This window comes from Nomascus leucogenys, chromosome 11, assembly GCF_006542625.1.
Source record: "Nomascus leucogenys isolate Asia chromosome 11, Asia_NLE_v1, whole genome shotgun sequence".
Classification (NCBI taxonomy): Eukaryota; Metazoa; Chordata; class Mammalia; order Primates; family Hylobatidae; genus Nomascus; species Nomascus leucogenys.
In genome coordinates this window covers 45,649,571-45,707,381 of record NC_044391.1, presented here as the reverse complement: position 1 = coordinate 45,707,381, position 57,811 = coordinate 45,649,571, and the positions used below count along the sequence as shown (strand labels likewise).

Here is a 57,811-nt window from a genome sequence, read left to right as displayed (position 1 = left end):
TAAAGTTAATGGAAGTAAAACCATTTTTTTCTCATATTTAGTTTCTCTGAAAGATAGTAATAATGTTATTATTATTATTCTTAAAATTTTTTGAGATACAGTCTCGCTTTGTCGCCCAGGCTGGAGTGCACTGGTGCGATCTCAGGTCACTGCAACCTCCGCCTCCCAGATTCAAGCAATTCTCCTGCTTCAGTCTCCCAAGTAGCTGGGATTACAGGCACACGCCACCAGGCCTGGCTTATTTTGTATTTTTAGTAGAGACAGGGTTTTACCATGTTGATCAGGCTGGTCTTGAACTCTTGACTTCAAGTGATCCACCAACCTTGGCTTCCCAAAGTGTTGGGATTACAGGTGTGGGCCACTGCGCCCAGACTATCTTATTGTTTTTTAAAGACAGGGTCTTGCTCCGTTGCCCAGGCAGGAGTGCAGTGGTGCAATCACAGCTCACAGCAGCCTCGACTGGTGCAATCCCTGCTTACAGTAGCCTCAACCTCCCAGGCTCAAGAAATCCTCCTACCTCAGCCTCCTGAGTAGCTGGGATTATAGGTGTGCACCACCACACCTGGCTAATTTTTAAATTTTTTTGCAGAGACAGGGCATCACTATGTTGTCCAGGTTGGTCTCAAACTCCGGGGCTCAAGTGATCCTCCCACCTCAGCCTCTCAAAGTGTTGAGATTACAGGTGTGAGCCACTACGCCCAGCTCAATCATCTTTTAAGCAATTTAAATAATAAGATTATTTACCCACATATTAGCCATTTCCTGTGTAGGTCCAAATTTCCATCTGATACCACTTTCCATTTGTCTGAAGAACCTTAACATTTCTTAGAGTGTAGGAAAGCATCAATCAATTCTCTCATCTTTTAGATGCCTAAAAAATCAGACATCCACAAATTTTCACCTTCGTACAAAAGTATTTTCACATTGTATAGAATTCAAGGTAACATTTTTCATTTCTGCACTATATAAGAATTTTGCTCAACTGTCTTCTAGGTTATGTTGGTTTCAACAAGAAATACTTTTATTCTTGCATTTGTTCCTCTCTATATAGTCTCCTTTCTCTGCTGACTTATTCCTTAACACTATTTTAAAGCAATTAGATTATGATCAGTCTTTGTTTAGAGTTCTACATTTCTTGTGATTAGAATTCATTGAGTTGCTTCAATTTGTAAGTCTACAGTTTTCACCAATTGGGAAAATTTTTAAGCTTACTAATGCTTTTCCTGCAATGTCTAATCATTTCTCCAGAGTCTTTTACATCTCAGACATTGCAGTTTTCATTTGTAGATGTTTAATGTGGTTTTAAAAAACATCTCCCATGATTCTCCTAAAAGTTTTTATATTTTGACCAGGTGCAGTGGCTTACACATGTAATCCCAGCAGTTTGAGACGCTAAGGCAAGACCCTGTCTCTACTAGAAAATACAAAAAATTAGCCGGGCATGGTGGTGCATGCCTGCAGTACCAGCTACTAGGGAGGCTGAGGTGGGAAGATCAACTGAACTCAAGAGGTCGACGCTGCAGTGAGCCATGACTGGGCCACTGCACTCCAGTCTGAGCCAAAGAGTGATACCCTGTCTTTAAAAAAAAAAAAAAAAAGTGCTTATATTTTGGTCTACCTTTGTCAACATATGAAATATCATTATAGTTGTTCTGATAACCTATCAATTCTAATACATAAGACAATTTTGATTAATCAATTTTGCTCCTCATTGTGTATCATGTTTTCCTGGTCCTTTGCATGTCTTGCAACCTTTTTTTTTTTTTTCTTTTTTTGAGACAGTCTCGATCTTGTTGCCCAGGCTGGACTGCAGTGGTGCGATCTCTGCTCACTGTAACTTCCACCTCCCGGGTTCAAGTGATTCTCCTGCCTCAGCCTCCCGAGTAGCTGGGATTACAGGCATGCACCACCACGCCCGACTAGTTTTTTGTATTTTTAGTAGACATGGGGTTTCTTCATTTTGGTCAGGCTGGTCTGGAACTCCCAAACTCAGGTGATCTGCCCACCTCGGCCTCCCAAAGTGCTGGGATTACAGGCATGAGCCACTGCACCCACCTGTCTTGTAACTTTTGATTGGATGCTAAACATTGAAATGTTACCTTGCCAGGTGTTCTGGTATATTTTTCAGTATTTTTGAGCTTTGTTTTGAAATATAGTTCACGTACTTGAAAACAGTTGGATCTTTTTAATGGGTTCTTTTTCAGCTTTGATAAGGCAGGACCAGAGCAAGACTAATTAGTCCAAAGCTGATTTTTCCTCTCTGTTAAGACAGTATCCTTCTGAGTACCCAAGGTCTTGTGAATTATGAGGGTTTTTCCACTTTGGCTATTGGTAACACCTGCTATTCCTGGACTTGTTTGAGCTATGAGGATTATTCCCTCTATTCATTTCAAGTGGGTTTTTCCACAGCTGCAGGTGTTTTCACATATGAGCTAACTGGTCAGTACTTTCAGCTGAAGATTCAAAGGAACTCCCTGGCAGCTCTCCAGAGATCTCTTCGTGGAGGTTGTTCCTGTCTAGTACTTTGTTCCACATACCCTGGCTTCTGCAAATCCTCAAGTTTGTGTCTCAATTCGGGAAGAACACTGGGCTCTGCTTCTGTTAACTCTCCCTGAGCAATGGACTGAAAATACTCCAGATGTTAAGTTGGGAGAAATAATAGAGCTCACCTTGGTGGTTTCGGCAATTGGGGATCGTGGTCTGCTTGTTGTTCAGTGTCTGAAAACTGTCATTCTATATATTTTTAAAAATTATTGAGATGGGAGGGTACATCCTACCCTGTTATTATATCTTAAAAGTAAGCAAAACTTTAATTTTTTTTTGAGATAGGGTCTTGCTTTGTAGTCCAGGCTAACATGCAGCGGTGCCCTCATGGCAGCCTCGAACTGCTGGCTCAAGTGATCCTCTTGCCTCAGCTTCCCCAGTAACTGGGACTATAGGTGCGTGCCACCATGCCTGGCAAATTTTTTTTTTTTACTTTTTGTAGAGATGAGTCTTGCTTTGTTACCCAGGCTGGTCTCAAACTCCTGGGCTCAAAGGATCCTCGCACCTTGGCTTCCCAAAGTGTGGGGATTACAGGAGTGAGCCACGGTGTTCAGCCTAAAATTATATCTTGCTTTATCTCAATAATGCTTATTTAAGAATAAAAAGCTAAAAGAAAAACACTTAATGATCTCTCCATAAGATCACCAAGACCAAGGCCCTGATCAAGAAATATGTGGTTGATAATCCACATGGTAAAGCTTTTGCTTTTTGTGATTATATCTTTGCATGTGTGTGTCTCAGTGAAGACCACTGAAACTAGAGGAGTATCTAAAAATTGCTCAATTACCATTAACTGTAGAGAGAAAAATGGGAAGGAATAAGAACATAAGTGCATAAAAATAGTAAGAATAGCCGGGCGCAGTGGCTCACGCCTGTACCCCAGCACTTTGGGAGGCCGAGGCAGGTGGATCACAAGGCCAGGAGTTCAAGACCAGCCTGGCCAAGATGGTGAAACCCTGTCTCTACTAAAAATACAAAAAACTAGCCAGGTGTGGTGGCAGGCGCCTGTAATCCAGCTACTTGGGAGGCTGAGGCAGAGAATTGCTTGAACCCAGGAGGCGGAGGTTGCAGTGAGCCAAGATTGTGCCACTGCACTCCAGCCTGGGCAACAGAGTGAGACTCCGTCTCATAAAAATTAAATAGTAAGAATAAAATATAAATCAATATTACAACTTTTTTGCATATTATTTCCACTGTAAAATATTTAAGATGCTTTCAAGTATCTGCTAAAAATTACTGACTTTTTTTTCTTTTTTAGAGACAGGGTCTCACTCTATTGCCCAGGATAGAGTGCAGTGATGCCATCATAGCTCACTGCAATCTCAAACTCCTAGATCAAGCAATCCTCCTGCCTTGGCCTCCAGAGTAGCTGGGACTACAGGCATGCACCAGTATGCCTAATTTAAAAAAAAAATTTTTTTTGTAGACACAGGGTCTCACTATGTTGCCAGGGCTGTTCTTGAACTCCTGACTTCAAGTAATCCTCCCTCTTTGGCCTCCCAAAGTGCTGGAATTAAAGGCGTGAGCCACCACACCCTGCCTATGATTTTTAATGTATATCTAAAATTGCTCAATTAATTTTGCAAATGATAATTAAGTGCTTGGCAATATTTCATTTGTTAAATCCATAAGATTATTTTTTATGTGAATAGAATGTAAGTATTCAGAATATTCCTATCTAATAGAAAGTTTTCTAATAATGGAAACATTATATATAGTAGTCTCCCTCTTATCTGCAGGGGTTATGTTCCAAGACCCCCAGGGGAAGCCTGAAACCAAGGATGGCACCAAACCATCCTATTTTTTTACTAAACATATGTACTTATGATAAAGTTTAATTTATAAATTAGGCACAGCAAGAGATTAATAACAAGGAAACATTAGATAAAGAGGGGACTACTGTATCTGTAAAGTCGAATACACATGGTTATTGAACACTTAATTGTGACTAGTCCTACTGGTGAACTCAACTTTATGCCTTACTAAATTTAAATTAATTTAAAATGGCCACATGTAGCTGGTGGGTAGTGTATCTACCTGACAGTGCAGATCTAGAGGAAAGTCAATTGCTTAATATTTAATGCAATCAATGCTAATTATGTGACAAATTATAACTTTAACATGAGGCAATAAAATAAAACTATTAGTGGATATTTGTGGATATTTACTCACCCTGCATTAAAATTTTTCACACATTAAAGAATCTATCATTCTCATGAGGGCTGCTGGTAAGTATCCAAACATGTCTAAGCAGCAATGCATTTTATATATTTTTTATTTTTGAGATGAAGTTTCGTTCTTGTTGCCCAGGCTAGAGTGCAATGGCCCGATCTTGGTTCACTGCAACCTCTGCCTCCCGGGTTCAAGCAATTCTCCTGCCTCAGTCTCCCGAGTAGCTGGGATTACAGGCATGTGTCACCACACCCCACTAATTTTTTTTTTTTTTAGTAGAGATGGGGTTTCTCCATGTTGGTCAGGCTGGTCTCAAATTCCCGACCTCAGGTGATCCACACGCCTTGGCCTCCCAAAGTGCTGGGATTACAGGCATGAGCCACCGTGCCTGGCCCGCATCTTATATTCTTGCTAAAGAGTTCTGAGCTCCTAGCATCGTATTGCCAAGAACACATAATGCTTGATTTTTATTGAGGGGTTCATGTGGAGATGCTTCTTTTATGTGGAACCCAGTGGTAATACCACAGTGTGCAGTGCTCAAAGGCATTGTGCCTGGGGCAGGTACTCAGTTCGGTTAATCTGTTGCTTTCATATAAAGTAGAAATTCAAATAGAATATCAGGTGATTTTGGAAGTGTTTAACAATCCAATATTAAAACTGTAAGAAGGAAAACAAAATAAAGAAAAAACAGGACCATATGGGTTTAAAGCCAAATTTTATCTAACCTTTAATAAACAAATAATGGCAATAACAAAAATTTAAAAATAGTCTTAATTTTGAATGTTAATATATGAATGCTAATAATATTAATATCAATTTTGAATATTTGGACAAAAATCCCAAACAAAATATAAGATAAATTAAGCAGCTTATCAAAACAATAATATATCACAGCTAAGCATATTATATTTCAGAAATGGTTTAAAACAAGAAATCAGTATGAATTATAACATTAAAATAGCAGAGGAGAATGATATATGAACAAAGCAAAAGAAGTGATGGGATTTGAAAAAAATAAGAAGTTAGCCCTAATTATAGAGCATACTAGCATACAACAAAGTAAATATTAGTTGAATGGTAAAATGTTGTACTGATTTCCAGTACAATTAAGTTAAACAACTAAGACACTGGCTATTATCCCAATACTTGACATAATCATATTTATTTTAATAAAAGTAAAGAAATAATAATGATTTTAAAAGAAAATTCATTTCCATTCATAGATAATCTGACTGAATACATAGAAATTTCACATATTATTAAAAATATAAATAGATTACCAGTTTATGGTTAGACTTATAATGGCCACGTCCAAATATAATATGACAGTATGTGGGAAAACTATCAGTATCAGAAAAATCATGAATGCACTTTAAAAAGTTACTCTCCAGGAAAAGGATATTATATATAAAATAACAAAAGAATCAAGATCTAGAGTATGTGTGTGTATTCATAAATCAGCAGGTTGAGAAAATGAGCAAAAGAAACAAACAGGAAAGTCACAGTAAATAACATGATTGGCCAATAAATACATATAAAAAATACTTAATGGGTTAGTTAAAATATATATATATTTTTAGGCGGACAAATGGAGTTACTGGATACTTTTACTTCCAGCTGATCAAACTAGAATTTACAAGAGTAGAAGAACATTTGGAAAAGATCCAAGCATATACATCAGTTATGACTGCAATTATAGAGTTTTGTTACTTACAGACTCCTCTGAAACAATATTCTAAGTAGAGTTTTAAAAAATTACCTATAACCTAAATACTGATCAGGATGAGAGTTTAGGCCGAGCATGGTGGCTCATGCCTGTAATCCCAACACTTTGGGAGGCTGAGGCAGGCGGATCACCTGAGGTCGGGAGTTTGAGACCAGCCTGACCAACATGGAGAAACCCCGTCTCTACTAAAAATGCAAAAAAAATTAGCCAGGCATGGTGATGCATGCCTGTAATACCAGCTACTCGGGAGGCTGAGGCAGGAGAATCGCTTGAACCTGGGAGGCAGAGGTTGCAGTGAGTCAAGATCGGACCATTGCACTCCAGCCTGGGCAACAAGAGTGAAACTCCGTCTCAAAAAAAAAAAACCCCAAAAACAAAACAAAACAAAACAAAAAACCACATTTAGGTTTTTCATTTTGTAGAAAAGTAACAGTAGTATGAGTACAGAAAAAGTGGTTACTTGCCTATCATCATGTGAGCTAACTGCATTCTCCCAGGGATTAATCACGTGACAGAATGCCGAAATTCCAGTTTAAGGGTCATTCCTTTTTTTTTTTTTTTTTTTTTTTTTTTTTTTGAGACGGAGTCTCGCTCTGTCGCCCAGGCTGGAGTGCAGTGGCGCGATCTCGGCTCACTGCAAGCTCCGCCTCCCGGGTTCACGCCATTCTCCTGCCTCAGCCTCTCCGAGTAGCTGGGACTACAGGCGCCTGCCACCACGCCCGGCTAATTTTTTGTATTTTTAGTAGAGACGGGGTTTCACCGTGGTCTCGATCTCCTGACCTCGTGATCCGCCCGCCTCGGCCTCCCAAAGTGCTGGGATTACAAGCGTGAGCCACCGCGCCCGGCAAGGGTCATTCCTTTAGATCTTGGCAGCATTTCAGCTTATGGTTTCATGTCCCAATTTTTTTTTTTTTTTTTTTTTTTGAGACAGAGTCTCACTCTGTCACCCAGGCTGGAATGCAGTGGCACAATCTCGGCTCACTGCAGCCTACGCCTCTGGGTTCAAGTGATTCTCCTACCTCAGGCTTCAGAGCAGCTGGGATTACAGGTATGCGCCACCATACCTGGCTCATTTTTGTATTTTTAGTAGAGATGGGGTTTCACCATGTTGGCCAGGCTGATCTTGAAACTCCTGACCTCAGGTGATCCGACCACCTCAGCCTTACCCAAAGTGCTGGGATTACAGGCATGAGCCACCACACTCAGACTTAAGTGTTAGTAGGTAATATTAATAGAAATGGAAGTTGAGGTAATTCTTAGATACACTGGTTTATGGAAAGACAAACTTTCTACACCACAGTGCATGCCAATCCCTTGAGAGGCTAATCATGTGGTTTTTGTTTAGAGCAGGAGATTGCTTCATTGGCTTGTCTAAGAACACAAACCATGTTTCAATTATCAAGTACAGTGGTCATATAACCTATAGCAAAATCATTCTGCATTGTGTTTTATTTCATTATCAAAACTTAAAATTGCATAGGGGAAATGATGTTAATATTTAATAGTGAATTATTCCGTTTGTGGACAAAAGGGATATGAGCATGCGGATCACAACGAATGATCACGCTGACACTACAGATCTTTGGCTGACAATGCATAAATGCATGATGCTCCTTAGTTTGGAAAAGTAATTTTTATAGGGCTGGAAGTGAGTTTAGGTAGTTATCAACTGCAATCCTGATTTCCAAAAGGTTTTTAAAACGTAGTTTTTAGAATTGATGGTATCATGTGCACATAATTCATCCCATTTGCAAAACTGTATATAAAGCTTAGAAAAATTACAAGCATAAACATAGATCAACATTCCTTTTCTTTCATTTGTCTAGAATATAGTGAACCAGAAGAATGAATTGACCCTGCCAGAAAAATGACTATTGCACAATTATTTTAAAAGAATCTTAGAGTTTGCTGATATACTCAGAAATTTTCCATTTACTGGCCAGGCGCGGTGGCTCACGCTTGTAATCCCAGCACTTTCGGAGGCCGAGGCGGGCGGATCACGAGGTCAGGAGATCGAGACCACGGTGAAACCCCGTCTCTACTAAAAATACAAAAAATTAGCCGGGCGTGGTGGCAGGCGCCTGTAGTCCCAGCTACTCGGAGAGGCTGAGGCAGGGGAATGGCGTGAACCCGGGAGGCGGAGTTTGCAGTGAGCCAAGATCGCGCCACTGCACTCCAGCCTGGGCGACAGAGCAAGACTCTGTCTAAAAAAAAAAAAAAAAAAAAGAAATTTTCCATTTACCCTAATGAGTGAAACTCATCTTGTTTTCAATCATCTTTTAAAAATTCTGATTCCCTACAATATCTATGTCATTTTGAAAAACTATATTCTTTTACAAATACAATTCCTTCTCAAAATACATTAGAGATTGCTAAATATTTTGGTATAAACATCAAAAATCAACTCTTTTTTTTTGAGACTGGGTCTCACTCTATTGCCCAGGCTGGAGTGCAATGGCATGATCTTGGCTCACTGCAATCTCCGCCTCCCGGGTTCATGAGATTCTCCCGTCTCAGCCTCCCAAGTAGCTAGGATTACAGGCACATGCCACCATGCCCAGCTAATTTTTGTATCTGTAGTAGAGATGAGGTTTCACCATGTTGGCCAGGCTGGTTTCAAGCTCCTGACCGAAAATGATCCACCTGCCTCGGCCTCCCAAAGTGCTGGGATTACAGGCGTGAGCCACTGTGCCCGGCAAAAATTAACTTTTAATTTAAAACATTTTCTTCATATCTCTCTTTTAAAATTTTTCTTGATGATATCTACAGATTTAGCTCATGTTCCACAAAATGGGAGGGAGTAGGATCTGAATAAAAACTAGTTTTATTTCCTAATCATTAATCTCTTTATCTAGTTTTATTACTTTTCTCTTAATATTGGTATATTTGTTTTCCTTTCTTCTAGCCTCATATATTAACATTGTTTCTATCCACAGATTTATAGTCTAGCCTTTAACAGGCAGTTCATATATGCTATACAGAGATGAATACAATGACATCTTTTTGTTTCAATCCTTGTTTCCTGAATTAAAGGGATTATATTTTCAAATTAATGGATCAATGTAGCACCCATCAAATTACTAATGCAAAATGGAATTGTTCAATGGAGAGCTGACAGTCACCTCTTTAAGCAAGCTTTACAGTGTAGCATAAATAATCATGTAAAAACCTGATATGCTTTCAGAAGTCTGCAGCATCGTTCATGAGATGTTCTTGACAAAAATCTCAACCTAATCTCAACCTAATGAATTTTCTAGACATAATTTCCAATTTATAGGAAACACGAGGGACAGAGCAACAAGTTAAATCATACTGTGAAGCAGAAATCAAGAATGTGGGACATTCTTTGGGTACTTAAAAAAGAAAAATTCAGGCTGGGTGTGGTGGCTCACGCCCGTAATCCCAGCACTTTGGAAGGCCAAGGCGGGTGGATCACAAGGCCAAGAGATCCAGACCATCTTGGCCAACATGATGAAATCCTGTCTCTACTAAAAATACAAAAACTAGCTGGGTGTGGTGGCATGCGCCTGTAGTCCCAGCTACTTGGGAGGCTGAGGCAGAATTGCTTGAACCCGGGAGGCAGAGGTTGCAGTAAGCCAAGATCGCACCACTGCACTCCAGCCTAGTGACAGAGCAAGATTCTGTCTCAAAAAAAAAAAAAAAAAAAGAAAAAGAAAAATTCAAAAGCATGAAAAAGTGGGGATATTATCCTAGAGAAAAAGAATAAATTAAAAAAAAATCCCAAATGCAATGAATTAACCAAGAGTGGATACTGATTAGAAAATAAGTAGTTATAAAAAATCTTTGGGCACATATTTGAAGACACTATAGAAATTCTTAAGTTTTTCCAGTATGATTATAGTATCACAGTTATCCAGGAAATTTGCATATATTTAAAGGCAAAGTGCCATGATATCTACAACTTACTCTCAAATGATACAGAAATAACCCACACATAAGCAGATAAAAAGAGCTGATGTAAGATAAAGCAAATAACATGAATGTAAACATATATGGTGGGTTACTAAACAATTCTTTCAATTTTTCTGTATGTTAAATTAAAATGTACATTTCAAATTTAGGGAAAACCTCCAAGAGAACAATTTACTTCTTGGTAGCCCATTATTAATTCCTACTTTAATTGTGAACAGAGAATATGAATTGTTGGGTATTATCAAAATCTTGGCCAGCCACAGTTGCTCACGCCTATAATCCCAGCAATTTGGGAAGCGAAGGCAGGAGGGTTGCTTGAGGCCAGGGGTTTGAGACCAGCCTAGGCAACATAGTGAGACCCCCATCTCCACAAAAAATGAAAAAAGCAAAAGCAAAACAAAACAAGATATGCAAAATCTCTCTCTTTTTTTTTTTTGAGACGGAGTCTTGCTCTGTCACTCAAGCTGGAGTGTAACAGTGTGATCTCGGCTCACTGCAACCTCCGCCTCCTGGGTTCAAGCCATTCTCGTGTCTCAGCCCTCCGAGTAGCTGGGATTACAGGTGTGTGCCACCACGTCTGGCTAATTTTTGTATTTTTTAGTAGAGATGGGGTTTTGCCATGTTGCCCAGGATGGTCTTGAACTCCTGACCTCAGGTGATCTGCCCGCCTTGGCTTCCTAAAGTGCTAGGATTAGAGGTGTGAGCCACTGCACCTGACCAAAATCTGTAGACACACTAAAATCATATTCTTAATTTCCAAAATTATATAAAATTTAGTAATAGATGAGTGGCTTTAAGAAGCTGTTCTAATTATGCTATTAGAATCTTTCATAAGGCCGGGTGCGGTGGCTCAAGCCTGTAATCCCAGCACTTTGGGAGGCCGAGGCGGGCGGATCACGAGGTCAGGAGATCGAGACCATCCTGGCTAACACGGTGAAACCCCGTCTCTACTAAAAATACAAAAAAAAAAATTAGCCGGGCGTGTTGGCGGGCGCCTGTAGTCCCAGCTACTCGGAGGGGCTGAGGCAGGAGAAGGGCGTGAACCCGGGAGGCGGAGCTTGCAGTGAGCCGAGATCGCGCCACTGCACTCTAGCCTGGGGGACAGAGCAAGACTCCGTCTCAAAAAAAAAAAAAAAAAAAGAATCTTTCATAAAAATTATCAGCAACACAAATAATGACGGTATCTATAATAGCTCATATTTATTTATTTATTTAAGACGGAGTCTTGCACTGTCACCCAGGCCGGAGTGCAGTGGCACGATCTCAGCTCACTGCAACCTCTGCCTCCCAGGTTCAAGTGATTCTCCTGCCTCCGCCTTTCTGAGTAGCTGGGACCATAGGTGCGTGTCACCACGCCCGGCTAATTTTTTGTATTTTTTGTAGAGATGGGGTTTCACCATGTTAGCCAGATGGTCTCGATCTCCTGACATGTGATCCACCCTCCTCAGCCTCCCAAACTGCTGAGATTACAGGTGTAAGCCACTGTGCCCGGCCAAAAGCTCCTATTTATTGAGCATAACACTATATGCCAAACAGTCTTCCCAGGTTTTGACAAGTATAATTTGGGCCACATCTGCATAATAGGACTCTTATGTACCTTTTTTCTTTTTAGACGGGGCCTAAAAAAGCCAGGCTGGTGTGCAGTGGCTATTCACAAGCACCATCATAGAGCACTGCAGCCTTACACTCTAGCCTCAAGCGATCCTCCCGCCTCAGTCTCCCGAGTAGCTGGGACTACAGGTGTGCGCCACCATGCCTGGGTTTCATGTAGGCTCTTGATTATACTTTGCAAATAATTCCCATAGATGATAAATATCTTGGCCAATGACACACAGGGAGTTATGTGGCAGTGATGACAGGTAAGGCATGTGCTGTGGCTAAAAGCACTATTGCATATGTGACATTAACAAGTTAGTTTATTAGTACTAATTTTTGAGACTTCAACAATGATTGAGTGGTGTTAGGTGTGGTGATTTAAAAATAAAAATATGTCTGCAAATGTTTTGACATTTCTCTCTTTAAAAGGTGAAAGTGGGCTGGGCACGGTGGTTCACGCCTACAATCTCAGCACTTTGGGAACACTGTGGGAAGACTGCTTGAGCCTAGGAGTTTGAGACAAGTCTGGGCAAGTTGGTGAGACCCCCATCTCTACAAAAGATTTAAAAATTAGCTGGGCATGACGACGCCCACCTGTAGTCCCAGCTACTCGGGAAGCTGAAGCAGGAGGATCACTGAAGCCCAGGAGGTTGAGGCTGAAGTGAGCCATATGCATTCCACTAGACGACAGTGAAAGATCCTGCCTTCAAAAAAAAAAAAAAAAAAGAGGTGAAACTTAATTCCTCTCTTATTGAATGTAGGCCAGACTTAGTGATTTTCTGGGAACAAATAGAATGTGGCAGAACTAACTTCCAAAGAGAGATTATAAAAAGGATCACATCTGACTGTCACATCGCAAGCACACTCATGCAGCTTATGGACAAGGCCCCTTGGGAGAAGAAGCGACTTGCCAGTATAAACTTATCAGCCATAGAACTAAGCCATTTGAAAGCACATCCTCCAGCTGTAGTCAAGCCTTTAGATAAGCACAACCTCTTGAGACACCTGGAGCTAGAACTGCCTAGCTTAGCTGCTCCCAAATTTCTGACTCACAGAAACTGTGAGAAAAATACACATTTATTGGCATTTTAAGCCACTAATTCTTCGGGTTCTTTGGAATGTGGCATGAGATAACAGATTTTGGTACCTAGACAAGGCATGCTATTGAAACAAAAAGGTACAAATGTCAGAGGGGCATTGGGACCACAGACTGGGTGGAAATTGGAAGGGCCTGGAAAATATTACTAGCGGAAACCTGGATTTTTTTTTTTTTTTTTTTTTTTTGAGACGGAGTCTCGCTCTGTCGCCCAGGCTGGAGTGCAGTGGTGCAATCTTGGCTCACTGCAAGCTCCGCCTCCCGGGTTCACACCATTCTCCTGCCTCAGCCTCTCCGAGTAGCTGGGACTACAGGCGCCCACCACCACGCCCGGCTAATTTTTTTGTATTTTTAGTAGAGACAGGGTTTCACCGCGGTCTAGATATCCTGACCTCGTGATCCGCCCGCCTTGGCCTCCCAAAGTGCTGGGATTACAAGCGTGAGCCACCGCGCCCGGCCATGAAACCTGGATATTTTTGAAGAGGCTCCAAGTGAGGGCTTAAAGAAAACTGAAAAATGTTACTGGAGACTGGGGAAAGGGATTCTTGTTATGTAATAGCAGAAAGCAACATTGCTGCACGTGGTAACTGTGAAAAGTACAAAATAATACCTACAGAACTGTGTAACAGGGCCAGGCTCCCGCTATAATCCCAGCACTTTGGGAGGTCAAGGTAGGAGGATCAAGAGTTTGAGACCAGCTCAGGCAACACAGGGAGACCTCATCTCTACCAGAAAAAAAAAAAAAAAAAAAGAATTAGCTAGGTGTAGTTGTGCATACACCTGTAGTCCTAGCTACTCCTGAGGCTGAGACGGGCGGATCACTTGAGCCCAGGAGTTCAAGGTTGTAGTGAGCTATGATCACACCACTGCACTCCAACTTGGGTGACAAAGCAAGATTGTATCTTTAAGAAACAAAAACAACCAACCAACAGCAACAAAAAAAGTGGGTTATTTAGCTTAGGAGACTTCCAAGCAGAATGTTGAAGGTGTCTTGCTTCTTGTTGCTTAAGTGCAAGAAGTGACATAAGCTAGAACAAGACTGTTAAACAGAACTGAACCAGGACTTGCTTTTGGAAACTCCCAGCCTCTCCAGAAAGCAAATGATGCTAAACTTCAGAAATGGTCTCTGGACAAAGATAATCCAGAGCGCTGTTAGGGAAACATAGTATGTAGGTAACCTTAGGGTATGTGTTCATCTTAATCCTCTGAAAAGCAAAAAACAAGATCAGATCAGAAGGAAGGAGGGGCTATGAATGAAAAAGAGGTCCAGGAAAGGCAGTGAAAGCCTTCAGGCCATGGTACAAGACGGATGACTCTGAAGGAGAGGGATGAAGCAAGATTGGTAGAAAAACTATGAAAACGCAGGGCAGTATGCAGACAGATTAAGCCTGGCTGATTCACAGTTCCCCAGCTGAAGGGTCTGGGTTTCACAAGAATTGACTAGCATGAATACTTCTGTTATGCTCAGAAAAGGGGCTGGGGGCAGCCCATGGGAAGCATGGCCTCAACATTAACACAATGATTATTTCAGAGAGGGAGCACAGTGGGCACTTCACAGCAGGTTATCTGTTCTCCAAAGAACAGATAGAGTATGACTACTGAAAACCCTTGGTTAAGACTCCAGCAATATCTAATGTGACAATTATGAGAATCACCATTCAATGAAACTTCTATAAAAGGTTCTGTCAGCAGCCTCTGCAGAAGCCCTAGGTAGAGGAGGCTGGATTTGCACGAGAGTGAATGAATAAGTGAGCATGAGCACCAGGGAAAGGCGATCCTGAAGATTCTGTTCATTAGAAGCAAGTGACTAGGTTCAGCTCACATGCAAAGGGAGGGGAATTGGACTTCAGGTTTTTTTATTTGTTGTTTTTGTTTTTGAGACGGAGTCTCATGCTATTGCCCAGGCTGGAGTGCAGAGGCAAGATCTCAGCTCACTGCAGCCTCCGCCTCCCAAGTTCAAGCGATTCTCCTGCCTCAGCCTCCCTAGTAGCTGGGACTACAGGCGTGTGCCATCACGCCTGACTAGGTCTCGGTCTTCCAAAGTGCTGGGATTATAGGCGTGAGTCACCGTGCCTGGCCAGACTTCAAGTTTGAAGGGTAGAGTTTCAAAGAATTTGAGGGCATATTTTTAAAACACCATGACTGGCACTCTGAGTACAAATTGCTTATATTTCTCATCATGCAAAATATGCTCAAGAAGCCACCCAAATTGCTTGAGCCCAGAAGTTGAAAGGTGCAGTGAGCTACGATCATGCCTCTGCACTCCAGCCTGGGTGATAGAGCAAGACCCTGTCTCAAAAAACAAAAACAAACAAACAAACAAACAAAAACAGCTCCAAAGTCACAGCTTTCTCCTGGCACTCTCAATGTCTAAGCCAGCCAGCCAGTGTGAGCGAGCCACCTGGAAAACAGATCCTTCAGCCCCAACAAGCCTTCGGAAGACCGCAAGCTCATAGAAAAAACCAATTCAAAAGCACTCAGTTAAGCCTCTTCCGAATTTCTGACCCTCAGAACCTATGAGTGATATTTATTGTTGTGGTAAGACATTAAGACTTGGGGTAATTTGTAATACAGCCATTGAAATCTAGTATGAAAGGCTTTTGGTCATCCTTTTAATTAATAAGTTTTTTTTTTGTTTTTTTTTTTTGAGATGGAGTCTCGCTCTGTTGCCCAGGCTGGAGTGCAGTGGCGCAATCTCTGCTCACCACAAGCTCTGCCTCCTGGGTTCACGCTATTCTCCTGCCTCAGCCTCCCAAGTAGCTGGGATTACAGGCGCCTGCCACCACACCCAGCTAATTTTTTGTATTTTTAATAGAGATGGGGTTTCATTGTGTTAGCCAGGATGGTCTCGATCTCCTGACCTTGTGATCCGCCCGCCTTGGCTTCCCAAAGTGCTGGGATTACAGGCGTGAGCCACCACGCCTGGCCTTAATTATTAAGTTTTTTTTAAAAAAAATCCATGCTGTGGATGCTGTAGGTGTGAAGAAACTGGGATTCCTGTTTTTTTTTTCTTAATTTACCATTGAATAGTCAGATATTCCATTAAAACAGGACTGACATTGAATGCTTTCTAATGTGGCAAGAACTGCATTTTGAACTCTCTCAATTGCTAAAGCCATACCTATAAGACTAACATTCCATCATTTCTCACCAGCGTGGACTGTCTGATGATGAATGGTGCACTCGTACTCTTTACGGTCTTACACTTTTATGCTCCTATGAATTCCCTGATGGGCTTTAAGGGCTGAACCATATCTGAAGGTTTTCCCACACTGCTTACACACATAGGGTTTCTCACCAGTATGAATTCTCTCATGTTGAACAAGGTTTGAAGCACGACTGAAGGCCTTCCCACATTCTTTACATTCATAAGGTTTTCCACCAGTATGAATTTTCTGATGTTGGGTAAGGTAGCCATACATTTTAAAGGCCTTTCCACATTCTTTACATTCATAGGGTTTTTTATCAGCATGAATGCTCTGATGTGCAGTAAGGTGTGAACTACGTCTAAAGGTCTTCCCACATTCCTTACATTCAAAAGGTTTCTCATCAGTATGAATACTTTGATGTAGAGTAAGATTTCTATAGAAAGTAAAGGTTTTTCTACATACCTTACATTCATAGGGTTTCACACCAGTATGAATTTTCTGATGTTGATTAAGATATCCATGCAAGCTAAAGGTCTTTCCACATTCCTTACATTTATAGGGTTTCTCACCAGTATGAGTTTTCTGATGTTGAATAAGGTTTGAGCCAGTACTATAGGCCTTCCCACATTCCTGACATTCAAAAAGTTTCTTACCAGTGTGAATATTCTGATGTCGAGTAAGATTTCTATACAAAGTAAAGGTTTTTTTACACTCCTTACATTCAAAGCGTTTCATGCCAGTATGAATTTTCTGATGTTGTTTAAGGTAGCCATACAAGCTAAAGGCCTTTCCGCATTCCTTGCATTCATAGGGTTTCTCGCCAGTATGAGTTTTCTGATGTTGAAAGAGTTTTGAACCAGTAGTATAGGTCTTCCCACATTGCTTGCATTCAAAAAGTTTCTCACCAGTATGAATATTCTGATGCCGAGTAAGATTTCTATACAAAGTAAAGGTTTTCTTACACTCCTTACACTCATAGGGTTTCCCACCTTTATGAATTCTCTGATGTAGAAGAAAGTACGAGGCAGTGGTATAGCCCTTCCCACATTCTTTACACTCATATGGCTTTTTACCAGTGTGAACACTCTGATGTACAGTAAGTTGGTGACCTCTTCTAAAGGCTTTTCCACATTTCTCACACACGTATGGCTTCTCATCAGTATGAATCTGCCCATGTTCAACAAGATTTGAGCGCCTACTAAAAGTCTTCCCACATTCCTTACATTTATATGGTTTTTCGCCAGTATGAACTCTCTGATGAATTCTAAGGTGTCCACCTTGACTAAAGGCCTTCCCACACTCCTGACATTCATAAGGCTTCCCACCAGTGTGAATTCTCTCATGTTGAGCAATGTGTGAGGCATATATAAAGGCCTTCCCACACTGCCTACATTCATAGGTTTTCTCACCAGTATGAAATCTCTGATGCACAGTCAGCTGATAACCACTTCTAAAGTTCTTCCCACATTCTGTACATTCATAGGGTTTCTCACCAGTATGAAATCTTTGATGTAGAGTAAGTTGATAGCCACTACGAAAGTTCTTCCCACACTCTTTGCATTCATAGGGTCTCTCAATAATATGAAACCTGTGATGTAGAATAAGTTGATAACCACTACTAAATTTCTTCTGACATTTCTTACATTCATAGAGTTTCTCTCTCTTATATATGCTCTGAAGTTGTGTAGAGGATATATCTGTTTCATAAGTGGGTACTTCTATGTAGCTGATTATCTCACACTGTAAATCCAAATCTGAAACAAAAGAGGACAACAAAAAAAAATTTGTATTTCTATACCAGAGAACAAGAAACTTTATGCAACAAAGAAAAACCAACATTCATAATAAGTGAACGGCATACAGAATTCAAAAATATGGTTACAAAATTTGAAAAAGGCCAAGAAGAGTTCAGAGATGTATGAGAGTTTACATAAGATAGTGAAATTACTGATTGAGGACATAGGTAACATTTAGGTGGGGCCAGAATCTTTGACAAGCTTGTTCCAAATCTGCTATATTGGCACCGTCAAAGACCAAGTGAATTAAAACTGAGAGGAGAAAAACCTTGACTTCTTCATTTTGAACCTGTCACTGATTTAGATGCAGGTCAGTGTTTAAGAATACATCCTTTAAGTTCCTCGAGTGATTTTTCATTGTTCTTAGAATAAAATACAAATCCCTTTCCAAGGACTGCTGCTTACCTAGGAGGCCTCATGTCAAAACATCAACTCTTTGCTTCCTATTCTCTATCATAGTCCCTCTTTTCAACACCTAGAATATTGTACAATTGCCCCTTGGTATCCGTGGAGGATCAGTTCCAGGACTTCCTGCAGATACCAAAACCCAACCCAGATACCAACGCCTTAAGTCCCTGATATAAAATGGCATAGTATTTGCACATAACCTATACACATCTTCCTGTATACTTTAAATCATCTCTGGATTACTTACGATACCCAATACAATGTAAATGCTATGTGAATAGCTGTTCTACAGTTGCTTTGAAAATAATGACAAGAAAAAAGTCTGTATGTGGTCAGTACACTCACAATTTAAAAATATATGTTTGATCTGAAGATGGTTGAATCCATGAGTGCAGAACCCATAGATACAAAGGGCCAACTGTACAACTTCCCCCAACACTTAATGCCTTCCACAGACTGTTTAACTGCTCAAGAGTCCTTGGACTTAGACATTTTGTAGGCTGAATCCTTCTCATCCTTTATGTTTCAGGGTAAATGCTCTTTCTTTAGAAAGGCAGTACCTGCTAACTCTGTCTGTCTCTCTATATCTGTCTGTCTGTCTATCTATCTATCCATCCATCTAGCTATCAATCAATCATCAAGACAGAGTCTTGCTCTGTCACTCAGGCTGAAGTACAATAGCCCAATCATAGTTCACTGCAGCCTTGTACTCTTCCAGCTCAAGCAATTTTCCCACCTCAGCCTCTCAAGTAACTGGGACTACAGATGCATAACACCACACCTGGCTAATTTTAAAATTATGTGTAGAGACAGGGTCTCATTGTGTTGCTTATCCACCATGATCAAGTTGGCTTCATCCCTGGGATGCGAGGCTGGTTCAACATATGCAAATCGATAAATGTAATCTATCACATAAACCGAACCAAAGACAAAAACCACATGATTATCTCAATAGAAACAGAAAAGGCCTTTGATAAAATTCAACATCCCTTCATGTTAAAAACTCTCAAAAAACTAGGTATTGATGGAATATATCTCAAAATAATAAGAGCTATTTATGACAAACCCACAGCCAATATCATATTGAATGGGCAAAAGCTGGAAGCATTCCCTTTGAAAACCAGTACAAGACAAGGATGCCCTCTCTCACCACTCCTATTCAACACAGTATTGGAAGTTCTGGCCAGGGCAATCAGGCAAGAGAAAGAAATATAAGTATTCAAATAGGAAGAGAGGAAGTCAAGTTGTCTCTGTTTGCAGATGACATGATTTTATATTTAGAAAACCCCATCATCTCAGGCCAAAAACTCCTTAAACTGATAAGCAACTTCAGCCAAGTCTCAGGGTACAAAATCAATGTGAAAAAATCACAAGCATTCCTTTACACCAACAATAGACAAGCAGAGAGCCAAATCATGAATGAACTCCCATTCACAATCACTATAAAGAGAATGAAATACGTAGGAATACAGCTAACAAGGGATGTGAAGGACCTCTTCAAGGAGAACTATAAACCACTGCTCAAGGAAATAAGAGAGGACACAAATAAATGGAAAAAGATTCCATCCTCATGGATAGGAAGAATCAATATCATGAAAATGGCCATACTACCCGAAGTAAATTATAGATTCAATGCTATTCCCATCAAATTACCATTGACATTCTTCACAGAATTAGAAAGAAACTGTTTTAAATTTTATATGGAATCAAAGAAGATCCCGTACAGCCAAGACAATCCTAAGCAAAAAGAACAAAGATGGAGGCATCATGCTACCTGACTTCAAACTATACTACAAGGCTACAGTAACCAAAACAGCATGGTACTGGTACCAAAACAGACATATAGACCAATGGAGCAGAAAAGAGACCTCAGAAATAACACCACACATCTACAACCATCTGATCTTCAACAAACCTGCCACAAACAAGCAATGGGGAATGGATCTCCTACTCAGTAAATGGAGCTGGGAAAACTGGGTAGCCATATGCAGAAAACTAAAGCTAGACCCCTTCCTTACACCTTATGCAACAATCAACTCAAGATGGATTAAAGACTTCACCGTAAAACCCCAAACCATAAAAACCCTAGAAGAAAACCTAGGCAATGCCATTCAGGACATAGGCATGGGCAAAGACTTCATGACAAAAATGACAAAAGCCAATTCAACAAAAGCCAAAATTGACAAATGGGATCTAATTAAACCAAAGACCTTCTGCACAGGAAAAGAAACTATCATCAGAGTGAACAGGCAACCTACAAAATGGGAGAAACCTACCCATCTGACAAAGGTCTAACATCCAGAATTTACAAGGAACTTAAACAAATTTACAAGTAAAAACCAAACAACACATCAAAAAGTGGGCAAGGGATATGAACAGACACTTCTCAAAAGAAGACATTTGGCTGGGTGCGGTGGCTCATGCCTGTAATCCCAGCACTTTAGGAGGCCAAGGTGGGTGGATCACGAGGTCAGGAGTTCAAGACCAGCCTGGCCAACATGGTGAAACCCCGTCTCTACTAAAAATACAAAAAAAATTAGCCAGGGATGGTGGCAGGTGCCTGTAATCCCAGCTACTCGGGAGGCTGAGGCAGGAGAATCACTTGAACCCAGGAGGCAGAGGTTGCAATGAGCCGAGATCAAGCCACTGCACTCCAGCCTGGGTGACAGAGTGAGAATCCATCTCAAAAAAAAAAAAAAAGAAGAAGACATTTATGAGGCCAACAAACATATGAAGAAAAGCTCAACAATATCATCGGAGATCATCAGAAAAATGCAAATCAAAACCACAATGAGATACCATCTCACACCAGTTAGAATGGCGGTTATTAAAAAGTCAGGAAACAATAGATGCGGTGAGGCTGTGGAGAAATAGGAATACTTTTATACTGTTGGTGGGAATGTAAATTAGTTCAACCACTGTGGAAGACAGTATGGCAATTCCTCAAGGATCTAGAACCAGAAATACATTTGACCCAGCAATCCCATTACTGGGTATATACCCAAAAAAATATAAATCATTCTACTAGAAAGACACATGTGCATGTATGTTTACTGCAGCACTATTTACAATAGCAAAGACTTGGAGCCAACCCAAATGCCCATCGATGATAGACTGGATAAAGAAAATGTGGTACATATACACCATGGAATACTATGCAGCCATAAAAAGAAATGAGATCAAGTCCTTTGCAGGGACATGCATGAAGCTGGAGGCCATCATTCTCAGCAAACTAACACAGGAACAGAAAACCAAATACTGCATGTTCTCACTTATAAGTGGGAGTTGAACAATGAGAACACACGGACACAGAGAGGGGAATAACATACACCAGGGCCTGTTGGGGGCTGGGAGGTGAGGGGAGGGCACTTGGAGGACAGGTCAAAAGATGCAGCAAACCACCATGGCACATGTATACCTATGTAACAAACCTGCATGTTCTGCACATGTATCCATGTATCCCATTTTTTTTTTTTTTTTTAGAAGAAAGGAAAAAAAAAAGACTAGCGATGTCACACAGATACACCAAAAAGGCATGAAAAGGTTTATAACTCTCATCATGAGGCTTTCTAGAGAGCAGAGCAGCTCCCAAGCAGGTCATAAAACAACTTGAGAGATTAAGAAAAGGAGGCTGGCTTGGAGTTTGCATGGTGGTTAGGGCGTGGTGCTGGGCTGGGTGTTCCTGCTCATGGCATGGGGTTCACATGGTTTGATTGCAAAGGAGGGAGCACCTAGGTTTTTTATCAGCTGTTCCAGAAGTAGACAGAAGGGGAAAAAAAAGAGGAGTCATCAGCAGTTAAACATCAAAAACAGAGTCAGAGACTGGAGTGGTGGCTCACGCCTATAATCCCAGCACTTTGGGAAGCCGAGGCAGGAGGATCACTCAAGCCCAGGAGTTCAAGACCAGCCTGGGCAACACAATAAGACTTCTTCTTTACAAAAAAAAAATTAAAAACTTGGCTGGGCATGGTGGCATGCACTTGTGGTCCCAGATATTCGGGAGGGCAAGGTGGGAGAATTGCTAGAGCCCAGGCGACCAAAGCTGCAGTGAGCAGTGTTCACGCCACTGCACTCCAGCCCAGGCAACAGAGCAAGACCCTATCTCAAAAAAAAAAAAAAAAGAAAGAAAAAGAAAACACTTTTTTTTTTTGAGATGGTGTCTCGCTCTGTCTCCTAGGCTGGAGTGCAGTGGCGCGATCTCGGCTCACTCCAAGCTCCGCCTCCCAGGTTCATGCCATTCTCCTGCCTCAGCCTCCCGAGTAGCTGGGACTACAGGCACCTGCCACCACGCCTGGCTAATTTTTTGTATTTTTAGTAGAGACGGGGTTTCACCATGTTACCCAGGATGGTCTTGATCTCCTGACCTCGTGATGTGCCCGCCTTGGCCTCCCAAAGTGCTGGGATTACAGGTGTGAGCCACCGTGCCCGGCCAGGAAATACTTAAAGAAAAAAAAATGCTCTGTCACTCAGGCTGGAGTGCAGTGGCGTGATCTTGGCTCACCTGCAACCTTTGCCTCTCAGGTTCAAGTGATTCTTGTGCCTCAGCTTCCCGAGTAGCTGGGGCCACAGGCGCCCATTACCATGCCTGGCTAATTTTTTTGTATTTTTGGTAGAGATGAGGTTTCACCATGTTGGCCAGGCTGGTCTCGAACTCCTGGCGCCAAGTGATTCGCCTCTGTCTGCCTCAGCCTCCCAAAGTGTTAGGATTACAGACATGAGCCACTGCATCCAGCCAAGACTTTAATTTTTTTTGGGGGTGGGGGTGGTAGGATGGAGTCTGGCTCTGTTGCCCAGGCTGGAGTGCAATGACACGATCTCAGCTCTGCAACCTCTGCCTCCCGGGTTCAAGGGATTCTACTGCCTCAGCCTCTGGAGTAGCTGGGATTATAGGTGCTTGCCACTACGCCCAGCTAATTTTTGTATTTTTAGTAGAGACAGGGTTTCACCATGTTGGACAGGCTTATCTCAAACTCCTGAACTCAAATGATCTGCCCACCTCAGCCTCCCAAAGTGCTGGGATTACAGGCATGAGCCACCACACTCCGCAAGATTTTAATGTTTTGAAAGCAGTTTTAACCATCTCTATTTTCTAATGAACTACAATGTACATAGAGGATTTCTTAATGTTATAAATAATTTATTTATAAGGGTTATAAATAATTCTGTATTTCTCTATTAATATGGTATGAAATAGAGAAAGCAAATTATCCAAAGTCTGATTAAGCAAAGACAATCCAAAGTCTGAGTGGAACATTTAATCAATAAAGATCCAGAACTTCATAGATACAATTCAAATACTGCAGAGCTCAGTTACCTTCCAGTCACAGATTGTTCCTAAAAACTGACCATATACTGGGCTATAAAGCAAGTTTCAATGTATTTCAAAGGATCAAGATCATATAGAGTATGTAGTCTGACCACAAAAAAAAGTTATGCTAGAAATCAATACTGCAAAGATAACTAGACAACATATATTTGGTAATTATATACTGCTTATAGGTAATTTATATACTGAACAAACAGTGCACTGTGATATGATAAAATAACAAACTTTGGAAAATGATATTTTGACTGAAAATTATAAGGCCAGACACTAAAGGAAGTATATACAAACACTACTCAAGTGAGTAAACTTGATGCTCATGGGGGTACAGGTTAACAACTCAGAAATGTGTTACACGTACACTGGAGTTGAACAGGTACATAAATAAATGGTGGATGGGGAGAGCCAGTTTTCTTGCTGTCAGGGTAAAAAGTTACAGATAAACAAGACAGGAAGATTAGAATACATTTTGTAGTACTGGATGAGAGTCAGAGACATTAGTATGAACTCATGTTTAGCTTCAGATGCATACAAATGGATAGACAGAAAGAAAGACAGAGATATTAAACTCTATGGATAGACAGAAAGACAATTATTAATGTAAGCATACATCGGCGAATGTGCATATATCCATTACCCAGACCTTGTTTTTTTTGGGGGGGGATGGAGTCTTGCTCTGTCACCCAGGTTGGAGTGCAGTGGTGCGATTTCGGCTCACTGCAACCTCTGCCTCCCGAGTTCAAGCGATTATCCTGCCTCAGCCTCCCAAGTATCTGGCATTACGGAAGACCCGCGCCTCCATGCCCAGCTAATTTTTGTATTTTTAGTAGAGACTGGGTTTCACCATATTGGCCAGGCTGGTCTTAAAAACTCCTGACCCCGTGATCCGCCCACCTTGGCCTCCCAAAGTGCTGGGATTACAGGCGTGAGCCACCGTGCCCAGCTGACCTTGGTTTTTAAATCCCATTCTCCACTAAAAGGAACCACGCTCCTGGGAGAAACAGCTGATTCCAGGATCACGGGAGGGAGAATACAAAATGAACCTGAAGGTATTACCAGGAAAGAAGTCCTCAAAAAACAGAAGGATCAGGGTATTAAATGAACATAGGAACCAACCTAAAAGAGCTATCGATGTCTGAAGTTGAAACAGTATGGGTGGCAAAAGAAATAATGTAATATTTGATTCTACCTTGAAGTATAAAACAAATATACATGAGTCTACACTGATATAAATGAGAAGAAACAAATATGTCTTACAGAAGAATTCTAGATATTAGATATTAAACTCTATGGAATGTAAAGCTTAATTTCCACTCCTATGTACCTGCTCCCAGGGTGGGCTAGACTTAACAAGTTGTTTCTAAAGAATAGAGAATGGAAAAGGAAAAATAGTACACTTGGAGTGAAGAAACCTGGCAGACACTACTTTAGCCAAATGATAAAGGTTAATATCACCAGTGATGTCATATGGATGTCATGTACCCCTGATGTAATGTGATGAAAAGCATACTTCACCTCTGTTACAGTCTTTCCTTTTTTTTTTTGAGACAGAGTCTCGCTCTGTTGCCCAAGCTGGTCGGCTCACTGCAAACTCTGCCTTCCAGATTCACGCCATTCTCCTGCCTCAGCCTCCCGAGTAGCTGGGACTACAGGCGCCTGACACCACACCCGGCTATTTTTTTTGTATTTTTAGTAGAGACAGGGTTTCACCACGTTATCCAGGATGGTCTCGATCTCCTGACCTTGTGATCCGCCCGCCTCAGCCTCCCAAAGTGCTGGGATTACAGGCATGAGACACCGCGCCTGGCTGTTACAGTCTTTCTAAAAACTACTACTTCCAGCCTAATTACAAAAACAGACTTGGATTGGGAGAACACTACTGGCATGGTCTGTCAAGACAGTCAAAGTCATGAAAAACAAAGAAAAGCAGAAAAAACTGTCATAGAACAGAAGAGACTGGAAGATAAGACAAATACATACAATGTGATACCCTAACTGGATGCATCTTGGAACAGAAATATGAGCCATATGGAAAAACTGGTGAAATTGCAATAGAGAGTCTCATGTCAGTTTCCTAGTTTTGACAAAGATACTTTATGTAAGATGTTAACAATGGTGGAAAGTGGGAGAGATGTATACAGGAAATCTCTGTATTATCTTTGTAAATCTGTAAATTTTGTAAATCTAAAATTATTCTAAAATTAAAAAGTTATTTTAAAAAAAAGATAATTACCAGTGGTCTTTGCTTGGTTGGTGGAGAAAAGAAAACAAACAAAAACGATCATTACACACTACTTCTGCAATATTCTTGGCAAAAAAATTTTAATCTTACTCTAATCATGAGGGGAAACCATCAAACCTATAAATCTGACATTCCACAAGAAAACTGGAGTAGACACTTCAAAAAAGCCAAACTCAAAGGGGAAAATGTAGTACAGTAACACCAATATAAAAAGCCTAAGACCTGGCTGGGAGTGGTGGCTCACGCCTTAATCCCAGCACTTTGGGAGGCCAAGGCGGGCGGATCACAAGGTCAGGAGTTCGAGACCAGCCTGGCCAATATGGTAAAACCCCGTTTCTACTAAAAATACAAAAATTAGCCAGGCATGGTGGCAGGTGCCTGTAGTCCCAGCTAACTCGGAGGCTGAGGCAGGAGAATCGCTTGAACCCAGGAGGCGGAGGTTGCAGCGAGCCGAGATCACACCACTGCATTCCAGCCTGGGCGACAGAGGGAGACTCGGTCTCAAAAAAAAAAAAAAAAAGCCTAAGACCTAAATGCAATGTATGAATACACAATGAATCCTGGAAACATTTTATAAATGACATTTTTAGAAACAGCATAACAAATGTAAGTATAGACTCTATAGTAGATAAGACTACATTACTATTATAATAATATTGTGACTTTGAAGGAGAATGTCTTTATTCTTAGGAGATGCACATAGTTCAGAGGTGAAATTTAATGACAACTGCTACTTACCATCAAGTGAGCCAAGAAGAAAGGTGCATATATACAGAGAAAAAGTAAGGCAAAATGTTAATAACCAAAGATGAATCTATGTGAAGGGTAATTAACTGTATATATATTATATATTATACATTATACACATACACACACATACGTATATACACAAATATATATTTTTAAAATATTCTCACTTGGCTTGATGATTTTTAAAATAAAAAGCTGGGGAAAGGAACGAAAAAGCAACCCAGAATTTAAGGAGATGTTACCTAAATTCCCATATAAAATTATTTTGAACCAAATAATAGTATGTTTGTATCCATTTATATTTGATAGCATGAAAGAAGTAGAAAAAACAATTTATAAAGCAGATGTAAATACATATGAGAAAAGGAGAAAACTTGAAAATTGGTGACCTATATATTCATCACAAGAAGCTGGAAAATGCAACAAAATAAACAAAAGTAAGATAAAAGTCCAGTAATTTTAAAAAATAGAGTTCACGAATAGCACAGAAGAGCCACAACGGCAAGTATTTTATATCAAACTAATGTTACTGATGCAGTTCTGTCAACACCGATGAAGAAAAAAGTAAATGCTACAACATCCAACCTAGGAGTGCTGCCAGGTACCTCAGCTATAGCTCTCCACACTGCACAAACACAATAAGATGGCATTAGGATAAAAACATGTTACTAACTTGCTTGAAATGCATAAAACTCTAAAAAGTAGCCACTGCAAAATCAGCACATAGAAAACTTGGACAATTCTATAAGCATTACATAATTTGCATAAGTTTTTAAAAAGCAAAATGGAAACTGAAGGTTCAAATGTTTTTTTCTGGAATGTTTCTTCAGACATTCTAAGAGGGGGTAAAAGGGTACATTCCCTCAACACATGTATGAAGCTAATGAAACACTTACATCCAACATTATTTTTTATTTTATTTTATTTTTTTGAGATGGAGTCTCCCTTTGTTGCCCAGGCTGAGGTGCAGTGGCACGATCTCGGCTCACTGCAACCTCCGCCTCCTGGGGTCAAGCAATTCTCCTGCCTCAATCTCTTGAGTAGCTGAGGCTACAGGCCTGCACCACCATGCCTCACTAATTTTTGTACTTTTAGTAGAGACAGGGTTTCACCATGTTAGCCAGGCTGGGTCACAAACTCCTGACCACAAGTGATCCACCTGCCTCGGCCTCCCAAAGTGCTGGGATTACAGGCATGAGCCACTGCGCCCAGCCATCCAACGTTAGGAAGGATAATGAAAAAAAAAATTGCAATCCAATCCCACTCATGAAACCTAAAGAAAACATTAAAAGTTCAGATATAATTGATAAGAGATAAAATATCAACACATGATGACCAAATTGGAGTCCAGCATGCAAGGTTAGTCAAGTAATAGAATTCAACACAGTGCGGAATAATGGAGGAAAAAAATCGTATGAATTATGTTAATACATGCAGAAAGAATGCTTCCTAAGAACAATTTTAGCAGTTGTATAAAAAAGCAAACCTCCTCCATGTGAAAGATTATTTATATAAAGTTTTAAAAAACATACCTTAGCCAGATGCAGAGGCTCACGCTTGTAATTCCAGCACTTTGGAACTCTGAGGCAGGTGAATTACAGCAGTGAGCCGAGATCACACTACCGTACTCCAACCCCAGATGACAGAGAAAGACCCAGTCTCAAAAAAAAAAAGTCAACTGCCTTTTTCTTGTGGAAAATGACAAGCTGAACTAAAATTCATATGTAAATATAGAAGACTCAGAATAGCCAAAACAATCTTGAAAGACAAGAATTCAAGTATCAGTACTCATACTTTGTGACTTCAAAACTTTTTATAATGCTACAGTAAATCAAGCAGTATATAGTACTGTATATAGATAGTATATATACTGTCTATAGTAGTATAGTATAGTATATATACTGTTTATAGTAGTATAGTACAGTATATATACTGTCTATATACAGTATACACAGTATATACACTGTATATAGTATACGGTACAGTATAGACGCTGTATATAGTATACGGTACAGTATAGACGCTGTATATAGTATACGGTACAGTATAGACGCTGTATATAGTATACTGTAGAGTATAGACGCTGTATATAGTATACGGTACAGTATAGACGCTGTATATAGTATACGGTACAGTATAGACGCTGTATATAGTATACGGTACAGTATAGACGCTGTATATAGTATACGGTACAGTATAGACGCTGTATATAGTATACGGTACAGTATAGACGCTGTATATAGTATACGGTACAGTATAGACGCTGTATATAGTATACGGTACAGTATAGACGCTGTATATAGTATACGGTACAGTATAGACGCTGTATATAGTATACGGTACAGTATAGACGCTGTATATAGTATACGGTACAGTATAGACGCTGTATATAGTATACGGTACAGTATAGACGCTCTATATAGTATACGGTACAGTATAGACGCTCTATATAGTATACGGTACAGTATAGACGCTCTATATAGTATATAGTACAGTATATAGACAGAAAGACTGTGTGTGTGTATATATATACACATACACTTACATATATCTCAAATTTATGATTAATTCATTATCAAAAAGGGTGCCAACAAAATTCAAAGGAGTCTCTTTAGCAATAGTGCTAGCACAACTGGATATTCACATGCAAAAGAATGAAGCTGGGCATTTACCCTTTATATCACACATGAAAATTAACTCAACATGGATCAAAGACCTAAATGTAAGAGCTAAAACTACGAACTTAGAGGATAACATAGAAGTAAATCGTCATGACCTTGGATTACAAAAGTTTCCTAGATAGTAATATCAAAAGCACAGCAACAAAAGAAATAATAGGATGGAACAGAATATTATTCAGCCATAAAAAAAGAATGAGTATTGACGCCTCCTATTATATTGATGAAACTCAAAAACATTATGCTAAGTGAAAGAAAGTCATTCACAAAAGGCCACATGTTGCTTGATTCCTTTTTTATATGCAGAATAAGCAAATCTACAGATATCAAAGGAGATTAATGGTTGCCAGAGGCTGAGAGTGAGAGGACACGGAATGACTGGCAATGTGTATGAGGTTTCTTTTCTCTTTTTTTCAGAGATGGGGATTTTGCTCTGTTCCCTAGGCTGGAGTACAGCGGCATGATCATGGCTCACTGCAGCCTCAACCTTCAGGGCTCAAGCCATCCTCCCATCTCAGCCTCCTGAGTAGCTGGGACAACAGGCACATGCCACCATGCCTGGCTAATTTTTGTACTTTTTGTAGAGATAGGGTCCCACTATGTTGCCCAAGCTGGTCTCAAACCCCTGGGCTCAAGCAATTCTCCTGTCTCAGCATTCCAAAATGCTGGGATTACAAGTATGAGCCATGGCATTTGAACTGTATAATTTTTGTAACTTTTGTCTAAGTCTAAAATTATTTCAGGCTGGGTGTGGTAACTCATGTCTGTAATCCTAACACTTTGGGACACTGAAGCGGGAGGATTGCTTGAGCCCAGGAGTTCAAGATCAGCTTGTGCCAAAATGCAAGACCCTGTCTCTACAAAAAATTTTTTAAAAAATCAGCCGGGGTTGGGGCAGGGGGTGTGGCACACACCCGTAGTATATATTTTAGTTATATATTAGTGTACATCTATTCATGCAAAATCGTTATATTTCACAGTAAAATTTTATGATTATTTTAATCTTTGTGGGTACAATGTAGGTGTATATATTTATGGGGTATATGAGATATTTTGATACAGGCATACAATGTGTAATAATCACTTCAGGGTAAATGGAACATCCATCACCTAAAGTATTTATCCTTTGTGCTACAAAAAATCCAATTATATTCTTTTAGTTATTTTAAAATATATAATTAAATTATTATTGACTATAGTCACTTTGTTGTGCTATCAAATACTAGATCTTATTTATCAGATTTTTTTTTAAAGAGAAAACAGTAGCTACAAAAGACAGGCAGAAGAAGTATATTTTTAAATGGAAATACATGGCATTCAAAATAAAAACAAAAAGAACTGGAGATTATTAACATTTTAAGACATTACTCCAGAAAAGTTTCTGGACATTATCAGCACATGAATTATATATTAAAAAGCCACTATGTATACCAAGGAAAACTAGCTAGAATGGTCCATTTAAAGCACATACTATTAGAGTTCTATGACTTCAAAAAACAAAAAAATTTTTATAGTTGCCAGGCAAACAGATCAAGTCACTTTGAAGGGAGGAAATATCCAGTGGGCATTAGAGTTACACTTAGCGTTATTTAAACTCAGAAAGTAAAGGAGCAATAGGTATGAATTTCTCAAGAAAAGTAAGATGAATTAAGAATTTGATATCCAAAGTATCTTTCAACTACAAAAATAGCCAATAGTTTAAATATACAAGAACTCTCACAATATATTTCTCATGATCTCATCATGGCAGGCTCTTTGGTCATTATCCACAGCCGGGAAATGGAGAACTGGGAACATACAGTGACCACAATGTCAGATACGTAAAAGGGAGTAAAAGATAAAAGTCATGTTCCTAGAAAAGTTGGGAGAATGTCTAAAGAAGCAATTCATGTAAAAATGCTGATTTGGGGACAAACATCCATGAATGTTGTATGGTCAATTTGTATAATATTCCATGGAAAAGAGTGCCATTTAAAGCTAGCATATCAAATAATTGAAAAGAATGGCCGGGCATGGTGGCTCACGCCTGTAATCCCAGCACTTTGGGAGGCCGAGGTGGGCGGACGAGGTCAGGAATTCAAGACCAGCCTGGCCAATATGGTAAAACTCTGTCTCTACTAAAAATACAAAAATTAGCCGGGTGCAGTGGCAGGTGCCTATAATCCCAGCTACTATGGAGGCTGAGGCAGGAGAATCGCTTGAACCCGGCAGGTAGAGGTTGCAGTGAGCTGAGATCATGCCACTGCACTCCAGCCTGGGTGATAAAGCGAGACTCCATCTCAAAAAAAAAAAAAAAAAAAAAAAAAAAGATGAAACCAGAAAGCATAATACAAAAAGAACCAAAAATTGTCATACAATAAATGTAAAAATGTGAAAGTCTCTATTAAATGGCTTTTGCTTGCATTCCAGAAAAAAAGTCCATTTCTAGATTTCATTTTTTAAAAAAAAGACTCTAAAATAGAATGATGAGAAAGGGTACAGAACACACAGTTTAAAAAAAAGGTATCTTGGCTGGGTGCGGTGGCTCACGCCTGTAATCCCAGCACTTTGGGAGGCCGAGGCGGGTGGATCACGAGGTCAGGAGATTGAGACCATCCTGGCTAACATGGTGAAACCCTGTCTCTACTAAAAATACAAAAAAAAAATTAGCCGGGCATGGTGGCAGGCGCCTGTAGTCCCAGCTACTCGGGAGGCTGAGGCAGGAGAATGGCGTGAACCCAGGAGGCGGAGCTTGCAGTGAGCCGAGATCGCGCCATTGCACTCCAGGTTGGGCAACAGAGCGAGACTCTGTCTCAAAAAAAAAAAAAAAAGGTATCTTAATCTTGATATCAAAAAATTTGGAATTAGGGGCACAAATTACAAAATAGACCAAATGGCACTCCGTAATATTAAACAATGAAATAACAATGAATTTAAAAGTTAGGAACAGCCACACAACATAACACCTACTATCAAATCAATTTTCAAAGAAAAAGAACTAAAAGATTTCTAAAAATAAAAACTAACTAATTAGAGGTAAAGAATGACAGTCTCAAATCAATAGAATAAATCTATTTTATTTATTTTTTTTGAGACGGAGTCTCGCTCTGTCTCCCAGGCTGGAGTGCAGTGGCTCCATCTCAGTTCACTGCAAGCTCCGCCTCCTGGGTTCACGCCATTCCTCCGCCTCAGCCTCCTCCGCCTACAGGCCCCTGCCACCACGCCCGGATAATTTTTGTATTTTTAGAGGAGACAGGGTTTCACTGTGTTAGCCGGGATGGTCTTGATCTCCTGACCTCGTGATCCGCCCGCCTCGGCCTCCCAAAGTGCTGGGATTACAGGCGTGAGCCACCGCGCCTGGCCCAATGGAATAAATCTAAATAAGCACTGATGAAATCTAATTACAATGCTTATCTCTGATAATAAACTTTATTTCAAGTGGACAAAGAATACTTAAAACATTGACCTCAGAGCATTCATGGAAGTCTAACCACATAGAGCACCAACAATTTGGTGAGCTGACATTTCAACAAGTGCGTGAAGAATTAGGAACACAGACTTTAATCTTTAACAAGAACATAGTACCATTGGAAATGTATAGAAGTATCAGAGAAAAATTTCTATTACATGAAGTAAAATAACTATTTTAATTGACCTGAAGCAAGGGGCCAAAATAAACTGAAATTATAACTGTGTAAGCATTATATAACTAGACAGAACAGCAAAATCTGTGCTCAAAGCAAAATCTATGGCCTTAAATACTGAAGAGATCAAAAAAGAATGAAAATAAGTGAGTAATTATGACTCACAAATTTCAAAATCAGAAAGAAAATAAATTGATGCAACAGAAGAGGCGTTGGTAAAATCAGAGCAAAAATGATTTACTGTATTTAGAAAAATATAAAACAACTGCAAAATGGTTCTTTGCAAAAAAAAAAGTTAAATGAGGCAATGCAGTAAGAATAAAAGGCAAATTTCCTAATACATGAAATAAAGAATAACATGGGGAAATTAATCACTTTTATAAACCTTGTGCTCAACCTACTACTTGGGCTCAACCCTGTGCTCTTTCCCTTAGGTTAACACACTAACCTATATTATCCCACCACTGACCCTTCAGGGAAGCCTGCAGGGGAAACAGATGTTTGGCTGTCTCCTAATGACTGATACTGTGAAAAGGCTGTTGGCTCCTATCTGTGAAGTGGGAACAGAGTTGTTATATCTCAGTAAACTGATCCTTATTTTACCTAGGATTGATGTTGGCCTACCAACTTCCTTTCTCAGAATAAGAGATCTTTAGATCACTTAATTCAAGGAGAGAAAGTGGGCCTGATGCCACTTAAAGAACTTTTACTGTTGAAGGGGAATTCTGCCATCTCCTTCTTCCCCCAAACCTCTTCATGTTATGCTTTATGAGGCCTGAAAAATATTAAGAATTGTACATACAGTTTCAGAAATAGTAGATTAAGATCATGGGATTAAAGCACAGAACTCCTCAACGGAGGTGCATAAAATTGCAGGCATCGTCACTCAAAAGAGAGCTGCTTTAGATGCAATGCTGATCTAAGGGGGCAGGCTTATGTGCTGTCTTATGGGAAGAATGTTATATCACTAGAGGCCTCTGTGGAATCTTTAATATTACTAATGTTAATGACTCAAAAAACAGAGTCGCAATAACATTAGGAAACTTGCAGAATGCCCCCACTTGTCTAGTTATAATGGCTCTTTGCATTCCGTAAGGAATCTGTTCTTTTGTTTTAATTTGGCCTCTGTTGGCTCCTGATTTAGGAGACTATGAACTGTGATAGCAATTCTTCCCTAAATACGTTTGTTCAAAGGTGTGATCTCCAGAATAATAAAATGCTACTATATCATTTTATATATGTATATACAATATATAATCTCATATTATGAGAAAATAATAAAATGCTACTATATAGTCATATATATAGCAATGCTACTATATATGTTCCATCGAATGAACCAACAAATTATCTTCCAACAAAAGGAATACAAAAATATGAAATGTATGGAGATTAGAATAACCATGAGGGAAAACTTTTAAAAACACAATGATACATCAAACAGTACTGTACATCTGAACTAGTGTTCCCACATAAGTTTATCTTCCATCTCAAGCAGAAGGATGACCAAAAATGGAAAAGTGAGGGTTACTAAGAACTGAAACCAACACAATCCCCTCTTAAGGCCAACTGCTTACTCATCAAGGCTCCAAGTATCTCACCTCTCACTGCCTACCACACTAAAGTTATTATTGTTGTTTTATCATTATTATTATTATTATTATTATTTTTGAGACAGAGTCTTGCTTTGTCACCCAGGCTAGAGTACAGTGGCATGATCTTGGCTCACTGCAACCTCCACCTCCTGGGTTCAAGCGATTCTCCTGCCTCAACCTCCTGAGTAGCTGGCACTACAGGCGCCCGCCACCACGCCCGGCTAATTTTTTGTATTTTGTAGAGACGGGGTTTGACCCTGTTAGCCATGATGGTCTTGATCTCCTGACCTCGTGATCTGCCTGCCTTGGCCTCCCAAAGTGCTGGGATTACAGGCATAAGCCACCGTGCCCAGCCCACACTAAAATTATGTCATAAACTCAGCCCCATCCCAATTAGTTCGCTCTGTTTTGCAAAACCAGCCTTAAAAATTACTTTTACACTGTTGGTGGGACTGTAAACTAGTTCAACCATTGTGGAAGACAGTGTGGCGATTCCTCAGGGATCTAGAACTAGAAATACCATTTGACCTAGCCATCCCATTACTGGGTATATACCCAAAGGAATATAAATCATGCTGCTCTAAAGACACATGCACATGTATGTTTATTGCGACACTACTCACAATAGCAAAGACTTGGAACCAACCCAAATGTCCAACAATGATAGACTGGATTAAGAAAATGTGGCACATATACACCATGGAATACTATGCAGCCATAAAAAATGATGAGTTCATGTCCTTTGTAGGGACATGGATGAAGCTGGAAACCATCATTCTCAGCAAACTATCACAAGGACAAAAAAACCAAACACCGCATATTCTCACTCATAGGTGGGAATTGAACAATGAGAACACTTGGACACAGGAAGGGGAACATCACACACCACACACCGGGGCCTGTTGTGGGGTGGGGGGAGGGGGGAGGGATAGCATTAGGAGATATATCTAATGTAAATGACGAGTTAATGGGTGTAGCACACCAACATGGCACATGTATACATATGTAACAAACCTGCATGTTGTGCACATGTACCCTAGAACTTAAAGTGTAATAAAAAAAAATATATATATATATAAAAATTACCCAGTCGCTACTTTTCTGTGGAGCACGTTTTTAAAAAAAGAAAGAGGCTGGACGCGGTGGCTCACGCCTGTAATCCCAGCACTTTGGGCGGCAGGGGCGGGTGGATCACCTGAGGTCAGGTGTTCCAGACCAGCCTGGCCAACATGGTGAAACCCCATCTCTATTAAAAATACAAAAATTAGCCAGGCATGGTGGCACACACCTGTAATCCCAGCTACCGGAGGCTGTGGCAGGAGAATTGCTTGAACCTGGGAGGCGGAGGTTGCAGTGAGCTGAGATCAGGCCACTGCACTCCAGCTTGTGCGACAGAGCAAGACTCCATCTAAACAAAAAAAAAAAACAAAAAAGGAAAAAAAAATTACCCAGTCTGGTTCTAAAACCTGGTAAGTCAGTTTCCCGGTTTCTTATTTTAAGATACTACTGTTACTCTTTCAAGAGGTTGTTCTTCCTTTTTTGCAATAAATCTAATAAGCTTAGCTTTGCTAGATGAACAGAAATGTCTGGTAATTCTTGGAAGTCAACAGTATATAGACACCCTAGGAAATAACTTATGAAAAATATTGTTAAATATTAAAAAAAATTTTGAAAACATCATAAACATATAACAAGTAAGTCCAACTCAAAATAATACAAAGTACCAGAATAATGAAGATATATCAGGAAGGCTGCTATTTTCAGACAAAAATCAGTTGCTTTCTAATATATCAATGATAACTAATTATAGGCTGATATATCAATATATCTAATATATCAATAATAACTAATTATAGGCTCACACCTGTATTTTCAGCACTTTGGGAAGCCAAGGCAGGAGGACTGCTTAAGCCCAGGAGTTAGAGACCAGCTGAGCAACCCAGTGAGACCCCCATCTCTAATAAACAAACAAACAAACAAACAAAATAATGAGTCACACAATATAGAAGCATATAATTACATATTATAGAATTATGTTATACAAGTTCTTAATCTCTGACAAGAACATAGCACCATTAGAAATTTATAGCAATACCAGAGAACAATTTCTTTTACATCAAGTAAAAGAACTCTATTTTAATTGACCTGAAGTTTAACTGTAACTCAAAGTTTATAAACGTTTAATAAAATATAAACATAGAGTTAGTTTTAAGCGTTTTTAAAAACTATCATTTTTCAAATTTCTTTTTAAAAATTATAGTTTAGGCCAGGCGCAGTGGCTCATGCCCGTAATCCCAGCACTTTGGGAGGCCGAGGCGGGTGGATCACGAGGTCAGGAGATTGAGACCATCCTAGCTAACACAGTGAAACCCTGTTTCTACTAAAAATACAAAAAAATTAGCTGGGCGTGGTGGTGGGCGCCTGTAGTCCCAGCTACTTGGGAGGCTGAGGCAGGAGAATGGCGTGAACCCAGGAGGTGGAGCTTGCAGTGAGCCAAGACCGCGCCACTGCACTCCAGCCTGGGCAACACAGCAAGACTCCGTCTCAATAAATAAATAAATAAAAATAAAAATTATAGTTTAAGTTAGAGTGTAAAACTTACATTGTTGGTTTCTTTATCCTAATTTAATAATGGCATATCAACCTTCACTGGTCTTTGTTCATTTTCACTGCAACTGGATAAATGATTATATATTACTGCCAGTGTGGCAATTCCTTTAGTATATGTAAAATTTGGACAAGATGAAATGTAGAAAATTATTTTTCTCAGCTTCAGTGATAAGAAATGCAAACTATAAAGACTGACAATGTTCACACACATGATTTGGAGTTTTAAGACTTGTATAAAGCATGTTCTGGTGTTGCAGCTTCAAAAGAACAGGAAAATACTCCAGGGTGATTGGCCACATTGCCACACATACGTACATACCTGCCAGTTCAATAAGTGAAGAGGGCCTAGCACTAAGAGGGTCCAGGAGCAATTAGCATACCTAAGCCTAGATCTGGATTTCTAAATGGCGTTCCCAGTAAAAGGAACTGGTGCTCCTTACAAAAGTGGCTGATTCCAGGGCCATGGCAAAGAAAATATAAGATAATCCTAGATTAACAACTTGTAGTGCCAGAAAATAAGAAATGCTCACTAAAGGTGAGCAGGTTGAAGAGGCACAGATGCCAACTTGAAAGAGTTCCCAATGGCCAAAGCAGAAGAAAAATAACTAAGGATAGTATTGGATTATAACTCATGGAATAAAATAAACATCTATGAGTCCATATTGATATACATAATTGAATAAACAGAGGAAAAAGGGAGTATTCCTTCTTACAGAAGAATTCCAGCTAATGGGCCAGGTGCGGTGGCTCAAGCCTGTAATCCCAGCACTTTGGGAGGCCGCGGTGGGTGGATAACAAGGTAAGGAGTTCGAGACCAGCCTGACCAACATGGTGAAATCCCGTCTCTACTAAAAATACAAAAATTAGCCAGGCGTGGTGGTGCATGCCTGTAATTCCAGCTACTCAGGAGGCTGAGGCAGAAGAATCACTTGAACCTGGGAGGTGGAGGTTGTAGTGAGCTGAGATCGCGCCATTGCACTCCAGCCTGGGCAACAGAGTGAGATTCTGTCTCAAAAAAAAAAAAAAAAAAAGTTTCCAGCTAATAAATGTAGGAGGTTAATGCAAAATCATCAGTAGGCAAATGTTGCATTAAAGATGGGTACAAGCAGGCCGGGCGCAGTGGCTCACGCCTGTAATCCCAGCACTTTGGGAGGCTGAGGCAGGTAGATGACCTGAGGTCAGGGGCTCAAGACCAGCCTGCCCAACATGGTGAAAACCCATCTCTACTAAAACTACAAAAATTAGCTGGGGGTGGTGGCACAAGCCTGTAATCCTAGCTACAGCGCCTGTAATCCCAGCCTGAGCCTGGGAGGCAGAGGTGGCAGTGAGCCAAGATAGCACCACTGCACCTGCACTCTAGCCTGGGTGACAAAGTGAGGCTCTGTCTCAAAAAGAAAAAAAAAAGAACTGGTATAAGCAAAATCTACTGTTGGAAGCTAAAATCTGTGGCGGGGATGCGGGGGTGTAAAAGTTGGAGGAGAAATAGGATATCTGTATTGTTTTCCTGGGACTCACAAAATAATACCACAAAATGAAGTCCGCAAAAGCAACCTCAGAAGCAAAAGTTTTTTCTCGGACCTTCTCTTGCCCTCCTGTCTCGCAGTCCCTTTCTCCTCCTAGGCTAACCATAAAGACTAGAATCCCTCTTCCCCAAGGCAAGTCATGGAAACCAGAACCCCTTGTCCCCAGAGCTACTCATAAAACCTAAAAATATTACTCTAACTTTCCCCTCCCTTTTTGGGTAAAAACTGGCCATAAAAAATTCCCTGGCCTACTTTGACTGTTGGTCATAAGACCCCCATTCCAGAGAGAGTACCCCATTCCAGAAGGAAGGAATACGTGTTCTGAGAGGCCGAGAAGAACCTAGACAAACAGGCCTTGCTGGGTTTCCCTACTCAGGCTATTAACATTACATCACACCCTTTTTGTCCAATCCTGTTTCTACATAGCTGTCCATACTTTGTTAAACCTAAGCATAAAAATAGGTAATTTCCCCTGTACCTTTGGATCTTCTTTCTTTCTTTCTTTCTTTTTTTTTTTTTGAGATGGAGTCTTGCTCTGTCGCCCAGGCTAGAGTGCAGTGGCACAATCTTGGCTCACTGCAAGCTCCGCCTTCCGGGTTCACACCATTCTCCTGCCTCAGCCTCTCCGAGTAGCTGTGTCTACTGAGACTACAGGCGCCCGCCACCACGCCCAGCTAATTTTTTTGTATTTTTAGTAGAGACGGGGTTTCACCGTGGTCTCGATCTCCTGACCTCGTGATCCGCCCGCCTCGGCCTCCCAAAGTGCTGGGATTACAAGCGTGAGCCACCGCGCCCGGCCTGGATCTTCTTTCTAAAGGCTCCTGTGTCATGAAGAAGTATGATTAGATCAATTTGTATGCCTTTTCTCCTCAATCTGCCTTTTGTCAGTGATTTTCAGTGAAACTTCAGAAGGTGAAAAAGAAGTTTTTCCTTGGCCCGGACAGATACAAGTATGGAAAGCATCTCAAACAAGTTATATCATATTAGCATTGCCTAAGGCACAAATTCTTATTTCACCAAATTATCATATTAGCATTGCCAGTGGAACAAACTATTATTGTCTCCTCATGTGATACAATGGGAAGAATAGAACATCACCTGGGGGCAATTTTTCAAAATATGTTTGGCTTGAATTTAATCATAAGGAAGTGATAATACATTGCAGACTGTAGGACATTCTAAAAAGAAATCAAGTGGACTGGACTTTGCAAAGATGTCAGTTTCATGAAGGAAGATGCTCTGAATTTAAACATATTAAATAGATTTGGTGAGTAAGTATGACAGATGTTCCTTCAGTTGATCCTAGATTTTAAAATTTATAAAAGGACATTATTGGGATAATTGGGAGAAATTTGGATGTGGACTGTGTATTTGATAATATTCTTAGAGTATTGTGAAATCACTTGGGTAATGTGGGCAAAGGGTTAACAATACATTTTTTAATGTTCTGTTATTAAACATTAAACAGAATGGGAATCCCATTCTGCATGAGGATGTACTCTTAGGCTAACTCTCTAAGGCTGCTTCCCTAAAAATAGAATGTATCAACTATGTTAATAAGTTTCATTATTTATGACAACAATGACACTGATTGGCAAGTTGCACCTCAGAGTGTGAACTAGGGGTTAGATGAAGACAGCACCGTATTTAGGGTTTCTTTGACTATATTTCTTTTTAAATGGGCATGTCCTTGAAAGACCCTGGAAACGATGACTAAAGAATCCTCACACCAGATATTGTACCAACCTATGGAGCCAGTCTTTTTTTTTTTTTTTGAGACCATTCTCATACTGTTACCAAGGCTGGAGTGCAGTGGCGCAATCTCGGCTCACCGCAACCTCCAACTCCCTGGTTCAAGTGATTCTCCTGCCTCAGCCTCCTGAGTAGCTGGGATTACAGGCATGCACCACCACACCCGGCTAATTTTTTATATTTTTGCTAGAGACGGGGTTTCACCATGTTGGCCAGGCTGGTCTCGAACTCCTGACCTCAAGCGATCCACCTGCCTTGGCCTCCCAAAGTGCTGGGATTACAGGCATGAGCCACCGTGCCTGGCCAAACCAGTCTTCTTAAGTCAGGGGAGGCCCACACTCTTGCTGTGTGGATCTCATTTCCTAGCACTTGAGCTCTAGCACCTGCAGAAAAGAGAGCTCCTGGAAGGCTGAGTCTCATGTGCATGAATCACTGCAGCCATGCCACAGGGTGCTGAGCACCAAATACCCAACAACAACTATATTTATATATATATAAAAAATATATATTTAGGTTAAGAGTAAATATCAGGGCCGGGTACCGGGGCTCAAGACTGTAATCCCAGCACTTTGGGAGGCCAAGGTGGGCAGGTCACCTGAGGTTGGGAGTTTAAGACAAGCCTGACCAACATGGAGAAACCCCATCTCTACTAAAAATACAACATTAGCCGGGCATGGTATCGCATGCCTGTAATCTTAGCTACTCTGGAGGCTGAGGCAGGAGACTCACTTGAACCCAGGAGGCAGAGGTTGCGATGAGCCGAGATCGCACGATTTCACTCCAGCCAGGGCGACAAGAGTGAAACTCTGTCTCAAAAAAAAAAAAAAAAAAAATAGAATAAAGGAAATGAATACTTGCGTGGTATTTTAATTTTATCATCACTGGAGTATTGGAGAATTGGTACTGAGGAAAAGAGATACAGATCAAAGACAGAAAATTTCAATTAAACACCATTTAGTTCTAAGTTTGGCCAGGAAGTTGCCATATAAACTCATTAGGTAATTTATTTTTATGTAAATATGTAAACACATACATATATGTATACTTACAGTTTTTTTTTTTTTCTTAAGACAGAGTGCCACTCTGTCACCAGGCTGGAGTGCAGTGGCCTGATCTTGGCCCACTGCACCCTCCACCTCCCGGATTCAAGCAATTCTCCTGCCTCAGCCTCCCGAGTCGCTGGGACTACAGACCAGTGGCCACCACACCCAGCTAATTTTTGTACTTTTAGTAGAGACGGGGTTTCACCATGTTGGCCAGAATGGTCTCGATCTCTTGACCTCGTGATCTGCCCGCCTCGGCCTCCTAAAGTGCTGGGATTACAGGTGTGAGTCATTTTTTTTTTCTTTTGAGACGGAGTCTCGCTCTTTCACCCAGGTTGGACTGCAGTGGCGCTATCTCAGCTCACTGCAAGCTCCACCTCCTGGGTTCATGCCATTCTCCTGCCTCCGCCTCCCGAGTAGCTGGGACTATAGGTGCCTGCCACCACACCCGACTAATTTTTTGTATTTTTTGTGGAGATGGGGTTTCACTGTGTTAGCCAGGATGGTCTCGATCTCCTGACCTCGTGATCCGCCCGCCTCGGCCTCTGAAAGTGCTCAGATTACAGGCGTGAGCCACCGCGCCTGGCCTTTTTTTTTTTTTTTTTTTTTTGAGATGGAGTTTCACTCTTGTCTCCTAGGCTGGAGTGCAGTGGCATGATCTCTGTTCGCTGCAACCTCCGCCTCCTGGATTCAAGTGATTCTCCTGCATCAGCCTCCCCAGTAGCTGGAATTACAGGTAGCCGCCACAATGCCAGGCTCATTTTTGTATTTTCAGTAGAGATGGCGTTTCACCATGTTGGCCAGGCTGGACTTGAACTCTTGACCTCAGGTCAGCCTCCCAAAGTGCTGGGATTACAGGCATGAGCCATCATGCCCGGTCACTTACAGATTTTTCTATCTAGCTGGTAAAACGCCTATAACAATCTTCAACCCAGAAAAATGGGCACTTCTAGAGGCTAGACTGTGGCCTTAAAATACCATTTCCCACTAAAAGAACCCAACAGTTCACAAACTTATGGCTGACTAAAAGCTTTGGTACAGGAAACGTACAAGATAAGCCTGCAACACTTTGTCATATCAGATGGGAGAAGACTGGCAATAAAATAACTGTCTAAGGCTGGGCATAGTGGATCATGCCTGTAATCCCAGCACTTTGGGAGGCCGAGGCAGGTGGATCACCTGAGGTTGGGAGTTCGAGACCAGCCTGACCAACATGGAGAAACCTCATATCTACTAATAGTACAAAATTAGCTGGGCATGGTGGCACATGCCTGTGATCCCAGCTACTCAGGAGGCTGAAGCAGGAGAATCGCTTGAACCTGGGAGATGGAGGTTGCAGTGGGCTGAGTTTGTGCCATTGCACTCCAGCCTGGGCAACAAGAGCAAAACTCCATCTCAAAAACAAAAACAAAAACTGTCTAGTTACCTACAAAGGATCCTAGGGGCCAGGCACGGTGGCTCATGCCTGTAATCCTAACACTTTGGGAAGCCAAGTCGGGTGGATCATCTGAGGTCAGGAGTTCGAGACCAGCCTGGCTGACATGGCAAAACCCCCGTCTCTACTAAAAATATAAAAATTAGCCGGGCATGGTGTTGCATGCCTGTAATTCCAGCTACTTGGGAGGCTGAGGCAGGAGAATGGCTTGAACCCAGGAGGAGGAGGTTGCAATGAGCCAAGATCGCACCATTGCATTTCAGCCTGGGTGACAAGAGCGAAACTCCATCTCAAAAAAAAAAAAAAAAAAGAAAGAAAGAAAAGAGAAAGACCAAATATTGATCAGCCTTTATTTTCCAAATGGTATCAATAGTTACCAAATAGTAGGTGATGTAAAAAATTGTTTATATTTGTACATAATAAATGAAAAATAAATGTTAGAATTAGAATATGAACATTTTGGAACGTCTGATGAATTAATACATCCAGGCACTGAGCATACATGCCTGCTAAAAATCACAGAAAGAGAGACAACCAGAAAGTTTATGCTGAGAACCTAAACCATTCACTCCCACACTCAGCCTTGAAACAGAGAAGTGGACCTACCAACCCCCCCACAGGTAGCTTACTGTCTACATAAACATATCCCACTCTTTTCCTCAGCACAATTTTACTGTTCTGGAAGTTTCTTGCACAGGCAAATGGCTTCATTGTTCATTACTGGAAGTTCCTGAAAGATCCATCGACTCTTAAATGGCAAACATCAACAGTTTGTACTCTAGAAAATTTTCAATTCCTAACCTCAAAATTCTAACCTAGCTGTTTCCACTAATTCTCCACTGTGGTGTCTTCATCTTTACCTAATCCTAATCAAGTCCCCGCATGAAGACCAGGCTTAAACCAAACTTTTAATTCTCAGTAAAAGCCATCCTTGCCCTTCCGCCTTTGAGACACTATATAAAGCTCTTTAGAGGTGGTGTTTTCCTTTAACACAGTAAACCATAAGCCCAGCTCTCTCTGGTATGAGGGGAGCAGGAAAAGTGCCAACATAGGATGCATACAATACTGGCCAGGAAGTTGTCTTGCAAAAAAATAAATAAATAAAATAAACTGAATCAAAATCGATTAAGTGTAACAGTGAGATAAATCTAGCATAGCTGACTCCACCTTGCTTCTAACATCACAAGCTAATGGCGTTTGCTCATTCCTGCACGCTGGCCAAGTTAACTATGGGAGGATTTAGTTTACAGTATAACTTTAAAGCAAGGATAATAATCCCGTTCCAAAACTATTAATAATTCCCAAGGAGACAGGGAGGGTGTACATACAAGTAACAATGTTATGTTAAAGATTTATAGGAGCATTGTGATCTGACCAAGGACAACGTTGTGCAACCTTCTCAGACCCCTACTGATGCCCAGGTATCTGTAGTCACCAGTCACCTCCTGACTTCAACCTCCTCCTAGTTCCCCCTTCCCCGACATAAAAAACGGCATGAGATTCATGCCTTTTAAGGTGGTTCTTTAGGACATTAGTCTGCCATCTTCTCCATTTGCTGGCTCTCTGACATAAAGTTCCTTGCCCTAACACCTTGTCTCTTGACTTACTGGCAGTTGTGCAGTGAGCAGTATGAGCTCTGGACTCAGATACGTAAGCCTCTTGACCCCTCTACTCATTCAGAGGATATAGAGAGGTCAGAGAACATACTTAAGCAAATCTCAGGCATGGCATCAGCAAAATCTAAAATGGAAGATGTTTCTTCAGCAAATAAAGGGTTAGGAACACAAAGAAAGATGAAGACAAAACTTAGAGACTTGCGAAAACTTAAAAAGACTTGAAATTGGAGAAAGAATAAAAGGAAGGAACTTATTACCATTAAAATCAGAATAGTGGTGACACTTAGCAGGAGGAAGAAGATTGTGACTGGTTGCAGACATGTGGAGGACTTCAGAATTAACTAGAAACTCTCTCCTTGTTTAGAAATATTGCTTGGAGGGTATAAAAGAATCTTGTATGTCATTATTATAACCTTACTGTAACTCTAAAATTATATTAAAATAAAAAAATTTTTTTAAGTTTTAACTCCTGACATGGTTGTGGTGACATGATTGTTTAACTTATAAGACTCAGTAAGCTACACATTTGTTATATGTTGTTCTCTGAATCTGTGTGATGTTTTTAAAAATGCCTTGAAAACAATTACATCATTGTTTCTAATCCTTCTTATTCCCAACAATTCAAATTCAACAATACCTTATGTGATCTGACTCCTCCTAACAGTGTGACCTCATTCTTGTCACTCTCCTGTTAGGATCTCTATTCTGGTCTACTTTGGTGCTCCTCAGACTCACATAGCTCTCTCTATTCCCCTCCCTTGACTCTCCTTACTCCTTCCCTCCAATGCCTCAGCCATCCCCTTAGCCTTCTAAGCTCTTTATTCAGCTTGGAATATTCTTCCCCAGATAAACACATGGCTTATGACCTTATACCATGTCTCTTTCCAAATACTACTGCCCCAAAGAAGCTGTCCCCAGCCATCTCATCCAAAATGGCCTAATCTCTGCTTATTTTCTACCATTGCTTATTCCACTGCCTAATAGTAGTTGTTTGCCTGTTTATTTTATTTTATTTTATTTTTTATTTTTTTGAGACGGAGTCTCGCTCAGTCACCCAGGCTGGAGTGCAGTGGCGCGATCTCGGCTCATGGCAAGCTCCACCTCCCGGGTTCACGCCATTCTCCTGCCTCAGCCTCCCGAGTAGCTGGGACTACAGGCGCCTGCCACTACGCCCGGTTAATTTTTTTTGTATTTTTAGTAGAGATGGGGTTTCACCGTGTTAGCCAGGATGGTCTCAATCTCCTGACCTCGTGATCCGCCCATCTCGGTCTCCCAAAATACTGGGATTACAGGCGTGAGCCACCGCACCTGGCCTATTTTATTTTATTTTTGAGACAGAGTCTCACTCTGTCACCCAGGCTGGAGTGCAATGGCGTGATCTCAGCTCACTGCAACCTCTGCCGCCCGGGTTCAAGCAATTCTCCTGCCTCAGCCTCCCAAATAGCTGGGATTACAGGCACCTGCCACCATGCCTGGCTAATTTTTGTATTTTTAGCAGAAACGGGGTTTTACCATTCAAGATCGGCCAGGCTGGTCTTGAACTCCTGACCTCCTGATCCACCCGCCTCAGCCTCTCAAAGTGTTGGGATTATAGGCGTAAGCCACTGTGCCCAGCTATTTATTTTATTTTTATGTGTTCTTTAGTACAATGTAAATTTCCATGAGGATAAGGACCTTATGGTTTATTTTTATGTGTTCTTTAGTACAATGTAAATTTCCATGAGGATAAGGACCTTACATGTCTTCCTCATGATCACTACATTGATATGTGTGTTGTGTGTGTGTGTGCAAAAGGGGAGCTGGAAAAACAGTTGAATCCAAAATACAGGTAAAATATTGCATTAAAGAAAAAAGAGGCTGGGTGTAGTGGCTCACACCTGTAATCCCAGCATTTTGGGAGGCCGAGGCGGGCAGATCACAAGGTCAGGAGTTCGAGATCAGCCTGGCCAACATGGTGAAACCATGTCTCTACTAAAAATACAAAAATTAGCTGGGCATGGTGGTACACACCTGTAATCCCAGCTACTTGGGAGGCTGAGGCAGGAGAATCACTTGAACCCAGGAGGTGGAGGTTGCAATGAGTGGAGATCAAGCCACTGCACTCCAGCCCGGGCAACAGAGCAAGACTCTGTCTCGGAAAAAAAAAAAAAAAAAGAAAAAAGAAAGCCCCCATCACTGAAAACGGGTTTGAAATATAAAAGAAAGAAGGTGATTGGTAAATGGGGTAAAGTTGAAGCTTCTTTCATAGCTTACGCTGCAATCTTTATTCCCAACCAGGTTGTAGGCCTTTGCTCCACAAGTCTGGGTGCCTTGGAGGAAGGCTTCATGAACAACACAAAAGTGTCTCCTTTCTCTTACCCCATGGACTGTGGCCGGCCCTGATGGGGTGCCCTGCCTTCCTTACCTGTGAACTCTGTTTCTTCCCTCAAAATCATCCAGGGCTCTTTTCCTCGCTCCAGTAAATCAACCACAACTGGTTTAGAAATGGAATGTCCTCCTTATAAGAAAAGAAATGCCACATGGTATAAAAATAAAAACAAAGGTAACAGAAACCTTTGAGCTTTGGTTAAATTTACAATGAACTAAGGACTTCAAATAAAATAGGGGCGAGATGATTGAAGAAATGAAGCAGGTACAGTAAAATCTTATTTTAATGTAAACTCATACACACGTGGTCTCTGAGGAGAAAGTTTAACCTGTGACCTTATAAAATGTCTCTTTCCAAATATTACCACCTCAAAGTAGCTGTGAAGTTCTCTGGAGCCAGAAGGCTGGGGCACAAATTATTCCTCTTAAATCTACCAACCTTGTGACTTTGGCCATGTGACTTCAACTCATTATTCCAATTTGGCAAATAAACTGGGCATAATACTACTACTATTGGCTAGGTGCGGTGGCTCACGCCTGTAATCCCAGCATTTTGGAAGGTCGAGGTAGGAGGATCACTTGAGACCAGGAGTTTGAGACCAACCTGGGCAACACAGCGAGACCTCATCTCTACAAAAAAAAAAAAAAAAAAAAATTAGTCAGGCATGGTGGTACATCTATAGTCCCAGCTACTAAGGAGGCTGAGGCGGGAGGATCCCTTGAGCCCAGGAGGTCAAGGCTACAGTGAGCTATGACTGCACTCCAGCCTAGGCAACAGAGCAAGATCCAGTCTCGAAAAAATAAATAAATAAATAAGATAATAACAATAATACTATCACACAGTTCTTTGAGGATTGTTATTATATATATATATTCCCCTTCCCTTCCAAAGAGTGGCTGGGGACATAATGAGCACAATTGTACCAATTATAATTATTTTATTATTTCTGTATGAGAGAAAAAATAGCATCCCGACTGATATATAAAATCTTCATTCAAACTCAACGCAAAGCTCATGAATTATAACTTTCAACAATAAATCATACAGATTGGCTACAGGAAATGAAATGTGGACTCTCCAGTTTTCAATAAATATTGTTCATCTAATCCAGCACTATATAAGTCACAGGGGTTCTTCTTATACTCAGAGTAAATCATGAATCTGCATCTTTTGTCCTTGCAGGTGGATCAGATGATGGCACAGCATATCTATAGGAATTCTGGAAATATGCACAATGGGAAACCAGGATTCCTGGACAATGGTTATTCATGGACTAATAATATATAATTTAATAATAATAATATATAATTTTAATCCAGCCCCTTGGATATTAAGGAAAGGAGGCAATCATAAGGGGCAGGAGAATATGTGACTATCTCTAAAGGATGAAGAAAATGATGGTGCTTGGTGGCACAGCCATTGTCAAACAGGCGGAGCTGAAATATTCCTCTAAGAACAGGAAGGAGAAATTCAACTATGTCTTGAAATACGGCCTTGAAATTCACTGTGTTGAAAGGTAACATATCATAGATCACATTTTAAATTACTTGAGGCAAATAAACTTACCCAGTGAGAGCAGGTTTCTATAGTTCTCCAACATCACATCCCTGTATAAGTCCCTCTGATTAGGGTCCAGGTATTCCCACTCCTGTCGAGAGAAGTCTATGGCCACATCCCTGAATGTCACTAATTCCTGAAACTGCAAACCCATGCATTACAAAATTTTAAAAACATTTCAAAGATGGAAAGACAGGAGATTAGAAGAGCACATTAGAGAAAAGGACTGATATAGTATATGTGGCTAATGACTGGTAGCAGACTAAAGCAACGTGTCTACATATTCGTAAAGGATCCTATTGCCACAGACAAATGTTTCTGCATGTTGGAGGTTACCACAATAATTCAGAACTTCTGAGGAATGGATAAAATAAAATTCAATAAAGTATTAAGGACACAACTACATAGTCTGCTAGTCATGTGATCTGTAAATTCCCAATAAACATGAGTTTCTAAACTATTTTTCCTTTAAAGTTAGAAAAATGAGATGTCCTTGCCAAATTTAATAATCTCCAATATTTTATTGTTTTGTGCTAGTTTTTTTTTTTTTTTGAGATGGGGTCTCACTCCTGCCCAGGCTGGAGTGCAGTGACTCAAACATGGCTCATTGTATCCTTGACCTCCCAGGCCCAGGTTGATTCTCCCATCTCAGCCTTTCAAGTAGTTGGTACTACAGGTGTGCAGGACCTGCCCAGCTAATTTTTGTATTTTTTGTAGGGACAGAGTTTCACCATGTTGCCCAGGCTGGTCTCAAACTCCTGGGCTCAAGCAATCCGCGTGCCTCAGCCTCCCAAAGTGCTGGGATTACAGGCGTGAGCCACTGCACCTGGCCAAGCTCCATATTAAAAAAAAAAAAAAAAAAAAAAAGCTTCTGCAGAACATTTAGACATTTCCACAAGCCTCAAGTTACATCATTATGTCAGAGCACATAATAAGCATTTTTCTTTATTTTGACAAATATATTTTTTACTGACTGTGCAACAATCAATTTTATTATGAATATTTCAGACTTACTCCATCGTTAATCCATGTTTTACCTTCATGTACATTTTTTAAATCTTTTTTTTTTTTTTTTTTTTTGAGACAGGCTCATTCTGTTGCCCAGGCTGGAGTGCAGTGACACAATCACAGCTCACTGCAGCCTTGACCTCCCATGCTCAAGCAATCCTCCTGCCATAGCCTCCTGAGTAACTGGGACTACAGGTGCAAGCCACCACGCCCAGCTGATTTTTGTACTTTTTTTGTAGAGATGGGGGTCTCACTTTTTTTGCAAGGGGTCTCAAACTCCTGGCCTCAAGTGATCCTCCTGCCTTGGCCTCCCAAAGTGCTGGGATTATAGGTATGAGCCACCATAGCTAGCCTACCTTCATATACTTTGTTGGACAAAACTTCAAAGGTCTTCCCCAGTTCTGGAAATCAACATATTTACTCCTTAGGATAATATTCTCATTCATCACCATTTCCCATCACTTAATACTTTTCTTGTTCCAGAATGGATACTGATATAGGATGACTCATAATCAAAAAGATGTCTCCCAAGTTCAGCAGAACATATTCAACCACAAAATAAAAACTTGTCTCTTGGTAATTCCTTGGCAAGATCCATGGTTTATCTCCAACAATTCTAAAATTCTCGAAGAATATGAGATCTCATCACATACTAAGACAGACCAATTGATAACCAAATCCCATCTTATTTGCCCAAAAAACTCAGGTCTGTGGAGAATGTCAAGGCCTACCTGTGGTATCCAAATAGGACCAACATCTCTAATTCACCAAACTAAGGACCTATAAAGGAAGCTCAAATAGTTCCCTGTTGAGACTTCACTCCTTTACTGCTCTATCATAGACTTTGGTTGAAGAATAAGCACGAGTATTAAATACATTTGACAATAAATATGAAAGTGGACAGAAAATACTCATAGGGAGAAAACTGAGTTATTTGCTATCACTATTCACTAAATTAGAAGAAAGTGGGGACAGATAACTGAAGGAGGCCTTCTTAAATAGGAAGCCTTAGGTTAATGAAAAAATCCACATAACCTATGATCATGATATTGCAAGGAAACAGAATAATCAACTTACACAGGTCATGGTTTTAGAATTGTAAGACCTGATCAGTCCTACTCGGTGGGGTTCCAATACTGGAAACATTCAAACTCCAGAGAATCCAGAGCTGAGAGAAGAAAAGAGATGTTAGTGTTCCCAATATGACTTAATTTAATAAAATCTTTCTGCTCCTCTATTTCTCCTTCCAAATTAATCCCTCACAACTGAACACATAACTTAGGGAAAAACAGACAATGAATCTAAGCACTCCCTCACACCCCAGGAAACCCAGCTATACAAAGGTAGTTTTAGAGTAAGTCACCGGCTCACTAAAGCCAGATCCAGACAAGATAGCAAGAGGTTTTCTAGACAAGCCTCCAATTTGGGAAGGCTGATCTAGACTTGAGATTAGGCTGCTCAGTTTCTCCATGAGAAAATTTACTTGCCTTCATTCCCACCTTCCAAGGCTGAGGGAGGACTTATCGTTTAAACTAGAAGCTTTTTTTTTTTTTTTTTCTGAGATGAAGTCTCGCTCTGTTGCCCAGGCTGGAGTGCAGTGGTGAGATCTTGGCTCACTGCAACCTCTGCCTCCCAGGCAAGTGATTCTCCTGCCTCAGCCACCCAAGCTGGGACTACAGGTGCGCACCACCACACCTAGCTAATTTTTTTTGTATTTTTAGTAGAGACGGGATTTCATTATGTTGGCGGGGCTGGTCTTGAACTCCTGGCGTCAGGTGATTTATCCGCCTTGGCCTCCCAAACTATTCAGATTACAGGCATGTGCTACCACGCCTGGCCTCAAACTAGAACCTCTTCTATGGCATCAGAATCAGTTGAAATTGGTCAAAATATGAGCGAGAACACAGCACAGGAGGAAATGCTTAGGCCTGGTTCTGTGTTGAGTACAAACTGCCTTGCTAAAGACAAAATATACATGTAATAGAATACCAAGAAGCTATCAGATGCTAAGTAGGGAAATGTATTTAATAAAATTTAAAAATTTTAGATATACTGTCCACAGAAAATTAAGATGAAAAAAACAGAATGTGCAATATCATTGGATCATTAAAAAGACAGACAAGCATTGAGGCACAGGCTGTAGGACATCAATACATTGAGAAAGTCTGGTAATCTATTTATTCTGTTACATTATAACATGATCATATGTTACCATTACTTTTCTTTTAGTTGCTATCTTGATTTTCTTTTTTGAATACATTTCATAATCATTTTAACATTGTTCATACATTAACTTAAAAAATACATGTGTACACACACACATACAGTGTCATCCAGACTACTGCTAAACTCTCTTTTTTTTTTTTTTTAAAGGGCAGGGGTCTTGCTCTGTCACCCAGGCTGGAGTACAGTGGTGTGATCATAGCTCACTGCAAACTCAAGCTTCTAGGTTCAAGTAATCCTACTGCCTCAGCCTCCTGAGTGGCTGGGACTAAAGGTGTGCACCACCATGCCTGGCTAATTAAAAAATTTTTTTTTGGAGACAGAGTCTTACTATGTTACCTAGGCTGGTCTCAAACTCCTGGGCTCAAGAGATCTTCCCTCCTAGACCTCCCAAAGTGTTGGGATTACAGGCATGAGCTACCACGCCTGGCCTGGTTTCACTTTTTATCTAACATCACTTGAAGAAAAAATTAGACAGTAAAAGCTTACAGAATATATTCAATAACTTCCACATAGATTCCATGGGCTTAGTTACAATGATGACCAGAATCTAATCAATGCCACCTCCATATGAATTCCCAAGGCACACCACCTGAATTTCTCTAGTGGTCTTCACTATACACTGACTTACCCGTTCCTATTTACAACTTATGGTCCTTGCTGAATTATTGGCATTTTAAAGTAGTGACTAGTCCTAGACACAGCAATCAGACAAGAGAAAGAAATAAAGGACATCCAAATTGGTAAAGAGGAAGTCAAACTTGCTGTTTGCTGATGATATAATCATATACCTAGAAAACCCTAAAGACTCATCCAAAAAGCCCCTAGATCTGATAAATACAGTAAAGTTTCAAGATACAAAATTAATGTACACAAATCAGTAGCATTGCTATATACCAACATCGGCTAAGCTGAGAATCAAATCAAGAACTCAATCTCTTTTACAACAGCTGCAAAAACAAACAAACAAAACAAAACAAAACAAAAACAAACAAACTTAGGAATATACCTAATCAAGGAGGTGAAAGATCTCTACAAGGAAAACTACAAAACACTGCTGAAAGAAATCACAGATGACACAAACAGATGGAAGCACATCCCATGCTCATGGATGGGTAGAATCAGCATGGCGAAAATGACCATACTGCCAAAAGCGATCTATAAATTCAATGCAATTTCCATCAAAATACCATCACCATTCTTCACAGAACTAGAAAAAACAATCCTAAAATGCAAACGGAACAAAAAAAGAGCCCGCATAGTCAAAGCAAGACTAAGCAAAAAGAACAAATCTGGAGACATAACATTCCCTGACTTCAAACTATACTACAAGGCAATCGTTACCAAAACAGCATGGTACTGGTATAAAAACAGGCATGTAGACCAATGGGAGAGAATAGAGAACCCAGAATAAAGCCAAATACTTACAGCCAACTGATCTTCAACAAAGTAAACAAAAACATAAAGTGGGGAAAGGACACACTATTCAAAAAATGGTGCGGGATAATTGGCAAGCCACGTGTAGAAGAATGAAACTGGAGCTTCATCTCTCACCTTAGAGAAAAATCAACTCAAGATGGATCAAAGACTTAAATCTAAGACCTGAAACCATAAAAATTCTACAAGATAACATTGGAAAAACTCTTCTAGGCATTGGCTTAGGCAGAGTTCATGACCAAGAAAGAACCCAAAAGCAAATGCAACACAACCAAAGATAAATAGATGGGACTTAATTAAACTAAAAAGCTTCTGCACAGCAAAAGAAATAATCAGCAGAGTAAACAGACAACCCACGGGATAGGAAAAAGTATTCACAAACTGTACATCCAACAGAGGACTGACATCCAGAATCTACAAGGAACTCAAACAAATCAGCAAGAAAAAAAAACAAATAATCCCATCAAAAAGTAGGCTAAGGATATGACTAGACAATTCTCAAAAGAAGATATACAAATGGCCAACAAACATATGAAAAAATGCTCGACATGACTAATGATCAGGAAAATGCCAATAAAAATCACAATGCGATACCATCTTACTGCTCTAAGAATGACCATAATTTAAAAAAATCAAAAGAGAATAGATGTTGCCATGGTTGTGGTGAAGAGAGAACACTTCTACACTACTAGTGGGAATGAAAACTAGTATAACCACTATGAAAAACAGTATGAAGATTCCTTAAAAAACTAAAAGTAGAAGTACCATTTGATCCAGCAGTCCCATTAATGGGCATCTACCCAGAGGAAAAGAAGTCATTATATAAAATTATTTTATTTTATTTTTCAATGATAGAGACAGGAGTCTCACCATGTTGGCCAGGCTGGTCTCGAACTCCTGGCCTTAAGTGATCCGCTGGCCTCAGCCTCCCAAAATGCTGGGATTACAGGTGTGAGCCACTGCACCCAGCCAGAAGTAATTATATGAAAAAGACACTTGCACACACATGTTTATAGCAGCACAACTGCAAAAATATGGAACCAGCCTAAATGCTCATCAACAAGTGGATAAAGAAAATTTGGTGTGTGTACACATATATATATACACTATGGAATACTACTCAGCCATAAAAAGGAATGAAATAACAGCATTGGATGCAACCTGAATGGAGTTGGAGACCATTATTCTAAGTGAAGTAACTCAGGAATGGAAAACCAAACATTACATGTTCTCATTTATGAGTGGAAGCTAAGCTATGAGGATGCAAAGACATAATAATGATATAATGGACCTCAGGAGGCTGAGGCAGGGGGATCGCTTGAACTTGGGAGGCAGAGGTTGCAGTGAGCCGAGACTGCGCCGCTGCACTCCAGCCTGGCCATAGAGCAAGCCTCTGTCTCAAAAAAAAAAAAAAAGCCGGTCATGGTGGCTCACGCTTGTAATCCCAGCACTTTGGGAGGCCGAGGCGGGCGGATCACGAGGTCAGGGGATGGAGACCACGGTGAAACCCAGGCTCTACTAAAAATACAAAAAATTAGCTGGGCGTGGTGGTGGGCACCTGTAGTCCCAGCTACTTGGAGAGGCTGAGGCAGGAGAATGGCGTGAACCCAGGAGGCAGAGCTTCCAGTGAGCCGAGATCGCGCCACTGCACTCTAGCCTGGGTGACAGAGCGAGACTCCGTCTCAAAAAATTTAAAAAAAAAGTAATATTTAAGAGGTGGTCTCTTGAAGTAACTAATACAAACTCTGTTGTTAGTCTTTTAGGATATGACTTTCAGATTTAAGCTCTGATACTTAATAAAATGTGTCTTAAAGTCTCATTGGTAAATTGGGAGAGAATGTCATTTAGCATATAAAATAGTCTGAAGATGAAGTAAAATAATCCACATAAGGCTGGGCGCGGTGGCTCACGCCTGTAATCCCAGCACTTTGGGAGGCCGAGGCGGGTGGATCATGAGGTCAGGAGTTCGAGACCAGCCTGGCCAAGATGGTGGGATTACAAGCATGCACCATCACGCCAGACTAATTTTTGTATTTTTAGTAGTGATGGGGTTTCGTCATGTTGGCCGGGCTGGTCTCGAACTCCTGACCTCAAGTGATCCGCCCGCCTTGGCCTCCCAAAATGCTGGGATTACAGGCGTGAGCCACCACACCTGGACAAATATGAGAACGTTAATGAGATTCAGCTCAATGGCTCCCAACATCTACTGGAAAGAAAGCAGATTAGTATTAGGACATTCAGACACATTTCAGATGAAGTAAAGCATACTCTAAAACCAGTAATCTTAGGAGGGAAAAAAGCCAACTAGCCTAAACATTGATTTTTAGATGTGAAAGAATTTTTTTCCTCCTCATCACAGTCCTTTTGAGGAATAGCAGGACCAGGGAGGGAGAAAAGAATCATGAGTTATCAGGCCTTTCCTTGAAGCACGGAATGCCTCCTTACACAATACCCTCCACGCCTTCCCTGGCGTTAAAACACATGGAGGTAGGAGAGAGGCTGGAATCTGGGTATGAGTTCACAGCAGGTTCCTGGGGTCAGAGCTTTGGGAAAGACGAGGTTCTGAGACAGGTAGCTCGCTCTCAGAGCTCACAAAGAAATAACCTCCCAGGCGTTTCCAATCTCACAGCAAGTCAATGCCTTCTTGCTGGAAAACTTGATGTAGAGTTCAGTATCCAACTTCCCTCTTGCAGACATTTTTTGTGTGTGTCAGCCGCAAGCAGCTGTGAGGAGGGAGGAGAGAAGCAGCAGCCGGGAACCTACAGCCACGACTCAAAGTGACACCGCAGTGCCACCGCAATCAACGTACACGAAAAGGACAAGCACCTCATATCCCCGTCACGCAAGCACAGCCACTCACTCACCTGTCACAGCCTCACAACAGCACCCACCGTCAAGGAGGCACATCCCAGCCTCTCGCACGCAGTTTCTCTGTCACACACTCTCAAACATTCCCCATCTGACTTATACAACATTCTCTCACGTGCGCACTCAAATCTCCTCCTCTGCTGTTCATGCACCCACGGGCCTGAGATTCCGATAACAACTGGCCATCCACACTACAGGCTTCCACGGTTTAAGGGCTTCCTCCACCACCCCGGCTGGTTTAAGTTGGGCTCCAACGTAACTTGATTGCCCAGAGCCCTGCCTGCGAATACTCTGTGCCCATTATATCCTGAAATGAGTTCAACCCACCTTGCAAAAGAACCACGCGAAAACAGAAGGGAAGCCATAGATTGGGTGTTCCCGTTGCCCTCTGGGAAATGTAGTTTAAGCCTAAAGCTCCATGACCGCGGAGGCTTGTGGGAAAAGTGGCTCGGAACCCCAAATCCCGGTAAGAGTGCAGGCACCGCCGGAGGCTGGCTCCCGGAGGTTTTAGTTTTCCCTCTACCAGGAGTGTGCAGACACAGAGACTTATTGCGCTGGCGAAGATGGCTGAGGCGAAGGCGTGTCCAACTTGTCCTCGGAGTTCTGAGGGTTTCAGTGACCCCAGAAGGCTGAGAAGGGGAATCCAAACTCGAGGCTGCCCGAAGCCTCGGGCTGTTTGAGTGTAGAGTCGGTCGGGGAGGGCGTTCAAGGTGTGGCCGCAAGGGCGAGCGTGGGGGATCGGGTGTGAGCTCCCGAGGGCGGGGACTCTGCTCTGTGTCCCCTGAGGAAGTCCAGCCTTGTTATAAGGTATGAGAAAAGTAACTTTTTAAAAATGGACAAATAATAATTGTATGTTTTATAAACTGATAGAGTACAATATGCTGTTTTGATCTATGTTTACAATGTGAAATGATTAAATCAAGCTAGTTAAATCCATCACCTCACTTTTTTGTGGTGAAAACGTTTAAAATCTACTTTTAGCAATTTTGAAACATACAACACATTATTTATGTAGTTGCTGTTCTATGCAATCGATTACCAAAGTTTATTTCTCCTGACTAACTGAAATTTTGTACTGTTTTAATTAACATCTCCCTTTTCCCCATTTTTCAGTCTCTGGTAAACACCATTCTCTGCCTCTTGAGAGTTAGACTTTTTTAGATTCCACAAATACCACTTATGTGGTATTTGGTATTTATCTTTCTGTTTCTGGCCTCTCTCACTTAGCATAATGTCCTCCCGGTTTGTCCATGTTGTCACAGATGACAGAATTTTCCTTGTTTTATTTTTATTTTTTATGTATTTTAAAAAAATCTATTTACTTATTTTTTTTTTTTTTTTTTTTGAAACGGAGTTTCACTCTTGTCACCTAGGCTGGAGTGCAGTGGCACAGTCTCAGCTCACTGCAACCTCTGCCTCCCCGGTTCAAGCGATTCTTGTGTCTCAGCCTCCCAAGTAGCTAGGATTATAGGCATGCGCCACCACATCGGCTAATTTTTGTATTTTTAGTAGAGACAGGGTTTCACCATGTTGATCTGGCTGATCTCGAACTCCTGACCTCAGGTGATCCACCCACCTTGGCCTCTCAAAAGTGCTGCATTTACAGGCGTGAGCCAGTGTGCCCGGCCGATTTTCCTCTTTTTAAAAAGTGAATAGTATTCCTTTATATATACATATATATGTATATAACGTTATATACATAATATATATAATATGTAACATTTTCTTTATCCACTTATA

The 57,811-nt window shown here is 40.8% G+C and overlaps 1 protein-coding gene across 3 annotated transcripts; it reads right to left on the bottom strand.

The window, feature by feature from the left end:
- Positions 1 to 16,042: 16,042 nt before the first annotated feature.
- ZNF573 (zinc finger protein 573) lies at positions 16,043 to 57,404 on the bottom strand. 3 transcript variants are annotated; one of them, XM_030822251.1, is made up of 6 exons: positions 56,399 to 57,404; positions 50,621 to 50,711; positions 48,545 to 48,677; positions 47,015 to 47,107; positions 16,679 to 17,970; positions 16,043 to 16,594 (listed from the first exon to the last, which is right to left on the bottom strand). In XM_030822251.1, the coding sequence occupies exons 2-6, from the start codon at positions 50,687 to 50,689 to the stop codon at positions 16,268 to 16,270; spliced, it is 1,914 nt and encodes a 637-aa protein (XP_030678111.1). In that variant the 5' UTR covers positions 50,690 to 50,711; positions 56,399 to 57,404; the 3' UTR covers positions 16,043 to 16,267. The 3 variants fall into 3 exon arrangements, with proteins under 3 accessions (XP_030678111.1, XP_003252725.1, XP_030678112.1); XM_003252677.4 differs by having other exon boundaries at positions 16,079 to 17,970; XM_030822252.1 differs by lacking the exon at positions 47,015 to 47,107 and having other exon boundaries at positions 16,079 to 17,970.
- Between the last annotated feature and the right edge of the window lie 407 nt (positions 57,405 to 57,811).

What these genes read in the sequence shown, in the direction of transcription:
- ZNF573 (XM_003252677.4), bottom strand. Translation starts at nt 50,689, where the DNA reads ATGTTTCCAGTATTGGAACCCCACCGAGTAGGACTGATCAGGTCTTAC. An exon ending in ATTCTAAAACCATGACCTGT is followed by an intron (nt 48,678 to 50,620) that starts GTAAGTTGATTA and finishes ATGGGTTTGCAG; the next exon opens with TTTCAGGAATTAGTGACATT. An exon ending in TAGAAACCTGCTCTCACTGG is followed by an intron (nt 47,108 to 48,544) that starts GTAAGTTTATTT and finishes TTTTCTTATAAG; the next exon opens with GAGGACATTCCATTTCTAAA.